The sequence below is a fragment of the Rattus rattus genome, chromosome 2 (genome assembly GCF_011064425.1).
Source record: "Rattus rattus isolate New Zealand chromosome 2, Rrattus_CSIRO_v1, whole genome shotgun sequence".
Taxonomy (NCBI): Eukaryota; Metazoa; Chordata; class Mammalia; order Rodentia; family Muridae; genus Rattus; species Rattus rattus.
In genome coordinates, this window is record NC_046155.1 from 48748746 (window position 1) to 48820834 (window position 72089).

At 40.0% G+C, this 72089-nt stretch overlaps 1 pseudogene; it reads right to left on the bottom strand.

The window, feature by feature from the left end:
• Positions 1-28981: 28981 nt before the first annotated feature.
• Positions 28982-34799, bottom strand: LOC116893080 (annotated as a pseudogene).
• Positions 34800-72089: the final 37290 nt, after the last annotated feature.

Sequence of the window (72089 nt, forward strand, 5' to 3'; positions counted from 1 at the left end):
ACAGCAGAGCCTGTTTTCAGCCTAAACCAAGACTTCAGTTTAGAATGGAATTGAGTTGACATGCATCGTCCCTGTAAGTATGTACACATTCTGAGGTCAGTGTATCCCATCCCTTCATTAAGACTGACAATTCCTATTGCCATGCGGCCTTCATGAGTATTACTTCTGTCAGAACAATTTTCAGCCAGTAAGCTCTTGATTGTATGTCAGAGTTCTAATTAAATTTGAGATTTGGGTTTTAAAATTAATGGACAGTAGTTAGCTCCTGGTTATATTTTAGGTAGTGCAAAATAGCTAGTTTCAGAATACTTTGAAATGAAAAATGCAACATGCCTAATCTTTCTCTAACCACAGCTTGTTAGAGTAACATAGCTATTGCCCAAACATATTTCAGTCAAGACAACCATGACACAGTTTGAGGGTAAAATGCATCTTACACAATTAAAATAAAATAGCAACAATAAAATCTAAATGTTGTGCTATAGTCCTGGTTTTCTATGGTGGCTTGGAAAAATAAATTTTATGTGCTTCCAAGGTTAGTTTTTTAGTTTGTTTGTTTTGGGGGGGTTGTTTGTTTGTTTGTTGTTTTTAAATATGGTCACTTGGAGATGGCTCAGTGACTTCCTTCCTCTTGCAGTGAAAGAATTTGGTTCCCGGCACCCACATGAGTGTGCTCATCCCTTACTAAAACATTGTCCGAGGTTTGATACCCTCTTCTGGACTCCATGGGCATATGTATTCATAAACACACACGCACACACACACACACACACACACACACACACACACACACATTTATAAACGTTCACAACTTAAAAAAGTAAACGTTATAGCTAATATCCACTTCTAAATTATACACACCATGTTTGTCTTTCCGGATCTGGGTTACCTCACTCAGGATGATGTCTTTTTTTCCTAGTTCCATCCATTTGCCTGCAGACTTTACAATATTTTTAACAGCTGAGTAATATTTCATTTTGTAAATGTACTATGTTTTCTTTATCCATCTTTTCATTGAGAAACATTATAGGTTGTTTCCAGGTTTTGGCTATTGCAAAGAAAGCTGCCATGAATATAGTTGAGCTAGTGTCTTGGGGTAGGATGAAATGTCCTTTGGCTATATGCTCAAAAGTGGTATACCTGTATCTAGAGGTAGATTGATTTTCAGTTTTCTGAGAAATTGATATATTGATTTCAAAAGTGGCTGTAGAACTTTGCACTCCCACAACAACTTCCCAGCATGAGCTGCCAATTGTGCTTTTGATCTTAACCATTCTGGCAGATAGGAACTGGCACCTACCATTTATTTTGATTATATTTCCCTGATGGCTAAGATGTTGAATATTTCTTTAAATATTTCTTGGTCATTTGAGATTCCTGAGAATTTTCTGTTTAGACTTGTACCCCATTTTTAATTGGATTACCTGGTTTGTTGATGTCTAGTTTCAGGAGTTCTTTGTATATTTTGGAAGTTAGTCCTCTGTCAGATGTAGGGTTTGTAAAAGTCTTTTCCAACCTAGGCTGCCATTTTGTCCTCTTGTATTGTCCTTTGCCGTACAGGAGCTTTACAATTTCATGAGGTCCTGTTTATTATTATTGACCTCAGTGCCTGAGTCATTGGTATTCTGATTAGGAAATTGTCTCCTATACCAACGTGTTAAAGGCAACTTCCTACTTACTTTTCTATCAGGTTCAGTGCATCTAGTTTTATGTTGAGGTCTTTGGACTTGTACTTGACTTTTATGTAGGGTCAAAGATACATATTTATTCACATTCTTCTACATGCCAACATCTAGTGAGACCACCTCCAGCTGATAAAAATGTTTTCTTTTTTTTGTTGTTGTTGATTTTTTTTTTTTCCCGGAGCTGGGGACCGAACCCAGGGCCTTGCACTTGCTAGGCAAGCGCTCTACCACTGAGCCAAATCCCCAACCCCCAAAAATGTTTTCTTTTATCCATTGTATAATTGTAGCTCTTTTTTTTTTTTTTAATAAAAAACCAAGTGTACAAAGGTGTTTGGTTTTACATCTGAGTCTTTCTTTTCTATTCCATTGACAATCCTTTCTGGTTTTATCCCAATACTATGAGGTTTTTATTACTATAGCTCTGTAGTAGAGTTTGAAATCAGGGATGGTGATATCTCCAAAAATTGTTTTATTGTGCAGGATTATTTAGGCTGTGAGTAGAGCTCAAGGAGGAAAGACAGGAATCTAACTGGGAGGGGGAAATAGAATAGATAGTGCAGGTGGAATAGGGGTGGATAGGAGGCAAACAGAATGCATCAGATTTATGGAGAATGGAGGGAGAGAGTACTGAGGGAAACAATAGGAATTGGGGTACATTTCAGGGGAAATTTAGCCTAATAGAAACTCCCAGGATTCCACAATGATTACTCTAGCTAAGAATCCTAATAATTGTGTATGTGGAGCCTGAACTGGTCATCTCCTATAATCAAGCATGATTTCCAGTGGAAGGATTTGTGACCCCAACATAGCCACAAAACTTTTGACCTGCAATTTGTCCTCCCTACAAGATGTGCTAGGGTAAAGATGATGCAGAAATTGTGGGAGTAGCCATGGAATGACTGATCCATATTGAGATCCATGCCATGGTATGGAGTCTACCCCAACACTGTCTGGAGAATCAGAGATCTAGGACAAAACCAAACATAAATGAAAACGGGGGGGGGGGTGTCAGTGAAATGATCCCTAATGGTACTCTGCTATACTCAGAATACCCTCCTGAGTATATATACTCATGCCTGCCCTCTGGAAAAAAAGACAATACCAAATAAGAGGTATAGATGGAGTTTTAAAAGATAAAATGGGAAGAGTCAAGTCATTCAAAGAGTAAATATGGGTCACTGAAGACTGTAATTATGAAGTCATGAGATAGAATTGAGTTGCCCCTGAGTATTCTGAAAAACTAGATTCATAGAGCTCCTAAGACTTAGAAGGCAGAAGTTAGAACATATGTGTTGTCTTCAATTGTATTCCCCAGATCCTCATTCTTACCATGACTTTAGCTAGGAAATAAGATATTCATTATTTTAAGAAGAATTGAATGGAGTTGAGCGGCGAGCATCAGGAGCATAAAACAGGTATAAAATCTATGCCTTTGTATGGGAATGCATAGTCAGAGGGTTTGTATAGTTACATGTATTTACATTTAATGTTCTGTTGTCATAGTTCTCAACAACTTTAAAAATGAGCTCCACATTTCATTTCAACTTTGCACCTGTAAACTTTGCAACTTCCTTGGTATTTGTGGATGGTGAGTGGTATGGCTGTGTCAGGGAGAATGTAACTGCTGGAACAAAAGAATAAAAGGCAAACTCTTAAGACACTTGCCCCTCCTGATTTCCAGAATAAAGATGTGAGATAACTTTTCCATTCACCCAAGGCAGAATACATGCCCAGGTGATGAATCAGAGTAATTTTATAATACAATAGAATAACTTCAAATCTCTCTCTCTCTCTCTCTCTCTCTCTCACACACACACACACACACACACGTGTGTATGTGTGTCTAAACATATGTGTGACCCTTCCTATCCAGTGTGAATGCCGTCTGTGTGTGTGTGTGTGTGTGTGTGTGTGTGTGTGTGTGTGTGTGTGTGTATGAGCATTTGATTGACTTTTGATAAGAAGAGCTGTCATCCACTTAGTATATTCTGCAGATCCCAGAGAGGAAGATAATGTGTAGTGATGTAACAAACTATCACCTACCTTACCTTTACAAAGGATGATCATGCTTTCAGAGAGCCTAAACATGTAGGAAGGGACACAGAAAAGCTCAGAGGTATTGATTCAATACAGAGAGAAGAACATAATTTCAAAAGAGAAAACTTACTGTTAGTTCTTTCAGAAAATTAAGATTAAAATGTTCTCACCATGACATATAAAATAGAAGGCTGTAAAGTCTGGGTGATGACATTGTTAAATGGAAAAAAAGTAAAAGTAAGCCATTAAAATTCTTAAAAAGTATATATTACATAATGATAAATAATGTCGTGCTAAGATAAAATCATATTTTCTGATTTTATTGATAAAGTCAGAAAGAAAGAGCAAACATGAATGGACAGTGAAGAATTATGAAACGAATTGTCAAGAACATTTCTCATGACAGTAGGATGTGTATCCTTAATATGGAAAGTGGTCATAAGGGAAAGTAGTAAGACATAGCTGCAACCCCAGGTACAATGATGTTGTCGCTCTTCTTTAGTGACTTCAGTCACTAGATAACTCTTTGCTCCACTATCCCGTGCTTTTTTCTAAGGATTCTATTTTCATTCATTACAGATATGAAGGCCTAGACCACAACCAAGAAGCAGTTCCATGTAATCTTTCATGTTGAACTACAAAGTTTCGAGGGACTTACAGGATCATGGGGGACAAAGAGCAGTTGCATCACCAATAGGTCTACCCTGGTGTGGTTGACAACTCATAAAAATGGAACCGCTGAGTTATCTGTGCAACTTAGTCAGAAGTAAACAGGAACAGAAAGCTAGGAAGAGAAAAAAATTATTTCAGTCAGTATTATTTATGAAGATGAATAATGCAGTAGAAGAAACTGTTGAAAATGACATAGATAGATAAATGATTCTTACTTGTATCTTTGTTTTGAGATGGAGTCTTGCTGGGCTTTTTTTGCCTCTTCAGACACTCATGCTGCAGACTCGACTGGTCTTCAAAACAGAGTGCTGAAATTAAAGGTGTTCATCCCTATGTCATGCATGATAAATGCCATTTTAATATTAAAAATTAATTTTAAAGAGGTTTACTATTAGGGATATTTTTCATTGACCAGAGTTCTTATAATGCTAGCAAGGAAACAGTTGATTACAGACTATGATCTATGATTTCATTAAGGTTTTTAACACACATGTTCTCCATCTTACTGTTATATTGGCCTGCTGGATGGGGTTCAAACTGTGCTAAATAATGTGGCATCTATATTAATGAAAATCGTCAAATGTGTGCCTCCAATGTTCTATTCTCCCCACAGTTAACCCTCATCCACACGACAAGAGTGAAACAAAGAAATAATGTTCATTTCTTCACTTACAATCATTTTTTAATGGCCGTTTTGTTAAAGGAAGACAAGAAGTCTTCCAAAACAGGAACAATAGACAAAGATTTTCCCTAGGAGGATCAACTCATGAAACAGGAGTTTCTGTGATGTGAAATTGAAACATAAAGTCTCATAGGCAAACTTCAAAACAAATGGTATTCTTGTTTCCACAATCCTTTTAGGACCTTGTTTGTGGTAGTTTGTGTTATAATAAAAGGCAGAAGGAAGAATACTAGTTAAAATAGCATGTAACCACTCAGAGTTATAATCTATAGCATCAGGAATAGTAAGAGAGATATAGGGATATTTCTAGAATGAATTCAAGTATATGCAACTAAGTAAAACAAACAAATGAACAAACAAGCAAAAGACTGGTACAAAACAGAGCAGGTCACAGAATGAGTATGTGATATAATCATCTCCACACAATCCTATTAAGAAGGCTTCGTGGTGTTTGCTTTTGGACACAAGCACTGAGCCCAGAGTCTTGGGGTAAAAAGATCAGATTTGATTTTCAATAACTTGAATGTTTATGATACGGTCAATTTATGTAATGTACAAATGACATGTTTAGAACAATTTAGCTTTTAATCAAAACACTATATTGATGATTGTGTCCAGTTTATCAGCAATCCATATTTTCCTTTTAGAAGATTCACTACAATTTAAATCTGGAAATTTTATACCAGGGTTCTGTGTTTGGGAAACCAACACATTAAGCGCAAATAACAAAGAGCTTTGGTCAGGGATTCTAATTCTGATCTGTGTAGGAGCTGAACACATTTACAGTTTTGGTTAAGTCATCTATGACACGGGGATAATGATGGCCATTTCTCTTACTTCACAGTTTGATATGACAAAGAGACAAGATCAAGTAGAGGGACAGGCTTTCTGTACTGAGAAGAATGGCTTTTCCTGTATGACAACACTTTAGGACTGACAATAACAATGGCTGAAAACTTGAGTGTCTCTCTGAACACGGATGCTACATCACCTTAAGGGCTGGTAAGTATGAACCCAGGACTCTAAAATAGAGTCTGAAGTGAGTTCTCTTGTGGTCCCTTTTTCAGAAGAAGATGCTGAGATCCAAGCAGGTTAAGGAAGTGCCCAAGTCGCCCATTATTTGGGGTTGTGCAGGATTCTCTGCTCCACTGTCAGCTGTGCCTCTGATCTGTCAGTAAGAGCTCACCTCTAATGAAGCTCCTGAAACACAGGCAGACTTGCTGGGAACTAATGTGGATTTTCCATCTTTTGTCAAGGCAGAAAGCTTTGTTCTGTTTTTGAAATTGTTCAGTCAGGTATTGCCTTTTTTCCTTGCAAGTTTTCTCAAGTTTCTACTCTAATTCCTCTTTAAAATTACTTCTGCCCATCACCACCAGCGCGCCATACAGTCTGCAGGGAATAAATCACAAAGTTACACATGTATAAGTTTGAGAGTAACTGACTCAGAAACTGCCGACATCTATTTTTGTCCTGTTTCAGCTTCAGCAGATGGCTTCAGAATTAACTCACGTAAGAAATTAACCTGATGCACAGAATAGCAGCATTTCGGGGCTGGAAGAGACCGGGGTGCTTTCACAACTATTCAATCAAAGTGAAAAATAGGAGTTTGGCATAGAGAAGAGCATAAAATTAAGTGTGAACGTTGAAGGTTTTGTTTAAGCAGGTAAGATGAGTTTCGGGCTAAAGGCAAGGCTGTAGGACATGGCAGAGATGTCACTGAAGCAGTGACCCTCCTAACTTCTCTGCTTTAGGTGCCTTTATGCCTTTGGAAAAGTGATTTACATCCTCCAGGTTACACTTCCAAGTCTGTGAAACTGAAATGGGGGAGAAGGTGCTGTATGAAATCCTTTCTGAGGTTGTTCCCCCACCACCATCATCCCCAGTCATCCTGTTATTGTTTTATCTGTATCTCTACACGAATATTATCAAGTTGCTTTGGGGATAGGGATGGAAGTAGAGCCTGAATAGTTTACAGGTAGGAATACTTATCTATAGAGCAAGCGGATAGAATTATGTCTGTAATGGTTTGCATTAAGCTTGGCCCAAGCAGTGACACTATTAGGGAGTCTGGCTCTGTTGGAGTAGGTGTGTCACGGTGGGGTTGGGCTTTAAGACCCTCATCCTAGCTGCCTGGAAGTCAGTCTTCTGCTAGCGGCCTTCAGATGAAGATGTAGAACGTTCAGCTCCTCCAGCACCATGCCTGCCTGGATGTTCCCACGTCCCTGCCTTGATGATAATGGACTGAAACTCTGAACCTGTGAGCCAGCCCCAATTAAATATTGTCCTTTATAAAACTCATGTTGGTCATGGTGTCTGTTCACAGCAGTAAGTCCTTAAGACATTGTCTAAGCTCTACCCCCATAGTTACCTGGTAATAGCCAGGTATGCCTGACACTATAAAAGAGGCTGCTTGCCCACTCCTCATTCTCTTGTTCCCTCTTGTTTATCTCTTGCTCTCACCCCTTTTCGCACTTTGTCCCTTCTCTTCTCATTCCCCTCCACCCTTCTCTCCATAGGCTCATGGCTGGCCTCTCCTCTCCTCCTCTCCTTCTCTACTCTTCTATTTCTCTACTTCTCTCTCTCTTCCTCTGCCCTGCTATTAACTTACTCTTAACTCCCCTCCCCATTCCCTGAATAAACTCTCTTCTATACTATATAGTCATGTGGGTGGTCTCTCAGGGGAAAGGATGCCTCACCATGGGCCCACTGAGGCACCACCTTTCCTCAGACCTCCCTAGAGCATAATCCCCCTCTCTTTATCCTTTTCTTAACACATCAGTGCTAAAAACCCTGACATATCCTCTCTTCATCTTTTTATAAACGAATCATATGGTGCCATGGCTTGAATTTAGAAACTCTGCAGGTTTTCACCCTACTACTATCACATGTAGATCCAATGCTTGCTAACCTAAACCTTGGAGAACTGGTGAGACCCCTCTCCTCCACTGGTCAGAGTAAAAGTCCACATGGTCCCAGGGGAACGTTCTTGAGCTTGAAACTACCCCTGTGTGTACTGCCCTTGTGGATGGTGCTTTTCGATCACCCTTGTTCTAGGACACCCCCACCTCCTGCCCCGTGATGCTGATACATTCCCAGCATACATTTGGCTCAGCTCCCACCTTCACCTGGGAGTAGTTACATCACATTTCAAATAAAAGGCAGACATTTTCTGTTCCTTTCCTCCTTTTCTCTCTTTCTCTTCTCCTTCTCTCACCCCCACTCCAACCCCCTTGTCTGCAACATTCCAATAAGGCTCCTCCACATGAGACCATGTTGGCCTGGTGTGGTTTGTCCTGAACTGAGCTGCGATTTCCATCCCAACACTAGCCACTTAGGAAGCCAAGGCATGAGGAGGATTCCAAGTTCAAGACCAGTCTAGGCAACTTAGTAAGAGCCAACTCAAAATATAAAAATAAAAAAAAAAAAGTAAAGTAAAGTAAATGTAAAGTAAAAAGTCTGGGTATATGGCTTTGTGTTGGATTACTTCTCGAAACCAAGATGTGTGGGGTTGTTGGGCTACAGGAAAGCTAGATTAAGTATTAGTTGCACTGTCATAAAGAAATGTCTTCATGTTCTCAGCCTCAAGAAGTACATGCAGGAAAGATACTTCCTAACCTCTTTCTTGCTCACAAAGAAGATGCATACAAGCTCACAGCCCCTTCTTGAAACACATTCCAATCCTGAACTCCCCTGCCTGCATTTACATGGCATTTCATGTTTTCATCTCATACAGGAATGTGCAGTTTAAAATGATGTTCTGAGATGCTTCAGTGACTTCCAGTAGAATAAATGCAAATAAATGTAGATTTCTGTTATTATCAGCTTCATCAAAACAAACAGGCAAAGGCAAGAGCATTATTAGAATTTGATAAGAGTGTATATTTGAATGATTTCCCCAGAGAGTTAGGGAAGAGCTCATCTTGTTCCATTTCCTATAGAAGAGAAGCATCAATTGCGTTTTATGGAATAACCTGCATATACCACCTGTCAGCCCCACACCAAAACCCCCACCTTCAGATTGTTTTCTTCTCCGTAGCTATTTTCTTGGTTTCTCAAATGTAATTTTAATAAAGGGTATACTTGGAATAAAAGTATTTGGATATGAAGAGGGAAGGGGAAGGATGGATAACATGGTAAAATATCACCAGAAAAATCGTTTCTAAAAACAGCATTTACATCAGCAAGGGTAAAAGGAAGGAACATTCATGTTGCTAGTGCTCCTGTTAGAGTCCAGTGGAAAAGAGAATGAGTCTTTGCACCTATTACATTCCCACAACATTCGTTACCATTGAGTGTACTTTGTTATACATCTAGATATTTTGTTCCCTAAGAAAACAACAACAATAACAAAATTCTTAATGAATACACGTTGTATTTAATCTAGTCTTCTCAGAAGTCTGTCTGCCCTAGCAGACAGAACACTATTACTAAATGAATATTCATTGAGTGGTTCACAATGGGGTCAAGTTGGAAATTGTCATTTAGTAGCAGACCAGAATGTGTAATCAGGAAAATGGTCATCCAGTATGCGAGATCTGATTCGTTCTAAATATTCATTCATTCTAGAAACCTGTTGAGCTTTTGTCTGCACCTATACATTGCAATGCTAAATTCTGCACCTGAAGGGCTTGGCCTCCTAGTGAATTCTCACATTCACCAGCTTCTGTTGTACAAATCTTGCTCCTTAAAACTACAGAAGTTTGATTGGTTACGGTGTATTGTAATGCTAAATATTGGCCCTGGTTCCCTGGGGACAAGAAGCAGTGGAGCTCTGTAGTCTTGCCTCCGGCCCTGAGGACTGGCCAATTGGAGTAAGAGCGGTCAAGGCAAAACAGGGCAAATAATAACCCAGGGGCTATTGACAGGAAAATAGACAAAATAGCAAAAGAGGGTTGGTATCTGCCCGTCTCTAATGCTGTTAGGGCTTATTATAAATGTAAAGGTTTTGTGTCTTTTAATTGGGAACTAAATGATCTAAGGTGGGTAGAAACCCCCAATAATATTAATTTCTTTTACAACAAAACCTGTATTTTTGTTTTGCTGAGATACCCAGCAGTCAATGGGATGAGAAATCATGCCTCCAAAACTCTACATTCCTAAGTGCTTATCAGTGTGAAAGAGTATGTGTGAAATGAAATGTTATCTAATTTATTTCAAAACACTCTTGGATTTCAGAAGCAATTCCATCTCCCAATGGGAAGTTTTGGGGTAATTTCTCTCATCTTTATTATTGACCACCTCAGGACATCCTGAAGAGCTTCATTTCATCCTGATCTGTCTTGGTGCTGTCCTGCTACATCACTGAGAATAAAAATGATTGGCTTTGGTTCGGTACTTAATTGCCTGGTCTGAGGGTGTGGATTCTGGTCTCTAGGTTCCAGGCCCTGTAAGTCAAAGTTCTCCAGAGGAGGAGTCATTCCCTGGGGCACCACCTCTCAATCTTCACAACACTTCAGAATCCAATCCCCAAGAGGAGTTGTTAAAGCTGATTGCTGGTTTCCACCCAAAGAATTCCTGCCTCCGACTGAAGTGAAGGTGAAAATTTACATTTCTAATGAGTTCTACCGTGATGCAAATCTGGGTACCTGGATGAGAATCTCTGCCTCTGAGATAAAGGGCAAATGGGAATTGGCTATCTATGAGCACTTTCACTGCCTACTTGCTTTGCTCCTATGCAAAGCCCAGTTTGCAGAGCTGGGCTCTCTCAGGGCTAGTTCACTGAGGAAGTCCTCGGTGGGTTGCACTTCCTTCTACCACTGCTTCTAATGGAACTTCGAGTCTCTGGAGTGACTGGATACTCTCTTATTGTTCTCTGGGCTCCACCAAAGCATCCGCGCTCACAGTAAACTGTCAGACCTCTGCAAACAAAGACTCAGCCTGAACCAATCCCCACAGCTGTTATTTGCCTCTGGCACTTCAGATAGCTTAGGCAGACCCCTCAGTCTGGGCTCCTCTGGGAGGCTCTGTGCTCAGGCCTTCCTGCCTGAGGGGATGGAGAGTAACAGAGCTTATTAGTTGTGCAACACATTCAGTCTCAGGGCAATTTCACCAAGTTGCCCTTTCAAGCTTTGGTGAAGCAGATTTCCTCACATTCTCGGGGAAGGGAATAAGTTTAAAGATGCTGGAGGAAAAGGCAGATGAAATCTTTGTAGATGGAAGAATACAGAAGCCAGAAACAAGGGTTCATGTTAGGAATAGAAGGCGAGATCTTGTTTGCCTCTTAAATAATTTAAACTAATCGTTGAACCAATAAAATGTTGCAGCATATGGCTTGCCAACGCGCACTTTGGGGACATTCCCCTTTGGAAGAGAAAGAGAATAATAAGTGAGAAGCAGGCCTACATCTTGGCAGTCTACCTGTCTCATTTTCTCTTCTTCACATTTTCTCTACGTTTATGGATTTGTTTGTTTCTGTCTCCTTTTTAAACTAGAATTTTTACTACAATATAACCAGTACTCTTACTTGATGGTTACTCTAGGCTCTACACTCCTACCCAAACCTGGTTTAGTGACCTCTGGCACTCCAACTGTATGGAGTTGTAAGCTCAATCCCAGCTGCCTGGCTTCTTTCCTATTCATGCCTCAATAAAGTCTTTGTAATACCCTAGCAGCCTGTCTAAATTTTCTATTGCTGTGCTGAGACACCATAACCAAGGCAAACTTGCAGAAGAAAAAAAATTGGGGGTGGGGGTGGGGTGGTGGTGGTTATCATTTTAGAAGTCCAAAGTGTCTGACCAGTATTGCAAGGAGCAGAGCAACAGGCAGCCAGGAAGGTGATAGAATAGTAGCTGAGAGCTCCTATCTTGAGACATTACCACGAGTTAATGAAGAGTGGCTGCAGATATTAGGACAATTTTAAACATCAGTGGACCTCTTCCAACAATGCCATACTTCCTAATCCTTCTCAAAGAGTCCCACCAACTAGAGACAAAGTATCCACACATACGAGCCTATGGGGGCCACTCTTACTCAAACCACCACACCAGCATCTTTCTTAAATTCCACATGTACTATTTATTCTCTATGGATCTTGCAGTATGGTTTTAGTTGGTGTTTCTCATCCCGTCTGAAACACTTTTTAGACCATCTTTGCTCCACTGCTGATTTCTCTCCTTCTTTCTCTTCATGTTGCCTATGACGTTATGGCTCCCGCTGAAGAGTATGATATTTATTAGATGTTGTGCCTAAAGGTTTAGCAGTATCTGGGGGTATCTAATTGTGTTGAGTGTGTTAGGATTGTAGCTACCCTTTATGAAACCCTTTACGAAAGAGAGCTTGACCTTGTTTCCCTTCCAGTTTAATAAAGTCAACGTACTATTACAATTTGCTGACTTCTTCAAATCCTTATCTCCACGTTCCTCTGCCCGTGGACCCTTTGATAATTGTCATAAATTACTCAATGTGTCACTGGATCCTAATGATTTTCTTCTTCAGTTATTCACATAATTGGCTAAAACTTATATGAAAATGTTCAGAGTTGCAAGATACATGTAAGTAAGCAGACTTATAATTGGTAGATTAAAATAACCAAGGTTCACCTCATTTCAAAAAGTGTTCCTTCTTACTAACTCTACCTTGGTTCTAGATTAGATTCTCAGGAAACGTAGAAAATATGATTTTTTCCCAAGGTCACATTGCATGCTAGGTGTTGAAGAGATAATTTGAACTACATTAAATTAATCATTCCTTTATGTTGCATATAGGTAGCAAACCCCAGAAACCAATCTTTCTAGCATTTGGACAGCACGTGTGCTGGAGAATTCAGTCCCAAATTGAGGGCTTGGGCTCTCTGCTGACTTTTGCTTCTTTTGCACCTAACAAAGCCTATCTCATATGACATATGAGGTGATGGTAATTTAGATCTTTTCACTGGCTGAGATGAATCTATTTTAAATGAATAGGGTTTTTTATGATGCTACTGCCTTTTGGGTGTGCAAAGGAGAAATTGCCTAGAACACCCTGCTTGCTACTCCCATGGGAGACAGGGCCTTATGATTATTTATAAGAAGTTCTTGCAACTGCTTTAACTAACAGCATTTTAATTTAATGTGATTCATATTTCCATATTTATTGTGCTCCTATCATGTTTTATGAAGAGTGTGAACATGGAATCTGGATGTAACAGATACTTAGTTTGTATGTAAAGCGTATTTTCCTTAAGAAGTTCTCCTGCTGAGCACAAATATAAAATAAGTACAAATAAATTAAACTCTACGATAGGCCCCTGGAGTGACCGAGCCCAGCTGAGCAAGCTGTCCCCTTTTCTTTCCACTCAGAGATTTCTTTGCAGAAACAACCTGATTATAACTAAATCCCCTTGGAAAATAGAGAGATTTTTTTTTCTTTCAGGCTTCCTAATCTGGCTCAGTTCAGAGCCATGGCTCCCTCCAAATAGAACCAAAGGCAGTATTCCAATCTGCTACTTTCCTGCCCAAGGAGAGACTTGGAAAGCAGAGAAATGAGAAGCAAAACAGTGTTGTAGGGGCCAACCTATCCATCTTAAAATTGGCATCAGGAAGAATCTGATTTGCAAAGAGGAGACTCTTTATCCTGTATAGTTTCCAGACAGGGACCATTAGAGAGATTAGAAGGAAAGTATGCTTGAGTTCTGGAGACATTCAATGGGACAAAAGGATGTACCAAGGTAGAGCTACAAATTATAATATCAGTTTTCACTTAGTGATTACCTAAGATGATGGTGAGAAATGAATACTGCGTGGTGGTTTTACTGGAGGGTGATATTTTCTAGTTTAGAACATACAAGAATTTTATAGCTATTCCACATTGTGGTTGTCTTCTTCTTCAAAATTAAAACCCAATGCTCTTTTTCATTCTCAGAGCATGCATACTTGTAGATATGAAACAATAATCTTATTTTCCCCTTCATTGAGAATCTTTTCTTTCTGTGACTCAAGGAGAAAATACACAGTACTATTTTTTTTTTTTTTTTTTTTTTTTTGCTCTTAGGAAAAAATATGTTCAAAATAGACATCGTAGTTAAAATATTCTTGAGGGGAATGTATTCTTTCTAGATTAATGTGTATGGTTAAATGTGGTACGCATGCTGGCTGTGGTGTGTGTCCTCTTTTTCCTCCTTCTGGGTGTCCAGGCATCCTTGTACACCAGGCTGGAAGGATAAATATGGGGTGGGATCTGCAGGTTTCTCGTCCAGTTGGGTTGAGCGCCAATGGTGAAAATACCTTCTCTGAGGATTTTAACAAAACAACTCTATTAGACAATTGCAGTTTGTGCTCATACTTTGGGGGAGTGGGCTTCTACAAATACACTTTGTTTGGGGAGGACAAGACTACATATATATTCTAGGAATGCCAGGTTCTTGCTAAGCAGGTTTTACTGGGAGAAAGGAAGCTGAACTTGGGTTTTGTAAGGACTCTGTAACATCGCTCAGGTAAAAACTGGGGGTGGAGTTCCCCATGTCAGGCAGAGGAGAGGAAGTCCTGCTTGAAAATGGAGTCTTTCCATTTTGCGCAGAGACGTGGTAGAGGACAACCTTAGTACTGACGTGCAACAGTTAAAGACATCATTTCCTATCTCTTCAAGAGACTTGTTTTAAAGAGTAAATAGGTGAAACAAAATATTTCTAGTTTACTTGAATTCCTATATTTGAGACAGAGATATCAGATACATTAGTACCAAAGACAGAAAAGTGTCTGTTACTTGGTGATCTCTACTGATAGAATAAATCCAATTTCTAATTCCTGTGGGAGGCTAAGTCCAAAGCACTATCTTCCAGAGAACATTAAGAACATGGTGGCTACACTTCTGGAATAGCTTGAACTTATCAAAGCCAGTTGTCACTCATCATTCAAAGGCTTTAGGACACAGAGAGTATGATCTTGTCAACACAGATCAACTTCTATTATCTGTTCAGGTTACATGGTAACATGTTCTAAGTGCCAAATAATAAGAAGAAAAGCAAATATAAATTATCTGTCTTAGTCCAGGAATTCCACTGTACCAACGTAGATCTTCCTCCCCAAGCTGAAGTGTCATTTTATCATCCATGTAGTGTGAAATGTGGGAACCTAGCAGACAAAACTATCTCAGAAAACATCAGGTGACTGGGACTTCCCGATAATCTTGAAGCCCGGGAGTTTCACAAGAATTTACTGAATAAACATCGTTTTCAGGAAGTGTCCCAAACACAATAAGGGTCGGACCCTCCACTCCCGCTTCTGCGTACCAGAGATGTCTCCTCACCAAGGGCCTCCAATGAATTCGAAGGACAATAGGCAGCCACCAATGGTTTCAAAAGATAATAAGCCCTGACAATGAGAAATAACCAACTCATGCTGTAGCCTAAAGCTTATACCCTGAAAAAGTATAAAAACTGTGTGCCTTTATTCTTCAGGGTTGCCTCTGCCCCGATTGCAGGACGACCCCAGTGCACTGGATCAATAAACCTCTTGCTTAGTGCATCGATCTCCGTCTCTGTGTCTCTGAGTGGGACATCCCCAGCGTAGGACTCGGGGTCTTCTCCAGTCTTACAGTAGCCATAATGGAGAAACAAAAACCAGAGGAAGCTAGTTTTAAGTGGCAGAGGTAGGGATTGAAATCAAGTATGTGTGGTCCCAGGCTCTTTCTGCCCCTTACTAAACCACTCCAAGTAGTTTAGAGAGAAATGGAGTAGAGAAGACTAACAAGATGTCTCAGACCTTCAGGGAGAAGGTAGAACTTTGGGTGTGAAAGGAAAATGGCATATAGGAAACTGAAAGAGCAGAGTTAACACAATAGCAAAGAAGGTCTTAAAACATGAGCAGGTGGAGCAACCAGGGAAAGAGAATAACTGTATGGGTGGGACAGAAACTTTACAGGAAATGTAAGGTAAGGGAAACAATATACCATATTGCATTATTCATATATGTAGGGCTTTGAAATGTATCCTATAATTGTAATCATGTTTTTCCACAAGGTTGATATCACTGGAAGATATGAAATTTATATCCAGATTGGCCCAACAACAGTGGATAGTGTCAGGGTGGAGAGGAATCTCTGAAGAGGTAACATTTAGCTAAAATGCTAAAGAAAACTGTCATTCACAAAGGCAGGGTATGTCCCAGTAAAAGAAACACATAAACAAATAAATAAAGGACTATGACAATATGTACTGAAGCTTAGTTCATGGAAGACTGTTCATGACAGGAGCCACTATCTATGGATCCAGGGGGTATCTTAAGAACTTAAAAAAAAGAAAAGAAAAAAAAAAAGAAGCCAGTGAAATAAAATGGGAAATAATACATCCTGCCTATGTGCTGGGAAGAGGGTTTAAATGAATGTCAACTTCACTCTGGTCAGCTGAATTAATTAATCCAAGAATGGATGAAAATGTCCCAAACAACAGAAGACCAGGAGATGGGAGTGAGGATGGAGGAACTGTGTGAGATTTAAGATAAATGCTGAAGAGAGATTGCTTCTTGCTTGCTGATAAATTAAATGTTGGCAGAAACAGAGCAGAGGATATCTGTGAAGACTTCCTTGGAGGATCCCAGAGTTCCTTTTTTATATATATTTTTAATATATAAGGTTAAGCAGTCTAGTGAGCAGAATGTGTTAATGTATTTTCATCTTTCACTTGGGATGACCACATTTGGCTAGTAGTTCTCACACCTAGGTCCATACTTTTGTTTGTTTGTTTTCTGCTGATCTATCCTTAGAACAATACTAGTCCTAAGACCTAGGCAGATTATAAGGGAAAATGTAAACTATCTAGCAACATCTCGACTTCAGATCAAAGAATTGTATTTTGAGCACAAAGTAGGAAAAAATACTATTTTCTATATTTTACATTTATACATTATATATTTTATACATTTCCATTAAAACTTGTCATCAGCTGGATATCTTGAATTCTAGATGAAATTTTTAGAATACATTTAGCTTAATCGAATACACACGAAACTGGACTCGCTGTATTTTTGCCTGATAAATCCAGTAACCCAGCAGGAGCTTCACCACTTTACCATCACCTGACTTTGACTCCAACTCTACTCTTGGGTTTGTCTTTCTTTGTAGGGAAGGAGAGGTTTGCAATTTACTTACTGAGTCTTATTTACTCATTGTCTGTATACACCAGAACACACACTCACTCTCTCACCCTCTCTCTCTCTCTCTCTCTCTCTCTCTCTCTCTCTCTCTCTTTCTCTTCTTTTATTTTTCTTTTGATTGTTTGGAGAACTTTTACAGCAGTACACATGCATAAGTGGATGTGTGCACGAGTGTGACTGTGTATTTGTATATCTGTGAGCATCTCTGCTATTCTCCCTTTGGTATCTATTGGTTGTTATATAGTTTAATCTCTTCTTATTTTCTCTTATTCTTACCATTAAAATTACTTCATAATACTCTTTCTTTCTTATGTTAATTAAAATGTATACCAATCCAATCCATTTCGTGTTGCATAGAGGACATAAAGTATATCACTAATAAAAGCAGGGACTGTGGGCAAAGAACAGTGGTAATAGAGTACTTGGCTGTCATAAATGAGTCCTTGGACTTGAAACCCAGTGTTAAAAGTTGTAGTCAACTGCAATACTGGGGGTGAGGGTCATCAAAAATAAGATAACAGGGGTCCAGGTTAGTTGACACCATTGGTCTTTCTATGGGTTTGCCATCTCCTTGAGGACCTTCAATCCTTATCATAAGTCTTCCATAGGGATCCCCCAATGTTTGTCTGTGTGTATGAGCCCTGTCTCAGTGAGCTACTGGGTAGATCCTGTCAGATGGCTGCTATGCTAAGCTCTTGTCTGTAAGCACAGCATAGAAACATTAATAGTGTGAGAGATTGGTGCCTGCCCATCGGATGGAACTCAAAATGGGCTGGCGAGTGGCTGGCCACTTTTTCAGTCTGTGCTCCATCTTTGTCCTAGTATTTCTTTTAGATGGTGCCAATTTTGAGTCAAAAGCTTTGTAGGTAGGTTGGTGCTCCCATCCCTCCACAGGGGTCCCTGTCTGGCTACTGGAGATGGTCTCTTCAGGTTCCATATCCCCATTGTTGGAAGCACCCTAAAATTCGGGACATCCAAATATGTATTATGAGTGAAATGGTTATATACATAAAGGGATATTTGGATAAGAAGTAGTTAAATGTGATTGATTTCTATTCCCTTTAAATGTTCTATGCAACTCAACCATAGGCAAAAATATTTTTCTCCATGAATCAAGTAAAACTTAAAAAAAAATAAAGAAATGTTGTGGAGATTACTGTAAAAATATCATGCTATTTCTACAAAATGGGTCAAATCTGAACAAGGAGAAGAAAATAGAGCTATGAAATAAAAATGCATATTCTATAGATCTATACAATTCATGGATAAAAGTAGATAGAAGTAAAAGGTTTAAAAGAATAATTCCAAACTCATAGAATATGTGAGTGATCAATTAAAATGGGTGCAGGAAAATCAATTCTCTCTGTTCCATTTTGTAAATGTACCTAAAATTCTATTGTGCTTGGTCTTGATGTTGCTATGTGTCCCTTCTTTTTATTCCAAAATTTTCACGACTAAACGTTTTATGCAAATTTCCTTTGTGTTTACCTATTATCGCTTTCCTGTTGGGAATGCAATCAAGAATATCATTACTATAACACATACCATGAGTTACCAGCTTCCCTTAGATTCCTTCTGGTGGTGGCAATTTCTCAGACCTTCCTTATTTTCATTGACCTTGTACGCTGTCCTCCTTTGTTACTCTGAGGACAAGGTTGAAGTTACATGTTGTTGTTGTAAAAATATAAAAAATAAAAAAAAGTATGGTTGTCTTTCATCCCCACTAGGTCCAGCACCACAGTGCCCCAAGATATCTGCTGGATATCTTGCCAGAAGCACACATTCCAATACTGTGGTGGCCCAAACCAGCCGCTCCACACTCCATTACACTTAAATTTTCACATAGAAGAACACACCACACAATAACCTTAGATCCAATTGATAAGATACAATTGCCTACCTAAACATACAAAGCCCAGTACCATTCATCCCTTAAGAACATTAATAACAACAGAGTGAAATCTTAATGTCACCTGCCATGGCTTCTCTCCCTCTTCCTCCTGTCTCTTCCTCCTTTCTGTTCCAGTCTCCCCCTCTTCGTTCAAACTTCTCTCCCGTCCATCCTTCCTTCTCCTCCAATGACAGGCCTCCTTCTATCTTGTAACTGCCCTTCACCTGTATTTTACAAATTCAATGGGGAGAAGGTTCTGGTGAAGTCACCTGAGTCCTGAGTCCTGAGGACTAGGCAGCTGTCCTTGGGCAGTGGAATTAACATCAAAATACAGACAACTCCAGGGCAAAACATTTCCCCCTTTCTGTCCAGTTAAAAGGCCTTTTCACTTATATATAAATTGAGTACAATTATTAGCATTCTACAGTTTATAAAACACAAGATACAGTCAACACCCAGTCCATCAATTTTGTCCATTAACTAGAGCTCCTTGTCACCTATCCTAAAAAACTATAACTCTATACCTGACTTATATCCTGGTTTGAGATCGGATGCCATCTGAAAAACCACCCTTTCAAATTTATTATCCTTCTCAATGCTCAACAGCTTGGGTTGTCTACAAGACTACCAGTCTTCAACCATGTAGGAAATTTATGAATGACCAAATATCTATACACATAGAAAGTCTAACATGGCTTCCAGAACTGAGAGGTTGTAGAGACAAATCTCCACTAGCACAGTCCTCTTTTAGCAACATGTGAGCACAAGTCTTCGGCCTTCTGGCCCAAAATCAACTGACAGACTTTTGAAATGCAGAGTTTTGAAGGGCTGATCACCCTGTCTTGGCAGAGCTTATCAGTCAACTATTCTGCAAATTTGTCCTTTTCTGGACAGTATTAGTCTGCAGATGAAACAGGCAGTTTTGTCCAGTGGCTGCCTAGCCACAAAGCATTGCCTCACCTGGAGGTAGAGATGTTCAAATTCTTCATTAAATCTGCCAAAGAGGAACTGTTAGGAGCAGATATGTCTCAACAAAACATACATAAATCTCAAATTTTGTGGATTTCTGACATTTTTGAAAACCATCTATCTGTAGAAGACAATCTGGACTGTTGTCTTTAAATCTTAATATTATCTGAAAGTACTCTCACAAAGTCAGAGCCATGAATTTGCTATTTGGCCCTTAACTCACATGTGTAATCAACTCAAAAGTTTATAATGACATCAATAGAAGGACTGGCTTTTACTTTTAAGCATTTTTGATAAATAAATTCTATACCAAAGCAAAGAGAGGATTTTAGCTTAGTTACCAAATGAGATTATGACTGTACAACTCAATCTAGCTAATTCCTCCCTGTTAAATTACAACCAATTTTAAATTCCTCATAAAAGCAACTTTAGAATAACCACTTTCAGCCACCAAAAGCCCAGGGAATTGGGGTGATGACTCCTCTATAACTTCTTCAAGCTGTACAAGGGCATTGAGATATCCTTGGGGTAAGGGGGTGGGAAGAATGAAGCAAATGCTGTAGCCTATGTGTCCTGACTGGACCCAGCTGAAAGTCCTTGAGACCAGGAATCCAAGTAGGCACACGCTGCAAAATATAACTCTCAAGACAAAAGTTTAGAATCGAGATATCCTTTTGTTTGATTCTCCTGAATCTAATTTTTCAGGCAGTCTACCTCTATCAAATCTGATCAGTAGGACTCTGTGAGGTTTCCAGAGCCTAATCACAGTTTTTAAAAACACAAAGACAAAATCTTTCTCCCAAAATACTGTGTTCCTTAGTCTGTAACCAGAAAAGATTGTATCTTGCACTGTCTCCCAGAGTAGTAATATAACCATAAAACTCAAAGTCACACCCATTATGAAGATTGAGCATTTTTCTCAAAAAGGAAGTAAGCTAAACAATGAGCCTTATCAGGCTTTTATACTCTATGATACCAGGAAATGAACCCAAAATTCCCGTGGAGCCCACGTTAAGAGAATCCGAGCTTCCTGTTGTGGTAAATATCAAAAGTAACCACAAACCCTCCCTAGCAGGCATCAACAAGCCATATTGCCTTTAGCGGGGTAATTCTTAAAACAAACTAAATACCTTCTATCAATTCTAATACCAATAACCAACATATCAAACCAGGACTTTAGCCCAAAATGTATCCATCTGTTAAGCTCTCTACCCGGAGCCACAGATTTTTTTTTTAACCTTAATAACTTGTAAATACTTTCTATCAATTCCAATATCAATAAGCAACTTAAAATCAGGATTTTCGCCCAAAATATATCCATCTGTTAAGCTCTTTACCTAGAGCCACAGATTTTTATTTAACCTTAATAACTTCTATAATATATGTCTGCATACACTCTGTCTAGTGACATTTATCACCATTCTCTATTTGAAGTTAGTGACTAATTTTTCCCTATCTAAGTTCTAAATCATGGGTGAAAATCCCCACGTAATTCAGGTAATCTTTTTACTCTCTTCTTTCTAAAAACAAACTTAATAACTTTTTAATAATACCTATCATTAAGAAGTAGCTTGTCTAACTAGGATTTCAACCCAAAATTCCCGTGGAGCCCACGTTAAAAGGTATATGAGTATCCCGAAAGACTTTCTAAACAACTTTCTTTAAAACGCAGCTTTTAATCTCTAACTCTCTGAGCTGCCATTACTTATCACACAGCCTGGGACCTACAGCCTGCCAGCCCAGGCTACTTCCCTGTTTCTTTGTTTAAATTCCTGTGCTTCAGATATCACATGACTTAACGTGGCACTGGCCCCCTCTCACTTAGAAATTAAAACTTTCTCTCAACTCTTAGGATTACTAGTGGATTCTTGCCCATCATGTTGGTTCACCATCTGTTGTTGTAAAATATAAAAATAAAAAAGTATGGTTGCCTTTTATCCCCACTAAGTCCGGCACTGCAGTGCCCCAAGATATCTGCTGGATATCTTGCCAGAAGTACACATTCCAATTCCGTGGTGGCCCAGACTAGCTGCCCCACACTCCAACATGTCTTTTTCAAAGGAAGACGAGAAGTGAGGGTGAGTTTTCAGGACAGAATGTCAGGAATACCTGCTACTGCTGTGACTTGTTAATGCTGTATGAACTCGATCACTCTGCTGAAGTGGAGTGTACTAAGATCCTCGAACTACAAATGTGTAGGGGCTTTCTTCCCTGTTGTGCTTTTGGAGAAAGGCATGATAACAACCTGTTCTTATAAAGTGAGGAAATATGTTCTATATTTTATATAGAATATTTATACAACTTATTTCAGATTTATATGGTGAAATAATTGTTTTATCTCCCTAGGTTTTCATTTATGCAGTATTTTATATATGTCGCTATAGGCATTTGGAAATTTATTTTATATCTGTATGCTGTCTTAGTGATTGCACTATTTATATTGCTTAACCAAATGCTTTACACTGGACAATTTATAAACAGTGGCCTCTTGTCTCTTCCAGTTCTTGAGGATAGAAAATACAGGTTCAGGGAAGTGGCAGAATTGTTGCTTTATCCTCAGACATTGATGATGTGCAAGGGTTAGTCATATTTCTGCAGCCTCTTTTATAAGGTGTTATTCATTTTATGATGGAGGGCCAGTGTGACATCATAATTTCTTGATGGATTAGATCCTCTATAAGAAGATATTCAGATTAGTTAAAGTCTGCTTGCACGTTGCCCTTGGCTCACTATAGATGGGAGCACTTTGGTCCAAACTCATTTAAACTGAAAATTGTTACTCAATATAGCAGATGGTTGTCCCAGTTCACCCTGTCGTACATGTATGCTTACCTGTATCAATGCAACTAAACCTGAGTTCAAATAATGTCTTTAGTCCAAGGTCATTACCGTAATAGTCACTGGACTTTTACATTGACCTTCTACTCCATAATAAATCTGGTTGCCTTCATTCTATAGCAACCATTTCATTTAATGTACCATACAATTATATATGTCTATCGATACTGAAATTGTTAACATGAGTCTCCATGGAAAACAATTTTATAATGTAAAGCACAGCGTTTATACACAGCTTATTTTCTGTTTATTTTCACAGACTCTGTTTCCAAGGTCAGCGTTTTTCACTCATCAGTCAGGCTGTGCATTCCAGCTGGCAATTGCTCAACCTACTAAATTATATTTTTAATTTGCAAACATTAAAGTTACTCTATGAGGTTTAATGTCCTGTGAGTTTTTACAAAGTCAAGTGTCATGCATCTATAATGACAGCATCAAACAGAAAAGAGGCAACCCCTTAGTCCTTTTTTTTGTGTTTCAACTATTCTACTCTCTCATGTCCTTCCTCCTAAACCTCACCCACTGATGTATTTATCATCACCACATTCCTGCCTTTTACTGATTATGATATAATTGCAATCACAGATTTTCTTAGCCTCTCAAATATTTTTCATTTAACAATATTAATGATCCATCCTTCACTTTTCCCGAGAATCAAAACATTGAGTGTTTGACAGGTTGGTGGTACAGGGCATAAACCAATCTCTGGTCCTTGATAGATCATTTAGAAATTGTTGGCTATTCTTCATTGTATGAGTGTTCTGTAGTTTACCTGTTTACCTATTTAAGCACAGATAGATTTGTTTTGTAGTTTGAAACACTTATGAATAAAACTTAAGTATCTGTGTATAGGTAGCTGTATGAATATAAGTTTTCAGATCAGTTGAGTGAATATCAGAAAGTCTGATTGCTGACAATTTAGTATTTCCAACAAACTCTTTTCCAAAAGCTTGGCCCTGCAATTTTTTATTTATAGTAGCAGTGATTTGATTTCTGTGACTTCACATCTTCACTGCCAACGTTATAATCTTTTTATTAATTTTTGCCATACTATTAGGCACATTGTTCTTGTATGTTCTTCTTATATTAGTTGGCAGCTTCCTAATGACAAGTGAGGTTGGGTCTAATTGCTTTCTGTATTTTTCTTCTTCAAGAGGCCTCAACCCTACAGTGGACCTCCTAATTGGTTGTCCGGTGCCAAATGACCATCCCTTAAAATGTGCATACAAGTGGCATTGTAGAGACTAAACAGATCACACACACACACACACACACACACACACACACGCACACGCACACGCACACGCACACACACACACACACACACACACACACACACACATATATATATACATATACTTGGTGCCCACAGAGGCTAGAAGAGAGTGCTAGATACCTTCAAGCTGGAGGTACCAAGAGTTGTAAACTGCCACTGGGTCTTGGGAATGAAGCTTAAATTCTTTGCAAAAGCTGCAAGACTCTTAACTGCTGAGTCATCTAGCCAGCCCCACCACACATTTCAAATGTCAGATTTATACCTAGTTTAATTTTCTTTATAATGGCATTGCCTTTCTAAAGTTTGAAATTCCAATTATACATTACTGATATGAAAAGAACAATTGCTTTGAATATTAACTTTTTGGAAAATTGACTTTTGAATTTTAATATACTTTGCACCTTGCAGTACTAGTGTTTTAATTGTAGTAGTTTTATTTTCTTTCTTGTTGAGATTCTGGGATATTATGCATAAACAATCTTGTTATCTTTGAACATAAAATTTTGCCTCTTCTCTCCTATCCATACACACATAAGTATGATTTCATCATTACTTTGTTATTATATTATATATTATATTATGTGGTAAAAAGGAGGTCCTGGTCCTGACCTCAAAAGGAAAACACAATTTCTCATCTTTAATCAATGCTAACTACAGGGTTTCTACACACACTTTTACAAAGCTAAAAATTTTCTATTTCTACTTTGCCAAGAGCATATTAAAATGAGCAGATAGCAATTGATAGGACCATGTTCTTTTTTCTTCTTTAGGTCAATGATTTTGTAGCTTCCATTTATTCAAATTCCTATCTTGAGTAATTCCTATGCATCTAGATTTAACCCTATTTGTGTAATTCATTCTATATCATTGCATACCGTGTTCTGATACTTTGTTGAGCATGCTTGCATGTATGGTGACAAGAGACATCTATGGAATGGCTGAAGCTTTCCTATCTTGTAAGGATATCTTGTTTTCCTATCTTGTAAGGATATCCTGTCTTTACCTAGCTTTCCTAATAGGGCGTATGGTAGTTTGAATGGATATGGCCCCAAAGACTCATGTGTGTGAATGCTTGGCCCACAAAGAGTGTCATTATTCAGAGATATGGCCTTGTTGGAGTAAGTATGACCTTGGAGGAAGTGTGTCACCGTGGAGGTGGGCTTTGAGGTCTCGTATATATGCTCAAGCTCTGTCCAGTATAGTCAATCGCCTGCTGACTGCCAGCAGAATCCAGCCCTCTTCTGCTGTCTTGGATGAAGATGTAGAACTCTGTGCTCCTCCAGAACCATGTCCACCTGGATGCTGCTATGTTTCCACCATGGTGATAATGGACCAAACCTCTGAAACTGTAGGCCAGCCAAGTTAAATGTTTGCCTTTATAAGAGTTGTGTTGTTCCTATTGTCTCTTCATATAAATGAAAACTCAAACTAAGTCAGAATACCATTATGTTACTAAGAGATAATTCATAATTATCTCTTGATAATTATGCCCTTGATTTCCTATGGAAGTGATCGTAGGTAGTTGATTTTGTTTCTTCCATTAGTGTTTAAAATATTACTAGTTATTTATGAGTTGATAGTGCATTGAGGAGTGGGAGGATATTGATTACTGATTCGGCTTTAAGAACTAAGAATGAGTATTAGTTGTATTATCAAATGTTCTTTATGTGTCAATGCATGTATCTTTTATGAAATTAGTATTTCTTTCAAAATAGCAAATTTATAAGGTGTGTGTGTGTGTGTGTGTGTGTGTGTGTGTGTGTGTGTGTGTTTCTGGCTTCTTATGGCTCCATATCTTTATTAAATTCAGAAAAATCTTGTCCGTGACTACTATTACCTCACTTTTTCTTCTATCTTGTTCTCTATTCCAATTACATGAATGATATATTTTGGAAATCTCTAGTATATTATTTTCTTTAGTCATTATTCTTTTTTCCATTTATACTTTATTAAGGGATGTTTATTTTAACCTATCTGCACACCCACTCTTCCTTTCTTGATGTTCAGTCTGTTGATCGGTATATCATGCAGTCTTTCTTTCCATGGCGATATTCTTGACATTCAGCCTTTTTCTGTGCGACCTGGGAAGATAGTAACTATTGACTTTCCTGCTGAACACTTGACTGTAGGGATTGATGGGACATCCAGAGTCAGGGATTTCCAGTGTTTTCTGACGCTATCTTGTTTCTTGTTGTTTGTTCCCCCTTCCTCTTCCTTTCTTCAAACCTTCCCACATGATCCTACTCACTCTTTTTCAGGTCCATGGACTCCGTTTTCATTAGTCATTATTGTAGAAATGTAGGTAAATGCTACTGGTATGTATGCCTCAAGACTGGCTTTTTGGCCCTGGAAAACCAATTGGTGAGGTCTTTCCAGGAAAGAAAGCCCTTCTCCATTTCTAGCTTTTCTTAGTTGCCTGTGGCTCCTTGTTACAGTAGAGACACATTTCTCTGTCTACTTGGCATGCTCATCACCAATGTCCTTATTTAACTGACGTTTGGGCTATTATACTGCTGATACTCTGTGGATGTAGCTTTGGATAGTACTAGGAGACACAATCTTACCAAAAACTCCTGATCGTCTGGTTCTTGTAATCTTTCTGCTTCCTCTTCCACCATGTTCTCAGAGCTTTTGTTGAGAGAGTATTTTGTAGAAGTATCAGTTGGTACTGATTGACTGTGGGTTTCCGTAATAGTCTCCACCTGTTGCAAAAAGACAATTTCTTAATACTCTTAAAATTTCCTACCTCTTGTCATAGCTTACCTAATTATAATTACCTGCTGTACATTTCTACTCTTAACATATTAATCACATTATTTGAACTTACTTGCCTGATTCCTGTGTGGTGTTTGAGTATTCTGACAGCCTTATCTTTGTCTTCTAGCACGATCATGTAGCTTGTTTAACGATGGACATAATGTGTGGTGTAACAAAAGGTCTTTTTCTAAGCCTACAGTGTGCAGTTTTTATCTCTCTGTTAGAGCTTTGCTAAGGATCATGTTTCATGTTGCTAGGGGTGACAAAAGACTCAAAATTTATTTGATATCCAATATCCCGTCTCACTTATGACCTGGAGTTTCCCTGAAACTTATCCCCAGAAGTCCACTGTGCATCAAATTCACCCATGTGTCATTGTTGCAATGAAGCCCTGTCTTTGTGGTAATTGGATATTGGGGAAACTATTCTGTAATGCGATGAGTAAATCTCCAGCTTTTTAGCAGCCTTTGTTCCAGGTATGGTTCCTTTATTCTGATCTCTTGCAATTTCTTTTTCTGTTTAGGTGAAACAGAAGAGTTAATGATGGGTATGGTCAGGAGATTTTCTTTGCCCAGATAATGTAAGACCCTGGTCATGGTTTTCCCTGGAGAGTAAAGGCTTTGCTCTGGCATGTACTCTGAATATTTCACATTTGTTAAGTTTCTTTCCTTGACCAAGCTAGGAACTTATCTTTCCCAACTTTTTATGTTAGCAGTCTTGTGGTGGTTCCCTGGAGCAAACTCCATGAAAAGGTTGGGGCATCCTAACGTTGTATTTCCTCAGGATTTCTTACTCACAATCTAGTCTACTCTCTAGGCTGCCACAATCAATTCATTAGCTTGATGGATTACAGACCCTGACAGTTTGACTTCTGTGTCAGTGAGACTTTGAGTGTGAGCCCTGGTTTCTCCATGGGAGGAGACATGAGAGGTATATTCCCTGACTGGTCTCCGAAGTACTTATTTTTAGTTTGTACAAGTGTCTCTGTGTGTGTGTGTGTGTGTGTGTGTGTGTGTGTGTGTGTGTGTGTGTGTGAGAGAGAGAGAGAGAGAGAGAGAGAGAGTGAGAGAGAGAAAGAGAGTAAAAGACTTCCAAACTTTACATGCTCAGATAAAAGTGGATTCTTTTTTATTATTATAATTTTTATTAATATATTTCTTTACTTACATTTCAAATGTTATTCCCTTTCCAGCTTTCTTGTCCATAAGCCCCCATCCCCTCCCCCTCCCTCATACGGGTATTTCCCCTTCCCCATCCCCAGTATTCCCCTGCACTGGGGGTCCAACCTTGGCAGGACCAAGGGTTTCCCCACCACTGGTGCCCCAACAAGGCTATTCTCTGCTACACATGCAGTTGGAGCCCTGGGTCAGTCCATGTACAGTCTTTCGGGAGTTTCTATCTTAAATACCACATTGTTTAAAAGTCTCTGCGTACTTTTTGAATTTTTAAAAATATTTATTTATTATTTATTATTATTTATTTAATATAAGCACACTGTAGGTGTCTTCAGACACACCAGAAGAGGGCATCTAATCCCACTACAGATGGTTGTGAGCCACCATGTGGGTGCTGGGATTTGAACTCAGAACCTCTGGAAGAGCAGTCAGTGCTCTTAACCGCTGAGCCATCTCTCCAGCCCCTCTAAATACTCTCTTTTATTTATTTTGTCTTTAGAATTTTATTAGTTTTATTTTTATGTGCACGGCCTTTTTGCCTACACACATGCCTGTGAAGCCACACTGCACTGGTTGCTTTCACAGAGGAACTGGGTCCAATACCCAGGACCTACATAGTGGTTCACAACCATCTTTAGCTCAAGTTCCAGAGGACCTAATGCCCTCTTCTGGCCTCTCTGGGTACCAGGCATGCGTTTGGTACACAGACATATATGTAGGTCAGAGACCATACATATAAAATAATAAAACACAACTTTTAAAGAACATTTTTGTTTATATCTTTTATGTCATTAGAAGAAATCTCTCTCCCTTGAAATGTAAACAAAACCTGGTTCGTGGCGGTCTCTGTCAGGGGCCACTGTTGATTTGAATTCATATTAGGGGTCTCTGGGGAGGAGCTGTTTTCATATAGGTGATGGCTCTCTGAAGTGTTTCAGGTCTGTTCTTTCAGAGTCGCTGGTGCTTTCCTCTCGAGCTGTAGAACCTGGTTGTCAATGTAGAGGAACTGCCAGGGCCACCTCATGTTGTACAGAAAGGGTCTCAGGTCAAACTTGTTGTCCTCAGGACTGTAGTTTTCGGCATGATAGGCTGACGTGAGGATTGTCATCTTGTGTCTGTTTATGGAGTACTTTGAGAAAATCGCCTTACCTTCTCAGCCGCCTGTCTTGGAGTACAGCTGTCTTTCCACATGTTGAGCAGTTTGCAGAACATGCTGTAGGGCCCCGCCTTGGCGACCTTCCGTAGCGGAAGATGGAGAGTTCTGTGTACGTCATCCCCATGTCTTTCTCACCTGCTCATCAGCTAAGGGTTCCAGCTCTGCAGTGGCCAGTGCTGACAGGATGCTCTGCAGAACAGGAAGCTGGAAGTGCTCTGCGCAGAACTGGACAAAGGTTCTCAGGTCCGTATTGCAGACGCCACCTCCGGGGGTTGATGTCCGCACTGGAGCAGTCATACTTGGTCAGGTAGCCAAGGAGACTCTCATCCACACTGGCAGATCCAAGCACAAGAAGACTTCCTCCAGCACCCCAAGACCAGAGGCTCAGCTGAGCAAACAGGTAGTCAAGGACCAACCTAATTCGAGCCTGCACCGAGGGAACTTCCTGCTCACCAGGCTGAAGATGCCCAAGACAGCCTTCACAGCAGTGTTGATGCTCAGACTGATGTGGTAGCTTGCATCAGCGGTGGGTCTCCTGGGAGGGGTTCTCGCTGGCCATGTAGCAAGTAGTGAACAGCAGTCTGCAGAGCTCCCGGGATCCTGAGGGGTGTAGCTGTTCTCATCCACTAGGTTTTGAACGTCTGTCAGCACTTGCAGGTTTCCGCTGTCCACAGCCTCGCAGACCAGGCACCGCATGGAGTAGATGATGCAGACGCTGCACTGTCCTCCCCGCCACTCAGGGGCAGCAAATACCCAGCCTGTTTGCTCCATCGAAGGAAGTGTCAGAGCCAGCAGGCATATCCGAGGCTTATTTCCTCCTCAGGCCTATGGTATGTCTACTCCAAGGCTCTGGCCCCAGCTCCAACAAGTGTTCACTGACCAAAAGGGCGAAGTCCACCATCACCGGGGGTATGGGCTCATCCTGGTTGCCTCTAGGTTCTGAGACCGAGGTCTCTTCCTTGCAGCTCCTGATGTCCTCCAGGTCTAGGGTGGCCATGAGAACTGGGTACCCTGGGCAAAGATGCTTCGGTTCATAGCAATCGAGACTACTGTTGGGGAGTTGGACTACAGACTGTTAGACATCATAACAAATTCCCTTACTGTATAGAGACCACCCATAACATCTGTGACTCAACAGAATCCCGACTAATATGAACAGAAAGCTTCAAGAGATGGACAAACAACTACTCCTTTTGTCCAGTTAACCTTATAGTTTTTTTTAAATAATTCTTTTGGATTTTGGTGGGGAGTTTTTTTGGGGGGGGTGTTTGTTTATTGTTTTGAGATGGGGTCTCATTATGAAGCTGTAGCTGTCACAGAACTCACCATGTAGATCTAGAAGGCTTTGCCTGCCTCTGTGCTGGGAATAAAGGCACGCACCGTGAGCACCAAGCGTAAATTTGTCATTTTAGAAGAGTTTTAATTTGAGAATTATTTTCTGACTTGTATTAGTTACAAGTGATATTTAATGCGATCTTTTATCCACGTAGGTATAGGTCCTTCTTGAACCAGTTTACCGCATTACAAAGATGTCATTAGCGTGACTGCTTCACTGACGTTCTAACATCACAATAATGGAAGTAGATACCGTGTTTCTATCCCTACAACAGAATACAGGCTATGATAATGGAAGTAGATACCATGTTTCTATCCCTACAACAGAATACAGGCTATGCTCCACAAATGTCCTTAAAGTTTACATACACAAGAATAAGTATATGAGTAAATAGAAGAGTTTTTAACAGCTATGCTGCTTTCTGCTTTGGGGATATATTTTGGGAATTAGCTTGTCTACACTGTGCGGGAGTAGAACATCCCTGGGTAGTTTTGGCATCTCCTTCCTTGTCCTCACCCTCTCTTGCTGATGGCACCGGATTTATTGACTGTGTCTTGTGCAAATGTGACAGATCATTTTGTTTTGCTGTTTGCTATTTTCCTGTTATGATCTGAATGTTAAATCATGCTCTCCTCATCTGGGGAGATCTAGACATTCGACTATTGGTCACTGTCAATGTCGTTTTATGACTCTATAGCCTTTAGAAGGTGGGGCTTCCCAGCCCTGCTTTTTGTCGTAGCTTGGCTCTGTTTTCCATTAAAAGATGAGGAAGTAATGAGTACTTGCCTTATGTTTGTGTTGTCATGGGTACCACTGCTTCCATGTTTCTTGTCCAGATGATATCCCTTCAAGTCAGGAGTCGAAATAAATCCCACCTCACTTGAGTTTCTTTTATCGGGTATCCACAGCAAGACTAAAAGCAACTCATGCTCTCCCCTTATAATGAATTTCGATGATCGTCTTTCTGAGCCAAGGACAGCAACTGTCAATCCCTTTCAACCGGATTTGACTCAGTCGCTGAACCAGTGCAGAGAAAGCGAAGATGGTCACTGTACCATGTACAGTGTTTGACTAATTGTGTTCTTTCCTGACTTCTGTTTTGTAGGTTGGTGCGGTGAACTGATAAGCAGCATGTGTAGTATATGGAAAAATAATTCTAAACATACCGAGAGCAAACTGATTTTATGTTTTTGTTTGCTGTACTGGGGATTAAATAGAGGTTTTCATGCATGCTAGCCAATAACCTAAGATATTTCATCCCCCTACTCCATACATATCAATGGTATTGTGAAACATATGTCCATACTGCCATTTAAATGAATATTATCAGAAGTAAACTGTGAAGCTATAAAGTAATATGTGCTAAACCACATTTACTGGTCATTGCAAATTAACGTAGTCGACATAACTGTCATATGCTCAGTGGTATGACAAGGAATGTTTAATTTACAGTAAGAAGCTTCGACTTGAAAAATTGGCTCTAAATAGTTAAAACACTTATATCCTTAAAACACTTAAAAAATCAAATAAGCAGGAATTAGAGTTATTACTGTTGTTGCAAATTTTATTTTTAAAATCAAAATTTATATTTTTCACCTGGAGAAAATCAAGAAAGAGAAAAAAATGATTAAATGTTACTCCTGGGGTTTGCTGAAGAATTTTTTGAAAACTTGCATAGTTTCTCTCACTCCTTCAATCCTCTCACCTGACTTTTAAAATCTATAATGATTATATAAACAATCTATCTTTTAAAGCCAATATCAACCTTGAATTATGTCAATGTTTAAATGAACTTACTCTGCTGCACGGATTTAAGGGATTGAAGGCCTGTGAGAATATAAATTTATATTGCCAAATGCTGACCATTTATAAAATGGCCACAATAAAATATGTTATTACACTTGGAACAATAACAGAGTGGCTATTATCCCAGAGGAAGCAGGGGCATTGAATTGTACACTCAGTTCCCCATTTCATCAATTGATCAAATCAAGAAAATCTTTTAAAGGGAAATGAAAATGCCATTGCAAAAATTAACATGTTTGGGTTTTTTATTATATAAAATTATACATATATATACATATATATGTATATATATAATTTGTATGATTGTTTTAGTTAGATGTGGGCAGGAGAAGCTTTTATCTATTTTATTTTATTTTTAAAGTGCAAATCACAACACTTAGGATGATTGGAGTGTGTTTGATAGTTTCACCACCAAAAACTGCAGAATTTTAAAATTCTCTCCTACAGTGGAAGATTGCTGAGACCTTAGAAATCTCTTTCAGAGCCCTGACAGTGGGTCAACCAGCGCTAGTCCTCATTTGTGGCTCTGAGGTCTCCCTGTGCCCTTCTGGAGTCTCGGTTTCTTCATTGTAAGGTGTCCTGTTTCCAATGTCCCACCCTGGTGGACTCTGTGCTGCTGATTCTTGTGCTGTTCCGACAGAGCAAAGGACAGCTCCCCATTATCTAGCTGTCAATGACTTCTCTAGGAGACACACTTAACACTTCGTTTTTCATGTCTTTGGAGAACTGAGATTAATGACTCCATTGTATATAGATCTGAAAAGTTGCTTGTTACAACTAATCAATCTGTTTGACTACTAATAAGCTTTCTGAACTCTCCTCAGTCTCTTGGCAATCACCTGATGCTTAAGTCCCCATTGCCTCCTGATTTATTTGTAGCCTTGATCCTTAGGTTTTGGGTTTCGTTATTTTGAGAACAAACTGAACAGCATTGAGTAGCTCCAGACTTGAAATAGATGTGGATGGTAGCTGTTGCTTTATTATATCCCAAGCCGAAAAATCATACCATGTATTAAGTCAGAACGTTCCAAGTACAGGACAAACTTGTTATCAGTACTAAGAGAGCCTTGGGGAGACATACATTCATTTTATAATTTTGAGCTTCGTATAACATTTTAGAATCATTTAAGCTTTTGGATGAGTAGATGAAGTATTCACATTTTCATCTTTTATTTTGGTTTATGTTTTTCATCCATTTTTTGCTTCATATCTGTTCTTGAAATTAAATATATCCATCCCTCTGTTCTCCACATCAAAGCTCTAATTCCCAAGTCTAATTATTATAGTTTAATGACTGTAAATTATACATAGCAGATGAATATATTGTGCGCACAGAGAGATATATAGAGAGATACATGCTTGATACATAGTTACAGTTTGTAGTTTTTCTGTAATAAATATTTGCTGTATACCAATAAATGGAATTGTAAGATTTGCTCAATTTGCATATTGTGGCACATAGAACTCTTAAGCCAACAGCCCCCTCTGCTGGGTGGATTTCCCCAGATTTATTGTGTATAATTTAAGCGTAAACTTTTTTCAACCTTTGATAGCTCTTGTGCATGTACTATTTAACTCAGAACCAAGTGTGCTCTGATTTATAGAACACTGCATTGGCTCAGGCATCTACATGATATGGATCAGTGAGTTTCAACTTTACCTATTTTGAAGATTTTTTTGAAGATTTGGTGATGCATCTAAGACCATGTTTACAATAAAGGTATTATTATTTACACACACACACACACACACACACACACACACACACACACACACACTTCTGGTATCATTAGTTAATTAGGTTGTTTATGTCCAGAACTCTGATAATGAACTATTAAGCTGTTAGGTGAGGATCATGATTGGGGAATTTAAGTCTATTAATCTCAGATAAAGAAGACCACATATGGAAGAAATGATTTAACCAATCTATCTTGGAGAACCAATGAGTTGAATTGGAGTTACTTCCAGTAGCATGGTTGAGTGTTTTATAATAGGAGCATAGAGGAGAGATTAATCTGAGACACATAGGTGAGGAGTCATTTATAAGTCTTGGGCAAGGAATTACTTACAGTATCATGGAGAAGGGGTCACTTAGAAGGCATCACTGAAGGCAAGTCATAAACATTTCTTTAGATGTTGGTGACTTCTGTTAAATATGTGCTCAGTTAACCCAGAGCTGTTCTTATTTAAGGCCTTTCTGGATTAGATTTTCTTTAGTTATGGACATGTTTTTAAGTATTCCAAAAGGAAAAAGAATCTCACTTCCTCACATTTTTGAATCTGAAGCTTATTTAGGACATTAGTTTCCTGTGTCATTCATTTTCATTCTACCTGTCAAAGGCAACGTTCAAGAAGGTACTGGAAGGTTACTGTAATGAACATGGCAGACACAAAGGTGCGAACAACGTTTGAATCAAAGATTGGAATGTTGATCTGAGAATTCCACGTCTCCATTGGGAATCAGAGGGCAGCGTATGCGGAAAGATTGTAGACACTGGATGATCAGGCGCTCTTACGTTTCTCCCATCTAACTGAGTCCCTACTGTGGAGACGTCAGTCAACAATGCAGACTCATTAATCCCAATAATAGTTCAGCCACCTGAGAAGACAGGCTCTGGGGAAAACTATTTTCTTTATTTCTTTATTTCTTTATTTCACATAGCTTATCTGCACAACTACTAAGGACAAATAAAGCCACATATAACATGTTTTATCTAATGCCCTAAAATGCTAAGTCTTAAACATGGTGGACAAACCATATTCAGATAACTACTTGAAACTTATATGAATTACTTCAAAACAAAAACAAAAGGAATGTCAAATGTATAAAGATTGTCTTTTCTATGCCCTTTTCAGCTTTAAATAATGACATGGAGACTTACTACATTTATAATAAGCTTTGGACCCTATAGCTAAGCAGATTCTCTGCTGTGTGTGTGGCCTGTTATCTGCAATGTTTGCCTTGCCTGGAAACCACTTCTTCATCTGTATCCCAGTGTTGATACCCTCAGTGCCTACTCTCCCTCTCCTCTCCTCTCTTCCCCTCTCCCCCTCTCCTCCCCTCTCCCTCTCCCTCTCCTCTCCTCTCCCTCCTCCCCTCTCCTCTCCCTCTCCCTCCCTCCCTCTCCCTCTCTGTCCTCTCCTCTCCCTCTCCCTCCCTCCCTCCTCCCCTCCCCTCCCTCTCCCCCCTCTCTCTCCCCCCAATTTTCTCTCCTCCTCTCTGCCTTTTCCTCTCCTGTCCATCTTTTGGCTGAATAGCTTTTTAATTAACCAATGAAAAAAGCAATGGAAAACAAAGTTTGTAGAACCATTGAGTCAGGAGATGCTTCATAATAACGCTAATCCAAACTGCAACCAGTTCTCTGCTGGCACAGAAATCAGCACTTGAATATACAGTACAGAAAACATCCATTAACATCAATTTAAATAGTCTTTATTCTCCAAATTCTTGTATTATGAGACTACGTCTTTAATATATTACTTTGAAGAGTATTAATAGGTGGTATTATAGAAAGAAAAATTTATTGGGGCTGAGAGATGGCTCAGTGGTTAAACTTTCAGTCCCCAGCACCCAAGCAGGACAGTTTGTAACTTTCTGTCACTCCAGCTTCAGGGGATGACACACATTATTCTGGCCTCTGAGGGTACCCCTCCCCCACCACTGCCTTACACACTAAAGATGAAGTAATTGAGAAGTTCAAATATAGAGGAAGGCATAAGGAGGTAAAAATAAGAAAACTACTAAACCAGTGATACAAAGGATGCTATGAGATGGTAAGAAGTGAAGTGTTTAATTTCTGCATGTGCATATGTGTGTATTATGTGCATGTTCACACACCTTAGAGACATGTGTGTATGGGGAGGGTGCTTGTACATACTATGTGCTTATCACACACGTCCAGTCTGTCTCAAGGAGTCTTTTCCCCTTCTTTGCTTTGCTTTCTACCTTATTTACTTAGGCTCTCTCAGTAGAGTCCAGAGCTCACTGATGCAGCTCGTTCAACACTCAGCCAGTCACTCACTCTGGGTATTCCCTTCTTTGTCTTCTGCATTCCCACTTCTGGAATGATAATATGTGGATCACCAAAGGGTAATGTGTGCACCTGCATGGGAATACACACACACACACACAAACACACACACACACACACACACATACACACACAGACACATAGACACACACACATACACACACACTCACACACATACATACACACACAGACACATAGACACACACACACATATCCACACACACACACACATACACATACACACACACACACACACATAGACACACATAGACACACACACACACACACACATACACATACACACAGACACACACACACACACACACACACACACACACACACACACACACACACACACACGCACACAGTGCCAGAGAGCCGAGCTCTTCACAGTAACATTTTACTGAGCCATCTCTCCTGCATCGAACTTAACACTGGAGGCAAGAATTTTCCAGCTGAGGAGACCTTAGTGAAAGAGAAAGGCAGCATATCTTTTTCTGCTTGCCCAGCTTGTACTGAAGACTACTTTCCAGGCAATCCTGGCTCAGGAGGGCAGATATACAACACAGTGACAGTGGAAGTCATACAATTCGTTCTGGGAGAGCATTTTGCAGCACAGCACGCAATTGTTTTGATCCAGCATTTTTCTTCTTCCATCAGTTTTTTTCCTTGAGCAGCTCAGCCAGTTCACAGGGATGAAGGCTTCCTCTTTGAGAAGGCCAGGGGCAGGCAGGCAGCTCCTCAAGTTGCTCTTTCTGTCAACCCTTGGTTGTGACGATGTGACATTTTCTCTGCTTGCAACCCCAAATTAAGTCTAGGCATCTCATCAGTATATTTTCAATGTCATGTCATTTTTATTTTTCTTACACTTTTACATCCAGAGAGTGTATCATTGACAAGACATCTATCTCTAGCAGCTGATTGTCTCCTCATGTCATGGACAGTGTGTGTCAGTAAGGTATTAGCTGTTTGTAATGTAAATAATGAAGTCACTGTAACTCGTGTTTTCTAATCTTTGGCATGTGAAAGTTAAGATAATGTAAAATGCATTTTTTAATGACGGCAAGATTTTCTTGGCTGCAGTCCACAGCTCCTCTGGTGACTCATTCAGTAGAGTTTGCGATGGGATAGTTTTCAAGGCTGGGTAGGGGATGATCTGAAATGTTACTGTGCATTTTACTCCACGTGAAATCAGAATGGGGGATGATTTGTCTCTACACAATTGTCTTATTAGTTATTATGCTCTTTATTTTCTGTCAGTAATAGCCACTGTGTCAAATTATTGCAAGAGACTATGTGGTGTCTATAATAAAGAGTAACTAAGAAGGAAGTGGGTCCAGCATCACACAAGCTCTTTATGGAGACTTTAGCTACTCCTTGGTCCCACTTTCATACTGAGGACATTTTCTCCAGATGATTTGACCTATGCAGAGCTCCTATGTAGAAGCTGCACTCTGTATTCTAGTGTCCCCAGTAATGGGAAGATAATGTCCTATATGGTAGAGCTCTGGAACTGGATACTGGTTAGAACCTGGCCATCTACTTCAAAGGAGGCTATTAGTTGAGACGGTGTTGGACTCGATTATCTTCAAACAGTAAAATAGCTTACTGCCAGAATTTGGAAGTAACTATGAGAAAAATTCACAGCAGCAGAGTGGATGTTCTGAGATTTTGAGTTGAATATCCTTCATCCATCTGGAATTATGGGTAGCCAAAGAACGCTCTAAAAAAATTAAACATGCTACCTTCATTGACTTTTGTACTTTTAGCTTAGGCAACATTAATTTATGTTTTCGTGATCTTTGCTTTCTCCCAGCTTTTCTCCAGGAATGTTGTAAGTTTGAAAATCAGTGAACGTATCTCATTAGTGTTTTGATACTATAAGTATCATGAATAAATTTAAGGCCACAAAAACTCTAATGACTGAATTCCCTTGTTGAAAATGCAAGAAGACGTCAAGTGGGATTTACAAACACAACCAAAATCTTACTCATGCTTTGTTTACTTGTCTCTTCATTCAACGAATATGTATCAAGGTACCAGGACAAAAGAGAAGGTAGGTTAAGAGGTGGTAGGGTTTGTTAGTTTGTTTTTCCCTATACAGGTACATTTAAAATAAATGGAATGGAGAATAGAACATGCAACCTACTTTGAAGAAATGGTAAGCCGGTAGCATATATAAGGATGTAAACACGGAGTTAGTGAATGCAGTAGTTATTCCGAAGTCTATCTGTAGATTGAATAAAGATAAGTGTCTGGAAGCTTTGCAGAGGCACTGAGAGGATTGGGATCTCTTGGCTTTGATCTCTGTTCAGAAGCTATGTTGGTGTAGGTGAGAATTTCTAGACCGGAAACAGAACAGGACGACAGAATCACTAAAGGTCTAATGAACAGTCTTATACATTACACCATACCAAATGAATGAATGAATGAATATCCGCTTTGCATAGCACATTAACTTCCCAATGAGCCTCTGCGGCATACACACAGCCATTAGAGAATTCTTTTCAGGGTGTTTCCCTATTATAGCCATTTGGGGATGTGAGAAATTACATTCAACAGCCTGGAAAACTACCCCCAGAGCTTCTATTAGCATCTGTGTCTCATCTCCTTGTGCTGGTGAGTATCTCGATTCACATCTCCAATCACTCTGCCCCACTTTTAATGCTGGCTAATAAAACCCAAGTACTCATTAGAAAATAAAAATATTTGCCTGGCATACCACCATAAACAAAGCTATTGGAATGGTACATCATTTTTATAACTATATGCACATGAATATAATGAGATAACAAATGTACTTTATCCCCAAAATAAAGATGCGCCAGTTGTGATCAGAGGAAGTGTGGGAAGCAAGCTCCTTTAGGAACTCTTCATCAGCACAGTGCTGTGGGTGTGCTCTGGTGACACAGTTGGGTGTTTTCAATCGGTCTTTGCTATCCATTGGCTTGCCTAGCTTTAGATCATTTGTTATGAATTATGTGTAATAACTAACATCAGTGGTCAAGTTGACAGCATCTGACCTCACCTGGAAGACTTATTTCTAGCAGGGCCTGTGAGGAATTTTGAGATTCATTAGCTGAGATGGGGATACCTACCCAGAATATGGGTGTCCCCAGTTCTTTGGCTAAGATCACTGACTGAGATTATTGACTGAATAAAAAGAAAGCAGGCAGAGAGGAAGCACTTTATCCCACTTTCTCTGCTTGCTGACTGTGGATGCAACATGACCAGCTGACTCATGCTCCTGTCATGCCTTCCTTGCAATGATGGACTATACCCTTCTAGTGAAAGGTGTAACAAACCCTTCCTCTCAAGTTGCTTTGAGTTTGTCCACCACAGCAGGGAAAACAGTCACAAATAAAGACTTGTCACTGTGTTTAGTACCCCAAGGTAGATCTAAGAGGTAGATGGTCCAGCATAGAGAAGTTCGGGGGGGGGGTCCTTGGTGTTTTCCTAGTGAATGAAGTCTGCTTTCTCTTGCTTCTGAAACTTGAGTAGACATTAAAGAATGTAAAAAAATGTTAATTGTGGGCTTTAATCCAAAATGGAATAAAAGGCTATGGTAAATCTATGTTCATCTTCTTACCAGGATTATAAGACTCCTGACTTGGCAAGAGTTCAAGGCTTTACATGAGGAGAGTCTGCTCTCTCTAGCTTATGCTCTTGCCTTACTTAGAGTTCCAATTTGCATTGTCCTAAATGAGCTACCCAGCTACAGAACTTAGAGCTTTGTCAATACCATTTCTGCCTTGGCCAATTCTTACTCTTCCACCATGAACCATGAATCCTAGGGTCAGAGGGCAAATGGAGCAGCTGATTTTTAAAGAGTATCCTCCTTGCTGCCAGTATGTGTACTGTATATGCCCATAAACAGAATTATATTTAATATTCTCTTGGCATAGTATAGATGCCATCTAAGTATTATAGAGTTAATAATAAATGTTAAACTTTATTCAAAGACTGCAAGATGGTTCTTGTGAAAACAAAAACAAACAAACAAACAAAGCCACACCTTGTGATTATTGGCTACAGTTCGAGCTTGTTCAGAAGCATATGTGTTAGGTAGAGTTCCCCCAGGCACTGGCTGGTTTATTCCCAGCTCCTGATTTATTAAGCTTACACTGACGGAGACAGCTGAGCTTGGCTTTCTACCCTCTGAAGAGTGCTGAGGTCCAGAAGGACCATGTCACACATCCCACCCGCCTTCTACTCCTGTCCACACATCTTCAGTCTTATCCGTCCTAGTGAGATGAATTATTGCCACTTTGAAAATGATGAGCGAAGAGCAATAATATCCATATGATAGGTGGAGGTCTTTCTCCACAAAGTGAGTGACAGGGGCAAAGGTAGAGACAAAGCTGGACCTTTTCATGACCAGGTGCTGTCCAGTAGGTAGCAGGGCAGCTCTCCTCCTGGGACTAACCCCTTTCCTGAGCAGTCTGTCTCATAAGCTGTGAAACAGGGAAGAAGAGGAGGAATGAGGGCGGGGGTGAAACAAAAGAGTTTTCTGGAAAATCTATGTATGAAAGCTGGAATGCAAGCAGAAGAAAGCCTGGAATCAGTAGGGAAAATGGAGCTGAGAATCAACTCTGGTGATGTGTGGCCAGCCCAAGGCATCCCCAAGGGAAGGGTGGGGCACATGGACCCTGAAACAGGGCAGGGAGCAATAATGTTAGAAATAGACCAGAATGATCAGAGACCTTGAAGCGATATTAAAATTGTGCACCTCACTTAACACAAGTCAGACCTCATACTTTGTCTGAGATGGACTCTCCAATTTGTAGATGCAAGTCATTTGAAGAGGGAGACTCAAGAGTTCCTTCTTGGATGGTTTTTCCTCAGGACTGAGTTCTTTGTGGCAAGGTTTCACCCTGGTGGCTCCAGGAAGCTAGGACCATCACTGACGGGGTCAGTAGATATTCTGTATTAAACCTTTCCGTTCTCCATTAAAGATGAGGATAGTAAGTGCTGAGTATCTACATCAATGGTTCTCAACCTTCCCAATGCTGCAGCCCTTTAATACAGTTCCTCAAGTTGTGGTAACCCCCAAACATACACTCATTTTCATTGCTACTTCATAACTAATTTTTCTGCTGGTATGAACTTTAATGCAAATAATTTTTGAAGATAGAGGTTTACCAAGGTGGTTGCAGCCCAAGACATGGGTTTTCTATATGCTTCTGTGAACCTCAGTGATGACATTGGAAGTCTTAGTCCTGGTCTGAGGCCCAAGTCATGTCTGTATTTTAAGCCCTGTTCTCATGAATGGTTATTTATTCATTCTAAAGTTAGAGACAAGAAAATACCTATGACTTCACACTGAAAGTCTGGCCTCAGCATTCTCAGCATCCCTAGTCTTGGCTGAGCTGAGAAGTGCAGGCATCGTGGAAATGTGATCACAAATCGAAGATGTTGTGTGAAATATTATTAGGTGTATACTGCTATTTGGGTAGATCCCTGTGGCAGTATAACTATTGGAGAATTCCACAGCATACACACACACACACACACACACACACACACACACACACACACACACACACACACACACATTGGATCAATATGAACCAATACCGTAAGCTTTAGGCTGATTCCTCAATTACTGTAACTACCAGTTGCTAATTGGAATGCTTTTTATGGAAGCTACCCTTCCCTTTGGACTGTTCACACTGCCCGTGTGAGTGCAACCGAGGAGCACAAATAAATTGAGTGTGAACAATTAGATCACTCGGCCTCAGATGATCTGAGAGACACGTGAAATACTATTTGAATCTGGGGCTGAGGCGTGACTCTGGGTTGCTGTGTATCTTACCTCTGCCAGGAGTGGAAGATGAGATTTTTAAAAGACCTGAAGCAATTTTGAAGCATCTGATTCTTTCAAATGGTAATGAAGAGTTTAGCCAAGTTGCTTTACATGGCAGCTGACTGAGCTATTATCTGTCCCTGATGTCACTCAGAGGGAATGCCATTTGAATCCACTTTCTTTAGGCTTTGAATGGTGTGAGGGATTCTGAGCCTCTTTCACTCCTCCAGAGAGGTTTGGCGTTATGTTTTAATATATGCCAGTGACTCTGGCCAGAGGATGTCTAGGGCTAAATGTGGTTGGGGAAGAAAAAAAAATTAAAAAAAAAATTCTTTTTCCTTCCTCTCCCCTCAGTTTGGTTTTAGACTGAGACTGGTTTGCTGCTCTTTAAGGAGGAAATAAAATCAGAGTGGCAAAATTATCCAGCTCTGGAGAATAGAGGAAACAGATGACAGTTTCCATTGATCCCTTGAAGCCAACCAGATTAGGGCTGCTTCACTAATAACTGACCATATGAATGGCTCCCCACCCCCAGTCACTATTACAGAGTCAACACTTTCTGGCTGGTCACAGAGTGAGTGCTTACAACACCACCTGTGATGGACTGTATGAGGTGGGAGTCAGGGTTGGGTGGCATGGAGAGTTTACATAAATTGTGATCAACACAATGATGAAGATCATGATTTCTCTTTCCTCTTTCTGAGTCCTGAGGTAAAGCTATCCCGGGGAGACAGAACTCTTCACTAAGCTGCTTTAGGGACATAGATCTCACAGTAAATCAGAGGTAGGCAGATGATTGGGTCAGTATCATATCAGGCCCTACTTTGCATAGGAACTTAACCTACTGTACTTGTGTTGTTAAAACTCTAACAGGTGGGATTTTTCCTTCAGAATTATGGCTGGATAATTGGCCAGTGAATCTGCATTTATAAGGTACAGGTGATGTTGGTTTGGTCCGGGGCCTCTCACTAAAACTATGGGGTGGTGCACAGGTCTCAGAGGATGCTGCCGGGAATTGCTGGCCACCCTCACTGAAAGGAATTAGCAAGTTTTTTTTTTTTTTTTTTTTTTTTTTTTTTTTTTAATTCAGCCAGTTTCTTCACAAGGATAGGGGAAGACTTGATGGAATCATCCAAATTATGGTGAAGTCTTCACTTTCAGGAGGCTTGTTTTTATTCTTCCCCTCACCATTCTGCTCACGTAAAGTCAAACCGATCTTCCAGATAGATGCAGTCATCAGTCCACTAGCTTGAGACACTTGATCTTGTTATAGATAGCACAGAAGTAAAAGGAAATTGTTTAGTAAATCTGTGTAGGATACATTATAAAATAATAAAACTGCTAAATTTTCAAAGTATGGGGGAAAACAATTCGAGAATTGGAGTCTCATAATTTGAATGTCTGAATTCTTCCTTTTGAAATCTTGAATGTCACAGACGACAGTGTATTCTTTTTTTCAGACAAAGAACATGGTCTTTCACACAATTTAAGAACAAAGGAATTGGACATTTCCTGTTTATATCTCAATTAATTATCTTCGGCCGAAACCTAGTCTCATTATGGGCATGACTGCCTCCTTCGGGGATGTTGGTAAATACGATTTTATTTATTCTTTTTTTTTTTTCTGCTGACAGCAAAGCCAATTAGTGTATCTTGGTTGGATCAGGAAACTGTGAGCTGAGACGAGAGTGACATTCAGAACGAATTTCTTTTCAAGCTCTCTGTCTTTAGGAAGTCTCCGAGCAGTGACCTTATATTTGGAATTCAGCTTTCAGCCGGTGTATCCAGCATTAAAGGTGACAGGGAAAATAAAAGTCTTCCTTCCAAAGATTGTGTGTGCCTTTGGCAAAGGTTATAGATGCGATGTCTTTGAACATCTTTCTTCATGATGGCTCTGTCGCTGGAAATGGGCAGAGAAGACGGGAAATCTGCAGCGAGCTATAGCTGCTTTCAGGCAATGATTGTCACATCCTTTACCTCTTGAATGCAGAACAAGTGTGGGGTTTTATATTTACATCTAAATATCTGCTTTGCTTACCATTCTGTTTCTTCTCATCTTACCATGTCAGATCTTCCTAAGCACAGATGAAAAGAAAAGTATATTTAATTTCATTTTTTTAAAGGAAAAGATAAGAAAGTCTCACTCTAAATTGTACAATCTTACTCTAAGCCAGTGATATAATTGTTAAGATTAGAGACAAGGCATTAACCCTTGCTGGCCCTGGACTCATTTCCTGGTTCACCTTGACTTTTACAGGGGCGGGAGAGTGGATAACAGAAGGCAGAAGTGTAACATGTGCCCTTTTCAGTCCACTGCTACCGCCTGGGGGGATCCAGATGCTTCCTACACGGCAGGGTTACAGGTTATTTTCACTGTGTTCAGCAATTATGGATTCACTGTCCAGAGTGCTCTGGGGACTGGAGACAGTGACAAGCTATACAAAAAGGTAAATTCACATTTACTCTTCTTCAACACGATTTGTTGCGCTCTAGCACGCAGGCTACTTCATGGGTGTGGATCATCCCAAGGATCCTGCTATCTACCTCCTAGAACACCATAAACTGAGGCAAGTCACGTTCTCTTGGAACAGTTTTATGGCTATCTAAGCTGACCTTTTAGAGTCAGGTTTCTCAGTGGAGCAAACTTTAGAATGAGACCCTCATGGATGCTCTCCCTGGCACTCCTACTAAACCAGTGCTGAGTGGCTTGTCCTAGAACAGGGTTTGACGCTCCCATCAGTACAATCGCCGTCACATTGCCAACGCTCTCTTGTCAACTTGGGGTTAGGACTAGTCCTTTCTGTCGTCCTTAGAGCAGAAGGATAATTTAAAGCAATCTAGCCATGAACCTTTTCTCTACATCTTCCAAGGAAGACTTCTCCAGGACTCTGAGATTGAACCTTGGTAGAAGTGACAGGTTGTTTCTCTAGTGGAAAGTACAGGCTGAAATATGGTCAGAGTTCAATATTGCAGCAATGTCCTTAAGTGCTTAGAGGATCGCTCATAGAGTTGATGCAGACAGTGGCCACAGTTAGCTGTCTTTTATCACTGACAGTTCACATTCGAAGTTCCTTTGGAGTGAGCACATTTTATCTCCCGCTGTTGTATCAGCAGTAACTGATGACTGTGTACAGGTTTTCAGATGTTGGGGTCCCACTAGAGGCAGATTTTCTTTTCCCTTCTCCAGAAAGCATCCTGTGGTAAGATAGGCCTTGAATTCTTTCTTACTGAAAGAGTACTACTTGACCTCAGTGTACTTCTCTGAAAGATACAGTCTTGCATGAACAGCCTTGCCTTCCCGGTATTCTTTCAGATATAATTGTGACTGAGACAATTTCTGTAGTCAGAATGACTTGGTTCAAATGCTGTCTTTACCCATTAATAGTTGTGTGACTTTGAGTCAATGGATCTCTGTAGCTAGGTGTTCACAGCTGGAAGAAAGATAATACAAAGACTATGACAGCTATGGAATTAGAGGTTCACTGAGAAGAATATACAAAACACTTATGTAGAGTCTTCAACAAGATTTTTCTTTATAGATTTCAAAAGTTATTAATGTTGTCAAATCCTCAACAGTGGGTAGGCTTTCTATGTGAAACAAGCTACCTTTTTTTGGTAGAACCTCTGGCCCCTTCTTGCAAGGGAATCAGATTGGAAGTAAAATAGACATAAGACATGGCAATTCTTTCTTTACCACATATTGGAGACAATCTGACCTACATATCAATATGCAAAATAGAGAACAGAAGACCTCAACTGCTTTAAATTTTGGAATGGAGGCAGAAATTTGGATGAACATCAAGGAAAGATTCAAGAAAACTCAATATAAGACCTTGAAGCTCCCAACTAGGGCAGAGCTCTGAATTACCATGAGGTAGTGATGCAAATAGCAGAGAATGAGTGGCCTAGTAGAGTGGGATGGAAGGGGAAAGAGATAAAAGGCATATATCCTAACTCCAGGAAATGCATGCATAAGGATCATGTTAGCATTTATTATGGTACACTAACCAGAGATTTAGCAATTGAAATGAACTGCTTAAGAACAAGAAGACTGTAAAGACCTTGCTCTTGCTATTGACTTTCTACAACTTCATGGCCAAACTGCGTAAGCTAGTGGTTCTGAGCTCTTGTTTTTCTTATACTTGTTTCCAATGGACAATTATCTCCCTCTGAACGAAGAATAAAATACTACCCTGAAGGTTTATTGAATGAAAAATGAACAGATAACTAGGGAATGGGCCTGAATCCTTGATGATGAGAGAGAGAACAGAATGGTACCATGAAGAAAGGAGAAGATGCTACATGTATAAACCAGGCCCTGCAAATCATCATATTAACAAATGGTGTGCTAAGTGAAAATCTTAACTCCTTGCAAGGATATACTTATAGAAGGCACCAATTAAGAACAGAGTTATTCCTGGAACAAAGTGATTATCAAGGAGCACTGCTGTGCTGGAGAGATGGCTTAGTGGTTAAGAGCACTGACTGCTCTTCAAGACGTCCTGAGTTCAATTCCCAGAAACTACATGGCAGCTCATAACCATCTGTAATGGGATCTGATGTCCTCATCTGCTGTGTCTGAATAGAGCAACAATAATAAAATAAATAAATAAATAGATCTTTTTTTAAAAAGGAGCACTGTCTACAGATTTATTATTATCACAAAGTACACATTGTTTTATGTGAGTTCTCATGCCTGCGTTGTGAAATAGATGCTGAGTGTTAGTGTGATATTAGATTATGTAAATAGAATAATTAGTTTGTATAACTAATAAATGACAGAGCTAAATATTTAGTCCACATAATTGGAACCCAGAGCTCAGAATATTCTCATGTTCTTTCATGCATGATTTCTTGAGATCTCCATGCCTGAAGAACTAGCAGTTTTACATGAGCCAAATGTGCAGAATATATTCTGTGCATGTGAAAAGAGCCATGATAGATGTATGCAGAAGGGACTTCCAGATAAGAAAGGAAGAAAGAAGAGGGTAAATTTCCATGTTAGATGAAATGGTTTCCCCAAAAAAATATTTGTCCTAAATCACAGGGATACATAATTCTTAGCAACTGTAGGCATCATAGGAGAATAAGAAATGCCAGCGAAACAGAAAACATCAAACGCTGTGTTCTCGTGTCATTGGTAGTAGGGTCCATCAGTGTTCACCAAACAGAAATGGGCAATGCCATTATATTTGTAATTCAGTATTAACTCTAAGGTGGAAAAAGAAAAATGCACAAGAATAATAATCGATTGTACTTAATCAATTAAAAATGCAAATTACTTGAATCATCAAAATAATGACTTATATAGAGTCATAGTATCTAACCATTCATGGTAAAGGTGGATATATATATGGATATATATATATATATATATATATATATATATATATCGAGGAGACATCCCCAAGTGGTAAAGGCAGGTAAAAGTTATTAATTGTATATATTATACATAATTATATATATACATATATATATATTATTGGCAGAGAGAAAAACAGAAAAGGATGCCACTAAAATGTTAAGAATGGCTATTTCATCTAGATAAGTAGAAGACCAGCCAGCTTAAAGCATCAATTAAAGGATTACTGAACATGTTTGTTAGTCAAAGGCAAAGAAAGTATGACATCTTCCATATCATTCTTTCACTATATGTGGCTGTTGACTTAGTGACAATGTGATTTCAGAATAATTCCTAGCCAAAGAACGTTACCCATAAAGAAGACTTTCAAATTTTATTCCCAGTGAAACTCTATAAAGTGATGCCACCCTCTGTGTGCCAAGTCACATCACTGTACTGGAGCATTTTGAGCACTGGTGCTCTTAATCTTCAGAGTGGACAGCGGCTGGGGTCACAGAACCCCTGTAACTGGCACCCCTGACATTGGGCAAAAGTGCAAATTCCTGAAAGTGTAAAATAGAATATTTACAAAACAAATAAATAACAATAACTACAAAAGCAGAAGAAAAGAAAATGGAAGAAAATAGAAGACAAACAATGAAAGACAGTGAGAGAGAGAGAGAGATAGGGAGAGGGAGGGGGAGAGAGAGAGGATAGGAAGAGGAAGGGGGGGAGAGAGAGAGAGAGAGAGAGAGAGAGAGAGAGAGACCCCCTAAATTTCAGGGAAGAGATGACCAGTAAAACCAAAACTTCACACTTCCAAACACTGTTTTCTGTGTCAATCTGACATTGAATGTCAGGAATTAAATTCTCAAGAGATATGAAATCAGTACTTGGAAATTTCAAATGTTAGCAGAGTTCACCAACTTGGTAGTTTATGTTTTCTTTCATCAGCTGCTCATTTGTTTCCCTTCCTAACAGTTTCTATTTAAAGAATCTTAATCTCCATCACGCTGTCCTCTACTGAGAAATTCAATTCTGACTCTTGATTAGTTATGAAATGTATGCCAGTGTTTGTCTTCAAGAGAGTGCCAAGGCATTAGCCTCACTATGGTGATGGCCTTACTTGGGGCACAACTGCCATGCGCTCTAAAGATTAGGCAGCTCAGAGTTAAAGCCGTTTGGGAGATGAAGTGCTGGCTTTTGTTGGGATATTTTATGGAGGAGAATCATCATTTTCTAGTTAATAGCATCCACCTTCCATGGTGTAAGCTCTTTAAATCATCAAAGTCTTTATGAAGTTAAATGACACATGGGATAATGCTTCCACAGTTCATGTGTCTACAGAGTCTGATATCCTGTGTTGTGGTTTGTCCTGAAGTTATCTGTATTTTGATGTTAATTTTACTGTCCCAAGGACAGCTGTCTAGTCACATACTCAGAACTCAGGTGACTTCACCAGAACCACCTCCCCATTGAATTTGTAAAGTACAGGTGAGGGGCAGGTACAGGATAGAAGGAGGCCTATCATTGGAGGAGAAGGATGGATGGGCGGGAGAGAAGTTTGAAGGAACAGGAGGAGACTAGAACAGAGAGGGAGAGGGAGAGAGGGTGAGAAGCCATGGCAGGTGATGTTAAGATTCTGCTCTGTGTATTTACAGGTTGTTATCAATGTTCCTAAGGGATGGATGGTACCGGGCTTTGTATGTTGAGGTGGGCAATTATATCTTATCAATTGGGTCTAAGATTATTGTGTTGTGCATTCTTTTATGTGACGGTTTGAGTGTAGGAATGTGTGCTGTGGCAGGAGACAATTGGCCACCGCGGAGCTGGGATGCGTTTTCGCCAAGATATCTAGCAGATATCTTGGGACACCGCGTTTTGGACCTAGTGGGGTAAAAGACAAACATACCTTTTTTATTTTTATATTTTTACAACAACAATCTTGGATCATGGTCCCATGTTTGCCCACTGTTCCTTTCACTAGGGAAGTGAATACATAGGGAACTATCTATATGCTAGACTGAATCGTGGCTCAGCAAGAGGCCACAGCCTAATCCTCACAGGAATGTACTATACATGACTAACAGGACAGGCATGTGTGATTAAATTAAGGACCTTGATCTATGGAGATTTTTTTTGGGTTATCTCAGTGCAATACTTAATCTTAATTATTACCTTTATTGGGCTGTAGAAAGAAACTTAATTTCAGAAGCAGCCACACAAATGTGGAAGGAAGTGGTCGGAACAATTCGGGGTGGGGTCATTGTGCAGGGATACAGGCAGCAACCAGAACAAAGCAAAGAAACAGAAACACATTCTGGCCGGGGCCTGCAGAGGGAGTAGCCCTGCCAACATCTTGACCTCAGAGAGTGAACCTCATTTTAGATGTCTAACCTCTCCAACTACAAGAGAATACATTCGCAATGTTTAAAGCCACTCTGTTTGCAGTAATTTCCTTAGCAGCAAGTGGAACAAAGCAGGGCTCCTTCGTGTACATGTCCTGCCCAAACTCGTCCCGTGCAGCCACATGTGGCCATAAAAGGAGAGTTAGGGTCTATTTCTATCTGGCACAGAGACTGCTTGTGATGGCCAGGGTAAATTGTCAGCATGACAGAGCCTGAAAGTGCCTGAGAGGGATGCAGCCTGTAAGTGCGTGCGTGCGTGTGTGTGTGTACACAAGTGGATGCATGCGTTCATGGGTGCGTGCATGTGTGCATGCGTGCATGCGTTTATTATATTAATTGATATGGGGAGACCAAGCTGAATTATGGGTTGGACCATTTCACAGACACTGGATCTTGCATGGCAAAGGTGGGGACAGGAAAGAGCAGCATGCCTTCTTCATGCCCTGCTTCCTACCTGAGGACACAGTGGTGGGATCAACTCTGTCAAGCCACTGTTGCCATGATTTCTCTGCCAAGAAGGACTATGTCCTGAATCTGCAAGCCATGGTTAGTCCCTTCGTCCTAAGCTGCTTTTGCAGAGTATCTTATCACTACAAGAGAAGCAGGAACTAGGACACCACGATTGTGTTTTCTCTATCTTAATATCTTCTGCTTTACACACAAAGAACCGAGAGTTATAAAGTGATAGAATTTTCCTCGGAAAGGCATGGTTTCCCACTGACAGTGAATCCTTTTCTCTCTCTGTTCAAAGCTGAGTCTTTCTAGCTCATTATGTCCGTTGCCTGAATATGAAGCTTCCCTTCACTCTCTGTGATGAATGCAAGGCTGGAAGTCCTTTCCCTTTTGAGTGTTTCTTACTGCTTAGAATGTCAATACAACCACGATTCTCATAATGACGGGCTGTTGACTTCGAGATGCTGGGAGATGAGACTTCCTGGAACCTCTTAGTGCTTTAGTCCCTATTGATTCTGGAGATGGAGATAGAATATGAGAGACAGAAATACCATCTTAAAAATTATTTTTCTATGTGACCTCTAAGGTCCAGGGGAACAGGATGAGTAAAAGAATCTATCAAGAGGTTGGACCAGTGCCACAGTGTTGATCATGTTCATGGGGTCACTTCCATATTATTTAAATGGACTGGTTTTTTTCTCTCTCAGGGCTCTTTGTCTCCATTATATTTATCCTTCCTCTCCTTTCTCCTTCACGTCCACGACGATGTAATGTTCCTTTGAATGCATTATTATAATGGTGGTCATGATAACGCCGGGCCCTGGCATTTATCAAATGCTTACAACATGCTAGACCCAAGGCTTAGTTTCTTACACTAATGCAGTATTTAATTAACACAATCACTCCGCAACTTAGGAGCTTTTATTATTGATCAGGATTCTCTAACTCAGGTCAAGTTACTTATCCAGAGATAACGATATTAGGGAATGGAAAAACGCATAGGCGATGGAAACCTATCTCCTTTTAAGACATACGTGCTTGTTCACAAATCTTCCTCAATTCCATTCCCCTCTAGGAATCTGCCTCTTGGACATTTGGCTTGTACTTGCCCTTAGGGGACTCTGTATGTCAATGCCACGCTAGTTTCCTCCCAGACTGAGCGTCAGGATAAGCTAATGCTTACACATAAGCCACCCCAGCCATTCTTTCCTCGTTCCTCTCTATCCATCAGGTTTCCTGTATTCTCAAAGAAGCCAGGACAAAACAAACATGCAAAGGACCCTCCATCTGCCTCTACTCCAGGCTTGTGCAGCCAGAGACAACCAGCCTTGGCTGCAGTGGGTGCAGAAGGGAGCGGCCTAGCATGAATAGCAACTGATGACATTTGCATCCATTTTGTAAATTTTTCATTACTGTTATTTGGTCTTTAGGAGGAACTTTTAGAAAAAAAAAGCCTTTGACTAAGTATGGCGGAGGGCTCCCCTCTCTTGCTCCTTCTCTACCAATGGTGATGACTTACTGGACACAGCAGAATATTGCTAAAGCGGTACCTGGCGATGGACTCACTAAAGCTGAATCTATTCCGCCTAAACTCCTGGCCAAGTTGCATTAGTTCCCAGAAGTGTGATATCACAAAATGCAAACGAGCCTTGGGGAAGAGTCTTCTGATGAAAGGGAAGGTCACTAGAAAGGGCTGTTTGTTCATTGAAGGCGTCCTACAGACGCCATTGTCCTCTGTGTCACATAAAAATGTTCTTTTAATTGAGCTCTGTGTTCGCCATCAAGGAGAGCGAGTGAAAGATGAGAAATAAAATGCCTCCATTCTTCTCCACTGGCTATTACCCCAGTAATGGCACACTAATAAATGTGGCATTAGTTAAGAACTGAGTGGGGAAAATCACCATTACTCTTGGAGCCATAAGAAATGAAGATTCAAAAGGTTATTACAGATAATAGATTCACATTCTAACATGTGGAATGGGTCTGGGCTTGGATTGGATGCGTTTGGCTTAGCGATGCTTTTTTCTAATAGGGAATGTCCTGGTTGAATGGAAGTGGAACCCCAGGCCCTGGGAGCCAAAGTGGGTCTTTGTTCAAACAAGGCTTCAGTAAGAAGCCTTGCAGAGCGTCTTCCCTGAGAACAATGATGTCTGTCCAAAGCCGCCCGGAAAAGTCTCAGTAAGATCATATTCTGTACTTGGCAGAATCTCAGAGGACATGGAGAGAGATGGCGCTGGATGAAGACAAGATGAACAAGTGAAAACTGTCTGTCCTGAGAACAAGAGCATTATGCGAAAGCTATTTTGGTTCTCGGAAAGGAAAGCAGACGCTCTCTAGATTGCTGCATTCACACCTCAACTCCAGCTGATGCATTATGTTTCTGCTGAAAACCAGTTTACCAAGCCAGGAGAGGAACTAAGAAAAATGCTGCCCCTCCTATCCTGGAAAGGAAGGAATTTAAAATGTCTGCCACCTCTGGGTCAAAAAAAAAACCGAGTCCCAGGGGCCCCAAGGTGTGAAAGTGACGCTGCCCCTGAGACTTTCCAAACTGTCTACTTTCACACTGGATTCTAAAGGAAAGACTGGGGCTATTCAGGGAGCATAAAACCCACCCAATGCTCGTGGACACAGAAACAGTAGCTTCAGCTAAACATTTACACTGAGTTTGCACGAGAAGTGTTTGCTCACCACCTCTACCATTATGGAGTGGCAGCCAGGATTGTGGATAAGGAATCAGGGACCCCAGGTTTGATTTCAATTCTGCTTTTTATATGCAGTGTTCAATAACTTAGGCCCTATCTATCTATCATCTTCCATGCTTTTTTTTCCCTGTTCCTTTAGCAAATCTAGCCATGTCTAGTGATCTTAGCCGTGTGTCACCCATGTTGAGGTGACTGTTGTCTTTTCGAAAGTCTTCCAGAAAGCTCTTCACAAAGCCAAATCCCAGTTAGACAACTTCCTGCTCCAGACATTCAAGTAGCAGAAGAGGCAGGCACTGAACAAACCCAGTAACTGTTCACCTCACCTCCTTCCGGTACCAAGTTTACATTAAGATCTTGGATTTTAGGGTTTCTAAAGTTGTGTGTGTGTGTGTGTGTGTGTGTGTGTGTGTGTGTGTGTGTGTGTGTGTGTGTGTGTGTGTGTGTGTGAAAGAGAGAGAGAGAGAGAGAGAGAGAGAGAGAGAGAGAGAGAGAGAGAGAGAGAGAGAGAGAGAGAGAGAGAGAATTCTACAACTCTTACCTTGTTCCTTATCCTACTTTTGATACATGGTCAATACCAACTAGCAGACACAGATTATAAATAAGAAAAAAGAAGTAGACAGGACCACCCTTTCCTGTCTTGCCTGATTTTGATTTTTTCTGATCTCTCAACCCTGAGGTGCCCAGGAATAGATTCTGGATCAAAGAATTAGACTATTTGACTCCCATCATGTGAACCCCTTGCCTTCACAGTTTCTGTTTCCAGATACAGAAGATGGAAAGTAATCATGGTGATCTCATGGGTAATTCTGAAAACTGAACTAAAGTACGTAAAGAACACAAAACATAGAGTAGCTCACTGCCAAGACCAAACAGATCCACGTTTTACTTGCAATTACGTACTACTGTCACCTCTGGACCCTTCCCCATTGTTGCTTTTGTTCTCTCCCAAGGACACTTGTCTCTACATGGACACTTCTTCCACAGGCATCAGTCACGAGCCCTGTGATGAAACTTTCACTGGGATTCAGCACCTAGAAATGGCAATCAAATTTTAGCTCACTTTGAACACGGCTGAGACAGAACATCCAAATATGTTTAAATATTGGGGTGTTCAACATATACGGAATGACGGCATTACCAGGGTAATCAAGTCCTGTTGATAGCACACCATTAGCATATATTAAATGGATTTTGATTTGTGATGACTTTTTTGGGTTAAATCCAGGCTCCCATGATTCTGTATAATCTATGCCTCTCTTGTATCTTCACTTTCCATTTCCCACAGTCCTCTCTTGCAATGCACCCCTCAAGTCAGGTATCCCAAACCAGATTTTATTCCTCAAATTCTCCATACTTCAGTTGTATCTCTGAGACTACATGTTCTATTTCCAGACAGAAGACACCATCATCTTTTCTATACTCAACATTCTTTGCAACTCCAAGGAATCAGGTAAGGGAGAATTTTATCCAGCATTTGTCATCTGGTGTCTGGCTTTTCTATCCATTAATCTATTGCTTTAGCAAATTTAAAGATTATAACTCCCCTTGCATCTTTTAAAAATTAAATCCTCTACCTAAACTTCCCTGTTGGTTGTCACTGAGACCACACACCCTACTACAATCCCTCCTCCAGCACAAAGAAATACATTGCACAAAATGTGGGCTCACTATAGATCTGCTCAACAAATGTCTCTGGATGTACACTGTTTTGGAGAACTATCTGTTTTTGTTTAGAAACATCTACTAAGAGACCCAATAAATATCATTTTTACTATACAGAGCCACCTCAAATGGCGGCAAGCAAAGCTAAACTTGTTAAGGATACTAGTATGCTGGGTCTTCAACTTTTCTTCTCAGAGTTGCTCTTTGCCTGAGCTATTTGCCAGTGTATAATAGCTAAGTCTATTCTGGAAAAAAACAAAGTGGCCACTTTCCTGTAAAAGTATAGACTCTTCAACCCTGAACAAATCACCACCTCGTCATTCCTCTGCAGATGGACAGTTAACCTCTTCTTCCCCTCCCCCATCCCCCTTCAACTTTTCCTCTCTTCTAGCACAGCTATTGCAGAATTGAAATTTCCATTTTTTTTTTTTACAATAAAAGATGAGGTAAGAATGGCTGCTGACTACAACCTCTTTTTTTTAATGCCAGTCTTTATGGCCAGAACCTTTTGCTTGTGTTTTAGTAGAAACCCTGCAGAGACCAGAACCCAGTAGCTCTGCTACCTGTGTGATGTACCTTCTCTCTCTGTTGTGTAGTTTATCACTCTAATTTCCCTTTATGTCTGGTTTTGCCTGTCATAGGAGTGTCTTTCCTATATCTTAACTTTTCTTTAGTACCTGATAATTCAATCATCCTCAGAGCTGTCACTTTCTGGTCTTGCTATAGTGACTTCTATTTTGCGGGCCATGCATGTCAAACTTCATTATAACTACAGAGGGATAATCTTTACCTCTAACATAGAACACAATCTTGGCTGCATAAAAACACTTCCTCAAGATACATATGTTTGTAATCACCAGAGAAGGAATGTTGAAAGATATATCTTACTCACTTTGGTCTGCTATAACAATTTGCCATAGACTAGAATGGTTTAAACAGTAAATGTTCAACTCCCACACCCATAAATAGGTTTATACTTTCTTGGGTCAAGATAATGTCTTCAGGACAGTATTTTGCAGATGAATGTCCTCTTATCTTATTGTCTCATGGATTATGGGAAAGAAAAAGAAGGAGGAAAGTGGATATGTAATTAAATAGCCACAGGTAGACGATAGCTATATAAAAAAGTAGGTAAAAGAGATAGACAGAAAAATAAAGAGCCACATCGCCTTCAGTTTTCAGATGGCCATGCTCCCATTCCTGAATGCCACATTTGCAGGCTCTAATATCACCAAAATTGTTTCACATAGGTTTTACCCTCAAATATAACCATGTTGAAGAATGGAGATAAAATTTCCAACATATAATTTGGGGAAAACACCATCTAGGTAATGGTAGGTGACAGAAAAGAAAGTTGCAAAATGTTGTTTTACCCAGTTGATGGTCTTTGTTGTTCAAATGACTGGGAAAACCAGGATAACTTTGCAAGATGCTAAGAGATCTCTTTCTGAAGACACTGCATTCAGCCAAATATGTTCTCCTCTTTCCATTTTTCTCAGCCACCCAGACTGAGATTTTTGTTCAATGGCTGGTTAAATCTTTGACAAGGGTCATTCACTCCTCTTACCAGTACTTCATACCCATATGCCAATTACTGTCAGCTCTTGTGTAGACCTGTGTGAAATACAAACTTCATGTTAATACACCTGGGTGTTCCACAGAGGTTCCAGTCTTTCACCTGGAGAATGATCAGAGGCTGAGATTGACCCCAACACACAAGATGATTCTGTTCAATTTGGTGGCAATAAATGGGGCTTAGGGACCTATATAATGCTAATGGAAAATATGGGATTTATTAATTTTTAATTTTTTAATCTATGGTTACTTATTATGAGCTCCCTTAACTCACATAGGGTGATATTGGTTGGTAATAACAACGAATCCCAGGACAGATGACCTTTGTAAATTAAGTCTTCTTGATGGTGAACTTATTCATGTATTTCTCTCCTCCCTGTTTCTCTCTTTCTCTCTCTCTTTCTTTCTCTCTTCTCTTCCTCTCTCTCTCTTCCTCTCTCTATTTCTCTCTCTCTGTATCTCTCTCTCTCTCTCTCTCTCTCTCTCTCTCTCTGTGTGTGTGCGTGTGTGTGTGTGTGCGCGCGCATGCGTGTTGTATTTGTGTATGCCTGGTTGAACCCAGGGTCATGTACCTGCTGAAGGTGTTGAGATTTTAAGACAGCCAAGGCCAACTACACCTTCTGTAAGTGAGGTCTTCCAGCTGATTTAGGTTATCTATCATTTTAATTTCGTTTGATATATTTTTTGTCTTTCTTCTTTCTTTCACCTTCCCATTTGAGACAGGGTCTTAAGGCTAGCTTTGAACTAGTGTAGCATGATCTTGAATTCGTGGTCTTCTAACCTCTACCCCCTAGTTGTCTGGCATGGCCATCATTTCCTAAGACTTGGAACATAGTCGATGTTATTTTTGAACACTTAACTCTATTGTTTAAGACTTACCTCTACCAAAACTCTCCTCTCCTATTTTTATAGTTAGTTAAGAAAACATTAAGTACCCATTCTGAAATGAGCATTGAATTGGTGGGAAGAGCCCACAGAGTTGGGGGTAGCCTTAAGATATAGGCTAACAGTCTGAAAACCTACTGTTTTTAATTTTACACAACCTGTATTGTATTCTCTCAGGCATTTTGCTCAAGTGTGAGAAATGAATGATCATTTTCTGCTTTTTTGTATTTAATAAATGTGGGAAAAATATCCTTTTCTTTTGAGGCATTGTTTAGTTTCTTAAGAAGCTTCAGGGAACAAGAGAGACAAGCACTCTTTGCTGGAGACTTTATAATTGAAAAGAGATAATGCCTATTAAAAACAAATATCATAACAGGGATATTTTAGACAACAATGAGCATTGTGGCGATAATAAAGTACATTAAGCAGAGAGAATAAATACAGGGTGCAATATTGTCCCATCAATTATACTACACTTCCACTGAGTGTTCAATGGCTAAATTAGAAATTTATCTTTAACTTTTGTTGCTTTCATATCCTCCATCAAGTCTCTCAACATTTTTACTAGAGGACATGGAGAAATTTGGCAGCAAATCCAAAGATGGGACCGTCTAGGATATGAAAATTTGAAGGACAATTGGGAGGGTTGTTTCTGTTTCCAGAGTGAAGTTTGACACTGTGTCATCAACTTTGATTGGGGAAGAAAGAGACCAAGAAAAAGATGTGTGTGTGTGTGTGTGTGTGTGTGTGTATAATATATATAAATTATCTTAGAAAGTAGAAAAATAAGACTATGATAGAAATGTTAACATCCACCTGTAGATTTGACATGGTAATCTAAAAGTAGAAACATTAGTATTTTACTAATATTTGGAGGTACTCTAGTTAAAACAAAGGGAAAATAAAGTCCATTGGATGGCATAACGAATTCTTTAGAATTTACATTTTATGAGAAGAAAAGTAGGAAAACGAGAGTGGTAAAGAGAGTGGACAGTGGACAGAAACTGCTCCTTATCGCCTTGTGCTACGGAGAGTTGGTTAGGTTATATTATTCTCATGGACAGATTATGTACTGTGACTTCAAAATATGCTGCAGCATTTTATTTAAGTCAGGAGGAACAATGAACTAACACTATGATAAACACAATGCCAAAACCAGTCGCAGCTAAACAGTAGTGGAAGGATATTTTTTTGTTGTTGTTGTTGTTGTTCTTTTTTTCGGAGCTGGGGACCGAACCCAGGGCCTTGTGCTTTCTAGGCAAGGGCTCTCCCACTGAGCTAAATCCCCAACCCCGGAAGGATATTTTAAAACCTTTCCTTGTAGCAGGTAGAAAGCTCAGGAAATGTGTGTAAAGCTTTCAGCTTCAGCAAAGAAACTGTGGCTCTTTTACTCGGGGATGCTTTACATAGCACATGGGGCACAGCAAGCATTCCTGAGCATAAGTACCTTAAGGTCAGAGGTTTGAAGGAAAAGATGGCTGACTCATATTTGGACATGCACTGCTCAAATTCTGGAGCCCATGGTTAAAATAATAGGCAGGAATACTTTGGGGCATGCTCAGTATACAGACTGGTCAACATAAAGATGGTGGTCAGGAACCACTGGGCATCATCACTTTTCTTTAGATTCAGTGAAAGAAAACAAAGGACACTTAAAAGGCAGGTTGAGAAAGGATTTTGTCCCTGCCATTTTCCCCTTTATGTAGTGGCTAACAACACCACCAAATTCTGCCTCACTCAGGCCCCTAATGGCAAAGCCACCAGAACTTGAGTCAAACTTTTCAAAACTATGAGTCAAAATCAACATTTCTTTTCTCTTTACATTGACATCCGGTATTTTGTCATAGTGGTTTTATTTTTTTTTAAACTGACAAATACAGTGAATAATAGTTTGCTTTCTGTGTTTATTATTCAACCAAATGTAACGCTCATTTGGTTCTTCTCTGACATTTTGGGTTCCTAGCTGGCTTTTGAAAATCCCTTTTGATTTATTTCTTTCATTGACTCCACGATTCTCCTCAGCTTCTCATCCCACTTCTAAGATTACTTTCACAGTCCAATCTCTTCTTCTGTATTTCAAATTCAGGGCCCTAAGACTTCTTAAATCAACCTGATATTTCCTCATGTAATCCTCTGACTCCTATTACGACTTCTGGGTACACAAGAATCTGAGCCTTCTGGGACCTTCAACTATATTTCTTCCCACCTGCCTTCTACTTTTACATTCTCTTGAAGTTAAATGTAAAACTAAAATCAAAGCTGAGCCTTCATTTCTATTGTGTGATTATTTCTATTCATGATACCCCTTGGTGCTCACTTTGGGTGTAGAAATGCTATTGTACTCTTTGTGCCTATGTGTGCTTGTGCATGTGCAACTGTATGTACACACAGGAGCATGTCCATATGGAGGCTTGAAGTCACCTCAGGTGCATGCAATCTAGCTATCTTTGTGAGACAGGCTCTCTCACCCTGCATTTGGTGATTACGCGAGGCTGTCTGAACAGCAAGTCCCAGGGTTGTACCTGCTTTCATCTTGCCAGATCTGGGATCACAAGCATGTGACACTCTGCCCATCTCAAGTCCTTATGCTCGTAAAACACATACGTTATCAATTAACCTATCTCCTCTCCTCTGTTATTAGAGTCTTTGCTCCGATCTCAATATTAATTCTCTCTATTGCTATTTTATATTGGACTATCTCATCTGTATGGTTGCTGATCAACTTTAGTCGTTTAAGAGTACTACCTAGCCCATTTTTCCAACTGCTTTGTGATCTCTTGGTTTCTAGTTATTTTTAATTCCAATCTGTCCCCATAGGTAATATCATTTGAATTTCTTAGCGTGTATATCATCACAAGACTATGACACCAGTGCTCTTGGATAGCCTCCTATTGCTCAGCAAATGCAAATTATTTCCTACTCTTTCTTCTAGCACCATGTCCTTCCTTCCTAATACTGATTCTCTTTTCAAATTGACTTCCTTTTTGTTATGGTTTTTGTTAAACTTTAACTCGACCATACCGTAGATTCACTCTAGAGATGGGCCTCTGGCTTGCCTGAGGTGGTGGCCTTTCCTGCATCAATCGATGTCTCAACACCTACCCACTGTGGGTGACGCCATTTCTTGCCTGGAATCCTTGATTGCGGAGACAGAAGCTGAGCGGCTTGCATTCATTCTCTTCTATTTCCTGGTAGTCAGTATGGTGTGTTCCGCTGCTTCACATTTCCAGCACTCTGACTTTCCCTGACATGACGGCCTGCGAGCCAGAATAAACCTTTTCCCTTAAGTTACTTTCGTTGGAGTGTTTTATCACAGAGAGGGGAAAGAAGATAAAACACCTTTGTACCAGTAAGCAGTAATAACCAGAAACAATTCTTATTTTGCTACATTTAAATATTGCTTGTAGTGTCGTTCTGCTAACAAATCCTTCTCTTTCCCCTTTTTAATCAAATAAAGTCCATTCCAGCCCTAACCAATTCTTCTGCTCTTTAGAGCTCCTTTAGGTCCTGTTCACGACCCCTTCTCTTATCCCAAATTGCAAGCAAGCAAGAGAACAAACAGCGCTCTTCAGAGCTCCTTCAGTGCTATGTAGACCATATGAGCATACACACATGATGTGCATGGCTTGGTTCAGGTGGCCTGTATAAAGAAATTCCTTTCTGTTTTGTAAAGAAAGACACAGGTTTAGTAATTTACTTCACTTTCAATAACATTTGGCCAGAGATCTAGGATTTATTCTTAGGTCTATATGTCTCTGAAACCAGCAAATAATCTAGAGCAGACTCAATGATCTCAAGAAAAATGTTTCCAGACTCCCTATGGGATAACTGATCGGATATGGTGCATTTTTCCTACACATGAAGGGTGTTTTTCTCTTTTTGTAGTAAACTTAACTTACAGTTTAGAGACTATAAGAGTTTAAGAACTGCTAAGAAATCGGAAAATTGATCATACTGTAATAGACAATCCATGAATGTCAGTTCACGTTCTTGATACAATTAAGACCAGTACTGGTTGTTTAGGTAACAGTTCTCTACAGTTGGTAAAGCTGTAAGAAAAAAGCATGGATGAGCAGACATAATACTGGCATGACTACATAAGTAGTATAAGGTTACCTTGAATATTCACAGTTTTCTGCTTGAACTCTTAGCATTTTCTTCACCTTCAATATTGCCTAAGAATTAGGTGGGTAAGCATTTCATTTTTTCCCCATCATCCACATTTGCATTCCCCTGAGTACCTAACACCTGACATGTTCAGCTAAAGTTTGCATAGTGAAAGCTGATGGAAAGATAGGCGTTTGTTGCTTCAGACATCAGCTCTGAGCTGATCTCTAGGTAAGAATTCTAGCTCCAGATGGACCTGCAATGATTGCTATTTCTAAGGATCTCAGCATGAGCCTGTGACATCACCACAGGAACAGATATCCCTGCGCCAAGGGTCAGAACCAACTGAAGTTCTTTCCCTGGGTATCATAGTACCTTAATGTTAACCAAGAGAGGTAGGTTTCTTGAAGAGAAAGCCACAAATTGAATTTTTGATTAGAAAAATAGAATCATTTGCAATCTGGTACTATTGTAGCAAGGATTTATCTATTCTGTCTTAGAGAAAGATGCTGGGCAATATACTGAACATGTTGAGAAGAACTAGAGTCAATTCAAATCCCTTCTCTACTCCTGTTAGCTTAGACAGTTTTTCTACATTCCTTCAGCCTCACTTCAGTCTTCTGTAAGACTATGTTGGTTAGAATACGTATAAGATATATATAATAATACTTCTAACTCAACACATGATTGTCGTAATATTAATATTGAAGAAAAATTTCCTCTTTGAGGAAGAAAGGGAAGTAAACCAGGGAGCAGGATGCCTTCAAGGTGACTCTATGGGATTTTACTAGAGATATTGCCAGGCTCCAATGGGTAGACCCAATCTAATAGTCCCATTGATCGCATTGTTAAGCTAAATGGGTCACCAATCAAGAAGAAAGTCATCAATTTAGGAAGGAACTGATAGGAAGGAGATCTGATGGTGTCGGGAGGCAGATATGAGACGATAAGGGAGTATCTTAAGTAGCTTTTGTCCACTGGGCATAGACACACTCTGGAGAAGTAGTCACTTCTGACCTGCGGGCGTGTTTTGTAGGGCATTTACTTGTTTACATGTTGATGGGGAAGGGCCCAGCCCACTATGTGCAGTGCCATTCCTGGGCAAAGGGCCCAGGGGAAGTCAAGTACAGCAGTAAGCAGCCATTGGTTCCAAGAACGTATCTATTCTAAACAGTAGTTCCTGATTGGCTGGCATTGTTTGCACTAGTAATACTTAGTTTCTCAGGCAGTCCTCAATTAGGTCGCCCTGCATGAGCTACTTTTGCTGCTGCACAGCCGCCAGCGTTTACACAGAGGCAGTTACACCCCTGTTCCTGTTACATATAGTTACATGTGATATTAATTTGTGAAGCATATATTAACCTTGCAACTCGAGTAGTACAGTGTAAGCCCTCAGTCCCACATTAGGATAAGTTTCACTCATCAAAATCAGTACAGTGACGTCAGATATGGCCACTGCATCCAGAGAGTGGCCAAGCTCCTTCACACTACTGTACTTTCCCCTTATTCCCCCCACCCCCCTTTTTTTGTAAACTACAACGGTCCGGGTGGGTATTTTGAAGTATCTCAACGGTGGTGGCAATTGCATGTGACCATTTGGCCTAAAGCCACTTAAATGTGCTTCTAGCTTGTCAGATGATCTACGACTTAGCTTCCTGTAGCAGATGGTAAAATATCCTCACAAGTTAGGATCATAGCCACATTACTCTTAAGTGGGACTGTTAAGCGGGTATCAAGCTAATATAGAAAACACACAACTTAAGAGTGATAGCATTGATAACACAGGAGAAGTGTGGCTGCTGTCGAGCCAGCATGGAGGTCAGACATGTGTTGGACAAGCTCTCATGTGAGAGCTGGGGAAGATTTCACAGAAGAGAAGGAGGCCCAGAGAGTTGGGGAAAGCATACTCAGAGGAGACTTGTAAAGAATAAGAGGAAAGTTACCGTTTTCTGAATAATTCAGGAAAGTTATTCTGAGCAGACGTATGAAGCAACACTTTTGTGACCCTGTAAACACCGTCAGGGGCAGGCATTTTGAGAAGAAAAAGTGCAGTATTTAATTAAAGGGATACACATCCCACCTATCTCCTTAGCACAATGTAATGAGCTCTGCCATCCTAAGAGTGACTGCTCAGTTTCAGAGAGCCCTGAATGCTGCTTCTCCACTCGGCCCAGAAGGAGTTTCCCATAAAGGCCTCTACTGGTTTTGCCAGCTCTGAAGAGAGCCTAAAATGAGCTAGGAGATCAGATCAGAAATCAGCCCCAAAACACATCTAGCATCTTTGCTGTCTAGAAAGGATGAGTTTGTCAAGAGGCCTAAGGACATTTCTGACTTTTTTGAGACACAAGGAACTGTTTAGTTTTCTTTGGTGCCTTCTTATCCTTAATCGGCTAGTCAGATTCTGTCTACCATTCCTGTCCTTAAGGGACAGTCATCTTGGGAATGAATCATGAACATGTGGATTCTAGGAGTCAGAGGGGTAGAGGACACCATGAGAACATGGCCCACAGAATTGGCTAAGCAGGGCTCCTAGGAGCTCACAGAGACTTGTGACCCAGACCTTGTGTGGGTCTGAGCTAGAGTAGGTCCACAACCTTATAGTTGTGTAGCTTCATGTTCTCGTGGGGCTCCTAAGAGTGGAAGCAGGGATGTCTTTGACTCGTTCTGTCTTTTCCAGCCTCGATATGGGGGATGGTGCTTACTCTTGTAACTTGTTAGGCCAAGTTCACTTGGTAACCGTGGGAAGCCTGCTTTTGTTTTATTTTGGTTTTTTGTTTGTTTTGTTTTGTTTTTAAAGGGAAACAGTGGGGGAAGAAGAATCAGATCTGAATCTGAGGGAGAGGAGGGGTGGGGGAGAGAGCGACCAGGAGAAGTGGAAGGAGGGAAACTGTGGCTGGGATTTAATGTATAAAAGCAAAAAAAGTAAAACAAAACAAGGAGAAAACAGGAAGCTGGCATAGATAACTTAATATTTCAGTGAAGAAATAAGAAGAGAATGACCAAAAGTATTGTGTGTTACCCTGGGATAGATGTGACTAGAAAAACCTTTAGGAAATTGTCACCATGTTAAAACATGGGTTTCAGCGTGACCTAAGTCTGTGTTCCTTGGCTGTGGTCATTCATTCATATTTGGTTGCAGTCTAATCTGTCTCTTAGCCCCTTGAGGATTTTACATCCACATATGAGAATCATTTTAATGATAATAATTATGTGACAGTCCCTTCTCAAAAACAGAATCCATAAACTATCTCCTCTCAGTTTTCCAAAAACATGCTTAATGACAGGGAGAGGAATGGAAGGTTCTCCTAGCTGACAGAACAGGTTGCAGGCTAACAGGTATAGAAGACAATAGTCTAGACTACTGCAGTAGGAGGGAGAAACCAGACCTCAGTCTGAACTTGACTGAACGAAGAAGTTGATGAGTTTGTAAAGGACGAGTTGGGAGGCCATGTATGTGTACTCCTTGCCCAAGAAAAGAGGAAATTTGTTTCTTTCTTGAGGACAGCAGGCAGTTTCTCAGTTCTCCTCCCTCAGAGACTGGGTCTCTCTCTCTCTCTCTCTCTCTCTCTCTCTCTCTCTCTCTGACTGATGACTGCATTTCAAAGGATTGGCATCCAGGGTATTAAGAGTGACTTCCTTGAACTGTAAAACTGACATCAAGCTTGCAGGAGATTTACATCACAAAAAGATAGGTAATATTATAAATTACTCACAAAAAGGGGCAATTAGCCCCAAAGAAGCAAAGGAGAATCTGTCCAGTTTGGTCAGGTTGAGAGAAATATTATCTTTTAGTATTTGACTTTGCCAGGATAGGCAGAAGAACATGACATAAGCACAGTATTCTTCCAAAAATACAGCTAAAGATTACTAAAGATTAATGTCTGCTGGGCTAATTTCATTCTTCTTTCTTCTTTTTTTATAATAGCTTCTCTCCTTCTCTCTCTCTCTCTCTCTCTCTCTCTCTCTCTCTCTCTCTCACACACACACACACACACACACACACACTTACAATTATATTTACCCTTTACGTTGGCTGTTCTTGTTTCCTTTCCCTCTGAGTTCCTTCTTTTCCTGTAGTCCCCCAGTAGCTACACCATTACAGAAATGACACCCCCATTTCTAAATTCAGTCATCTTCTTAGCTGGAAGAACAAGGATCGACAGCAGCCTCTCTCTCTTGCTCCCAACACTGTTTGCCCTGTTTCAGTCAATATTGACTGACACAATAAGCTTCACAGACTGTGACTGGAGAACTTTTTTGCTCACACTTCTGGAGACTCAAAACAACAAACCATTATACCATCCAATTCAGTCCCTGGTTTCCAAATCACTGCCCAACTGTTTAGCTACATGAAAAAGTAGAAAAAATAGGCCATCTCTGATATTCCCAATTATAAGGATGTAATTCATCTCAAGGACCCATTCTCATGAACTAATTACTTCCCAAAGTGCCCATGTTGAAATATCATACAGTTAAGCATTAGAGTTTAATACTAGGAATTTTGACAGAAACACAAACCTTCAGCCCAAAATAAACTCAATGTACTTTTGCCAGTATAACTGCATGTGGAGGCTAAATAACTACATTTTTAAACTTTGGGTTCAATGGAATTTTTTGTCTCTTAGTAGACATCATTCTTTCTTGGAAATAAGACTAAGTTCAGTAAAGCTTAAAATTGTTGATCCAGAAAGTAAAATATTACAAATGGTTGCTGGGCATAATGAAGAAAGTGGCCAATTGTATATTCACATCAGTTGCTATAGACAGAATATTATTAAATACAAGCTTATTTTTGAAATACTGTTGGCTTTGTTTCGCATTTAAAATTACATGTGTTATAAAATTTAAACACAATGGCATGATTGTGCATCACTGTGTCCTAGCTATTGGCCGTGTAGTCAGTTTAGTGAATATGCAGTGTCCTTAGACACAGCGCCCCTAGAATTAGCAAGGAGTGAGTTACATATCATCTACTTTCTCTTGTCCTCCACTTTTGGGAGTTTGCTTCCAGTGATTTTATAAACCTGAGCAAGATCTCTCTCTCTCTCTCTCTCTCTCTCTCTCTCTCTCTCTCTCTCTCTCTCTCTCTCACTCACACACACACACACACATGACAGAGAGACAAAGACAGACAGAAACAGAGACACAGAAAGAGACAGAAAGACAGAGACAGCGAGCACACTCAAGGAATAGACATATGGACCTGTAGAGAATTTCTTCTTCTTCTGAGAAACACATATCAGTGGTCCTTCCTCAGTCACATGAGAAGCAAGCAGACAACATCACCAAAACCAACAAAGGCATTGTGCTCTGGAATGAGGCATCCAGACTGTACTGAGTCTCAGTGGTAGCCATGTTTAGCTGTTCGTTACACTTACACGTACCAGATGTTTGGAAAGGTAACTTCTCCACCAAATACAAATGCTGATTGGTCAAGGGAGCAATACTGATGGATTCCCAGCATTTCAGGAGATGTGGACGCAGAAGGATTGCCTGCTAAATAGAGAAGTTTCTACAGAAGACAAAGTCTACAGGGTTGTATAGAAGACAGGAAGGGAAACAAGATGAGGGAGGTGTCAGTCTAGTGTACAAAGCTCAGGATCCAATGATGAATACATTGAAAGAGCATGAACAAGAGTGATGACATCTTCAAGCGAAAGGGGCTACATAAGCACGTGAGGATGTTCCAGAGTATTTATCACTATCAAAGAAATGCCAAGTCATTCTACTGACGTCGAATCCAAGATGAATTTGCTTTTTAAAATGAGTTGGGAAATAAGCACTGTTCAAATATGAGGTAGCAATACTTTTCTGTTCTTGTAGAGCAGATACCATTCATTGAAGAACATACATCTAATCGTGAATTTCTGATAGCCACATGGTATAGATGATAAGCTCAGTGATATGTGTGTGTGTGTGTGTGTGTGTGTGTGTGTATGCATGTGTGATGCAATCAAGGATGTCTGTATTTTGAATTGCAAGAACTTAGAAGGAAAGACTAGATCTTCATTTCCCATAATGTCAAGGTCTTTCCAAGGAGCTTCCATGAATGGTAAAGTCAGCTAGGCAGAACAGAGATTTTTCTAATTATTCACTTGTAGGACTGGAGATTTTTCTCAAGGTAGTATAGAACTGCTCCTTTTAATTTATTTTTTCCCCCAAGGACCAGGCTGAGGTTTCAACTTGAAAGTCCAGGTGGGCTTTCAAGTTATAGTATAGTGGCTCTCTCTGTTACCAACAACAAAATTTCTTTCATCAGCATTCCACGTTCAAAGGGGAGAAAAGCTTCAAATGCATGTGTTTTCAAAGGGACTAAAGGGACTGATCATCTATAGAGCAGGCAGCACCTGGAAGCTCATGCCAGCTTGTCAGTCTATAAACACAGTTAGAGGGGAAAGTCTCTTAAAGGGCAAGCAAGCTGCTTCCCTGGCTTCATTTTAATGCCTTTCAGCCATTCAGCTCCAAGGTGTTGGCGGAACTAGGGTCACAAAACCTTTGTTTTCTTTACCCTTTTCCTTTAACATTTATTATTAATATCATCATTATTTGAAGGTACTGGAGGAAATGAAGTAGACAGCACTAAGGAGAACTGGCAGAATTGTCCCTTCTAATTAGAGGTGTCCCTGCTATTGTCAGGTTCAGCTCTGGATTGGAGCCAGTGGAAAAACTTTCCTCTCAGTATACCAAATGCATCACATGGCATCCAACACTGGACTTCATCCCAGAAGCAAGCACAAGTTCAGCGTGAAGCCAACTGGGTCCTGGCCCAATCGATAATGAAGTATCCTCATTAAGATTTTCCCATTAGGTATGTTTTTATCTAATAAAGAAAAGAGGAGGCACATTCATAGCAAGAGTTCTGGTGCAGTCTCTTCTCTGGGTCACTCGAAACACCCTGCTAGCATCCAGTTCTTTCTTGCCATCTCGGGATAAGGCTGTCCTTTGGGGCAGCAGAGAGGACTCCTCCAAGAGCTGTATCTCCAAGGAACAATTAGGGAAAGGCTCTGCTGGAATCTAAAGAATGCAATAGCACAGCATGGAGTGCAAGAGATGCTTTGCCATTTCTCTACACTGACTTTTTTGTACATTGGAGACGAATGGACCGTGGCATAAAGAGAGGTCCCATCACTGTTTGACCTATGCTTCAATACAGGCTACTCTAAATTTTGGGAACTTGAAATATAAAATATACAATTTGATTCATCAAGGCTTCTGTGTTTACTAAGTTTAACTTGAAGGAACATCATTTAAAGTACTGGTTTTGTAACATTTCCACAGCATTTCACTTGAATAACAATAGGAATTATATGTATGTTGTCTGTCCTCTGAGATTTGAACATGTTTACGTCAAGTACAGAAGACAACGGAAACTATACTTCACACCCAAGTACTAGAGTTCTAACTTTTTCATACGGACTTTGTTGCTATGTCTATCTTTTCTCTGGATTATAAACAAACAGGGTTTTAAATCTTGTCTAACCAGTTCATTGAGTTTTTGTTTATCTTTGGCACTTAAAACAGAATCTGATTATAATAATAATAATGATAACTTAATCCTTGGTTAACTAAATACTTGGTATGCACCATCTTGTGTTCTGTGTTCTTTGTAATGAGTCACACCAATTGATGGGCCTAACTAATGAGTAATGTAAGGAACACAATGCAGAAATAAGTGTTTTTTCAAACTTGGTGTGCTGGAAACAAATGATTCCTGGTATTTTTATTTTGGAACCTTTATATTTAATTACCATAGGCTTCAGCCTTTGACTGAGTTGCCTAAGAAGGACAGATAGCCTGAGGTAAATATTTGGATACTAAAGTAGTTCAGTTTGGAAGTTATCCAAAAAGCACTGGGGAGAATGAGGGATGAAGCAGAAAAGGGGATTCCGGGGATAGGAAGCATCCTTGAGCAAATTACTGTAAGGATGGATGTTCAACCTGGCTGTGAATCTTAGGCTTGTTGGTCCAGCACAAACCATGCATCATTCTCTCCAATTACAAGGAAATAGAAGCCATTATTTACAATTTGAGGGATGCTCTTGAGCTGTGGACACTTCAACATATGGAATCTTTCTAAATGGGGATTCAGTATCTGTTGTGGCAGATACAAAAAAAAAAAAACAAAAACAAAAACAAAACAAAAAAACCCCAAAAACAAAAACAAAAAAAAAAAAGGTGTGACCGCTTCCCTCGAGTACCACTCCGAGCTTCTCTCCCATGATCTCTCTGACCCAGGTGATCACTCTCTTGCTAATTCCGGCTCTATTGGGCCATAGGAATTAGCGATAAAATAATCTCTCCCAGCAGCTCTCTGCTAACTGTGAAATCTCTGGTTCCAGCTACCCTGTAAAATCAGGGCTGTAGAAGTCCAGCATGGACACGCCTATAATGGCTCCCCCTGCCATGGACTCTGCTCACATTCCCAAAACCCAGTGAAATCATGACTCAATAAACTGTATCTCATCAATCAGATTTATATGTTAAATTCTCAATCAACAATACAGCCTCCCAATGAACTCACAACCAGTTGATAAGGATATAAACCGCCCACCTAGATAAGATGAATTTGCCTACAGAAATCCATCCCAATTACCTTGGCAATTCAAGACCACCCAGATCTGGGTCATCCTTCTCTGTCTCCATCTTGATTCTCCCCCTCCTTCCCCTTTCCTCCCACCTCACAAAAGCTTTGTCCCTTCCTTATATTTACTGTCCAATCATGGCCTTGACCTAACTTGTGCCAGCCCTAACCTGTACACAGACATCAACCTACAAGTATCATTCTATGACCAGAAGGTTTCACCAAATGATCATTGACACAAGCCCTTTGTGGAAGAGTCAAGGCCAAGAAGTCATGCACGAGGTCAGGGAAATGTCTGTTGTTTTGCTCTGAACAACACATTGGGGAGAAGAATGGACAGAAATAGGGTATTTTTTGTTCTGATATCAAATCTGGAAAATTAGTGCAAAGTCCTAATACAAGTATGTAGTTGCTCCTGGGTGGCCATGCTAAGTCTGTGTATTTCAGTCATGTTGTTGGAAAATGAAGTTGTGTATGTGTGTGTGGACATGTGCACGTGCATGTGTGTGTGTGTGTGTGTGTGTGTGTGTATGTGTGTGTGTGTGTGCGCGATTGACATTTAAAAGCTGTTCAGACAATTACAACATGGACACTTTCCCTTTCCAAAGATAGTGAGTCCAGCCTTCCTTGGCACCAATTAAGTAAAGAAAAAAATGGAAGGGAAAATTTAGAGCTTCCTGCCCTGCTTCATTGCTTTACTTAATTGACTTGTTTGAGTGCGTGCCAGAACTGGATATATCTTGTTAGAGTGGCAAAGTTTAAAAATCAACTTGAATTTCAATTCCAGGCAGCTATTGGCATAGGGAGATATAGTTGTTGTTGATGGGGGGTGGTAACAATATGCTGAGTCTGAGAATGTGTGTTTAGGAAAAAGAAACAAATTAGTAGCTTCATGCTCTGAAGTCTTTAATAATATAGTAATCTAAAGCTGACATTATAAATTCTGAATAAGCGTTGTCTGCTGTTTAAAATTTCCCGTGGCTTACTGTCAAATATATTAAAATGGATTTGGAAAGTCTGTAAGCCTTCTAATCATGGATAAAATATATTCTTTTATAGAACTCTAAATTTGTGGTAATTATGTGCCATTTAGTTAATCTCCCTATATTATTTACCAAGCATATTTTGTAGTCAAAGACTTGAAGAGTTGACATGGTAATGACAACGACCATGAGTAAAAATGAAAAAAAAAAGTTAAGGGGAAAAAGCATCTGGATGTAAAAATTATTTGTATTTATGTTCGTTGTTTGTGGATGAAGTGAAAGAGGTAGGGAAGGGAAGGAGAAGCAGGAGAGGATGGATGGATGGGTGGATAGATGGGTGGATGGGTGGATGGATGGGTGGGTGGGTCGGTGGGTGGGTGGATGGATGGGTGGATGAGTGGATGGGTGGGTGGGTGGATGGATGGATGGATGGATGAATGAATGTAGGAATGCTTAGAAACAGAGGACCTCACTCAGGCTTGGAGCAAAGATATTGTGAGGTTGTGAATAATGGGTACCAATCATAGTTAGAAAAATTAAGTTCCACTGTTCCACAGTGCTGAGGGCATCATCACAGTTCACAACCTCGTTCACGTTTATGTTATGAAGGGAGAAACAAACAGAAATAACCAGGAGACGAACATTCAAATTATTCTGATTTGCTTAGTACATGCTATCTACATGTGTTGAATAACACACTACCTTACAAATATTTACTGTTATCGAATGCTAATTAAGATGACATCATTCCAATAATACCCTCCTAGAAAAATCCAGCATAACCCAACTAAATACTAGGAATGTATTGGAGTTGTCTTTAGCTGTTTGCTGAGCTGGTTGAGAGGGGAGCTGCCTAGATAATCAGGAGGTCCTCAGGGATTGACAATGATAAGGAACATTTCTGAAGCTTCTCCCAATAGCAAGGGTTATGCTTTTCTAAATAGTGAGCAACAGAAATCAAGACTGCTGCCATGTTGTAAATAAAACCACCTAACTATTTCCAGGTTTTTCTTCCACAGACATGAAGGCTAAAATTGTATGAGTATTTTTAAAGTATTCTGCTCACTGCAGTGTTCATGTAAGAGTGGAAGGCTTATACAATATGGAAAGATATGAATGTGGATACAGTTAAAGATTATATATTAAGCAAAATAAACCAGATTACCAGATATCAGTATGCAATATCGCTTACATATAGAGTCTGAGAATA